The sequence below is a fragment of the Mytilus galloprovincialis genome, chromosome 3 (genome assembly GCF_965363235.1).
Source record: "Mytilus galloprovincialis chromosome 3, xbMytGall1.hap1.1, whole genome shotgun sequence".
Lineage (NCBI taxonomy): Eukaryota > Metazoa > Mollusca > Bivalvia > Mytilida > Mytilidae > Mytilus > Mytilus galloprovincialis.
In genome coordinates, this window is record NC_134840.1 from 23,981,378 (window position 1) to 24,053,466 (window position 72,089).

A 72,089-nucleotide genomic window follows, 5' to 3' on the forward strand; every position below is an offset into this window, starting at 1 on the left:
TTACCACAATGATAAAAAAAAATTATCAACTAGGGATAAATTCTGTGTTTTGTGAATTTTAGTCATGCTTTGGGTATTTAGATGGATTAAGAGACAGGGGACATAACTATTAGTATTTGCGTTATGACCTATTCTTTTTAAGATTTGCCCATAGAAAAGCTACGTAATAGGTCTAAAACATAAAAAATTATAAAGAATAAGGCATGATTTACCCTGGATGCACACTGCTTCAGTGAGCTAAGTACTGTTTTCGTTTTAAGTGTGAAGGAAGTGACGTCACTGCAACATACATACACGAGTCCGCCATTGTGTCCAAAAAGACGATGATTACCATAAGTTGAAATAAATTATATATCGACATGCCTAGATCAAGAAGCCGAAGTAGAAGTCGTGCAGAAAGCGTAACCAGACAAAAACACAGAAGCAAGCACAAGAAGAAGCGTTCAAGGTCTAGTTCAAGATCTCGAGCATACAGAAATCATCGCTCCAGATCACGAGATAGAAAAAGGAGACACGAACGGTAAATGTTGGGGTTTAAAACAAGTATCTGTATGACTGACTTGCTTAACACTTATTCAATGAAATCAGCATACGAGTATTTCTACATGAAAATAGCCATAAAGACATAGGACATAAAGCTTTACTTTTATGCAAAGGCTTGACTTGGAGACCCGAGTTTGTTTATTCTCACGACTATCGTTACGTCGATAGTCTGCTGTGTGCTAAAGTTGTCCCAAGCCAGGAAAAGTGGAGTATTCCCTGTTTTCAGAGTTCACCCAGTTTCTAGTGTCAAAAAAAAACAGGGAAATACCCCACATTTCGTGACTTGTGCCCAATAGTCATGATAGTGATATACTTTTCTGGAAATCTCCTAGCCTCACCGTACACAATTACGAACGATTTTTGAACTCTGATTATTTTTTTGGTTTGTAGAATACTTCATTTGAATTATATGAACCATATAATTAAAGATGTATGAAGGCTTTTCATTTTTAATCATAACCTACATAATTTTCTTTACACTTTAGGATACTTATTTAGATTTATGTGACCTAATTAGAATCCATGACAAATCGCCCCACTCCTAATCGCCCCACTTTTTCACAAACTCGCCCCACTTTATAAAAAATCGCCCCACTCTTGTTTACTAACTCGCTTATGAAAAAGGGTAAACTCCCATTGCATTAAGCACAGGGGCTTGTTACAATTGCCGGGTTTACTATCCATACGAACCCCTAAAAAAACACAAGGGAGGAAGCTCATTTGCGACAATGCTTCAAATTATTGCTGTAAAATTTTTCTAAGACTTTCACTTACTTTGTGACCTGGATAAATCTGTTCCCACTTGAATTATCTCTTCAATGACATATATCTATTACCTTAAGTAACCTCTATAACTATTGTAATCCTTAAAACAAATGCGACATTTCTGAAATAGAACGAATCGAGGCCCTATATTTGAAAATGAAAGTACTAAAGCGACACCTACCGGAAAATATATTTTCGGCACTCTCGGGTGGTACCATAAATGTTATGTTTTTCGGAAGTCTACTGTATTTTAGATTTCAATAATGTAAAAATTGGCGGGAATTATTAGGTACACACTGTCTTTCATCTTCATATTGTGGTAAACTCCCGAGAGAGCCAAAAATATATTTTCCGGTAGGTGTCGCTTTAGTACTTTCATTTTCAAATATAGGGCCTCGATTCGTTCTATTTCAGAAATGTCGAGTTTGTTTTAAGGATTACAATAGTTATAGAGGTTACTTAAGGTAATAAATATATGTCATTGAAGAGATAATTCAAGTGGGAACAGATTTATCCAGGTCACAAAGTAAGTGAAAGTCTTAGAAAAATTTTACAGCAATAATTTGAAGCATTGTCGCAAATGAGCTTCCTCCCTTGTGTTTTTTTAGGGGTTCATATGGATAGTAAACCCGGCAATTGTAACAAGCCCCTGTGCATTAAGGTTGAACAAGGCCAAAATAAAAAGAGTGTATGTTTGCCCAAACGCGACCGACCCAAAATAAACCCGCCGACTCAAATTCTTTTTTTGACGTTTTTTTGGAAGATTTTTTTTTTTTTTCGGATTTATATTGGGTCCGCTCCGTCATCGTACAAAACTTAATGTTTGTCGTCTTTGCGTTTGAAAGTAACTGTAAATAAGATTAAAAGAAAGCGTATAAGAGACGCAGTTAATCGATATTCGATGCTCTCTGTTTTTATCTTCTGATTTAAGGAACGTAAAGAAGTAAAACGTGAAGTGGCACAGTTTTTTTTACGCTGTAGTTGTTTGTACTACCAAACCCTTAGCCTATATGCTCAATGTTAATTTCATCGTGTTATCGAATATCTGATAAGAATATTCAGGTAGATTCGTTCAAAACCATGTGCAATCGAATATTTTCAATGTTATTCTGACAGGAAATGGATCCGGAAGTTGCGAATTTACAATCTTGCAAGAAGATTTTGTTTTTACTGAATAAAAAGGAATTATTTCTTGATAAATTGTTGTCTTTAATTATAATCTTCCTTTATCATGTAAATAAGTTGCCCTTTTATTCAAATAGTTCAAATTTACAAGTCTCATTAGACAGTCCGTACGTTGCAGTTTGGGAGAATTTGATAAAACTATAATTGCTCACAGAATCAGAAATATAATCTTAACTGAATGTAACTCCTTCTGAATAATTTATTGCAATATAAATATAAATCCCTTTTGACAAAAAAATCTGACTTTTGTCAGAAATATTTTTTCACATGTGCAAAAGTAAAAACATTGTTATGGACGCCATATTGGATTTTTATACAATTTGTGAGGAAGCCTCTAGAACCATGACCTAAAAATAAAGTCTTCAGAAAATGTTAACTTTATGCAATTATATTTTATCAATAATGATTATTTTCAAAAATTTAAACTTGATTATTTAAAGAAATAAAATTATAACAAATACGTTTTTAGTTTGGAGATTCTACAGAACATGTTTTGATCTATTTATAGCCAAATTAGTTTACCTGTCTGATAATGTAATTAAAATATAATTTTTTTTTCAAAACATAAAAAAGACACAAACTAAGGATGGTAGATAATAATTCATATAAATATTTTAGGACATTTAATCTATTTTAATAGAAATAGGATTTAAAAACTGCAAACAAATTTAATCATTACATATAATCAGCTGATATTTTTTTTACACAAACATCGTGTTGATGGAACTGTTGAAAATCACTTCACAAATCCAACAGCCCTTTCACACAGTTAGCAACTGTCAGGGTTATAAACATCTCAGGATACAAATCATATATAGTAAACTAATTTATTTATAGAGGTTTTAAATTCATGGCTTTTGGCTGTCTCTACAAAGGTTTGACAGAGAAAAAAAAGATATACTGTTTTAAGATCTTTTAATATTTTCATGCAAATTCGGATAAAAAAAAAAAAAAAGAATTTGCTTACCTACCTACCCACACCCAGTCATCATGGGTCGGGTTTGGGCAAACTGAAATATTTTTAATTGTGGCCCAACATACCCCACTTATGAAAAGTGTTGAAATCCCGCTGAAATAAGGTTTGCCAACTAGTCCCACTCGGGACAAATAGATAAACCACAATGAATTTATTAGTGTCAACTCGCCCCACTTATGAAAAAAGATGCAATCCCGTTGTATATCTATGTCCCTGCCCCACTTCAATACCTATGAAAACCTTGGTGAAGTGCTATAACATCAAATTGCTGTTAATTGAAATCCTTCAATTGTATGATTATGATACAATTAACAGGTTTCTTTTCAATTGTTATACAACTAAGCTTACAAGTATAAAGTTATTCTCCAATGAATGATACCAAAATGTATTTGCAATAATATTTTAAGAATGTTAAACACTATTCAACTTAAAAAATGGTTTAATAAATTTCGTTTTTTTTTTTTGTATTCTGTGTAAATTAGTTTTCATTTAAGTGGGGCAGAGACATATATACACAGGGCTAGTTGGAAGACCTGAAATTTATATATTGAAGTAGATTTTACCTTTTTTCAATAAGTGGGGCGAGTTGACCGTGGAAAAATGAACGGGATTTAACCCTTTTCACAAGTGAGGCTATTTTTTAAAAAGTGGGGCGAGTTGGTAATATAAGCCCGTTTGGGGCGATTTGGTGTGGGGCGTTTTGCCGGTGGGGCGATTTGTCCTGCTTCCACATAATTATACGGCCAAGCACCCCAAATATGGACGAAATTTCAAATAGCACTATATTTATCTATCTGGTGGAAGAAATAAATGACAACAATCTAGATTGATGAAAAATACATTAATCTAATCACAAGCAAATATTCAGATGACAACAAGAAGTGTAAGTTGGTATTTTACTGTAAATACATCAGCTGTGTTTGCAGACGAAATAACTGTCAATATACTTCCTGTATGTGTAAAGGAAAGATTTCGAAATTGTTTTGTATTATATGAAAATTCCTCCTTCTTAGGAGCAATGCATTATGGTTAGTGACCATATAATTTTTTTTATCAATATTTCAACATCAACAAATTGTTACTTTAATAAAGATATAATGTTATTAAATGTAATATTCTATTCCTCATCACATCTGGTACAGTGCCAGTAAGATCCTGTGACAATACTGAAATCAACCTCTGTTTGTACAGAATGTGGGAGACACCCATAATGGTACCATCTGGTACACATGTCACAACCAACTCATTCTAATCAATCATTTAGCATGCAAACCTCACAAATTCCATCCTCTAAATGAACTTCAACATACTGATCCTTATTTTGAACCTTTTTGACTGACTTTGTTCTTGAATTTTCGTTCGATTTACTCTTTTTTGCAGGTTTTGATCTACTACTTGACCTAGTTCTTTTAAGAGGTTGAACAGAAGAAGACGATGGAATTGGCTCTTCAGGTTCTCTGGGGTTTGAGGTTGAGGGTTGTAAGGATTCTTCTTGGTCAGTTTGTTTATCTGCAGTAATCAATCGTGCACCTTTACATGTTGATCTTTTAGTCTTCGATTTCTCTGGAATTGCAGGGAAAATGTCAATTAAAGCTTCTGGAATAATTCCAATGTTGACTAATGTCCCAGGATTTTCAATTTCCTGTCGACTCCTTAGTGCCTGCTTACCACTCTCTAAGACTATGGACCTATTTACTGTTCTTATGCCTGCACGACGGAATGCAGTAATATAGTCTTGAGGACACATAGCATTTAGTGCAAATTTAACTACATGTGGTACCTTTTCCCTTGGAATGCTTGTGAATGAGTATCCGAGCTGGTTCATGAGTTTGCTGTATTCCCCTTTAAATTTATGGAACACTGCCACATCTAATGGCTGGAGTAGATGAGTTGAGTTTGGGAGTAGGCAGAGCAGCTGTATTCTATTTCTTTTTGTAACATCTATAATGTCAGGTGAAAGATGTGAGGCTAAGTTATCCATGATCAAAATAACTGGCCTTTGCCTTCCACAGTGTGGTATAAACAAATCCTTAAACCATGTTAGGAATAGATCCCCGTTCATATAGCCTTTCTTTGAGAGTTCTAGCATCCAGTCTCCAGGTAAACCATCAAGATTACGGGGCATGTGTTTGGCAAATATAAGCATCAATGGCAAACAATTACCTGCTGCAGAAATATCCATATTAATAGATAGATGACCTCCGCCCGCATTCATAATCTCTTGGTATGGATGCTGTGAACTTTTTACTAGAACCTTTCCTCTTATTACCTCCTTACCACTAATACCTGTCTCATCACAATTAAAAATGCATTCTGGTTTGTCTTTAAGTCCAAGGCTGTCTATTGTACTTTCTAATAGGTCATAATACTCCTCAATGTCTTCTCTTGTCACTTCCATTCTTGGATTGGATGCTTTGTCTGGTTTTCGAAGTTTTATCTCTGGATGTCTCTTTCTAAATCTCTGGCACCACTTGTCACTTGGTCCTCTGTTCTTGTCTATTTGTGTATCATGTTCTTTCCTCCTCAAAATTGCAGTGGCAAATTTTTTAAGCATTCTGTTAGTGAGAGGTCTCCCTATATCTGCCATATATTTGATGTAATTAATGAGGGATTGTTCTTCTTCCATAGTGAGGGACAGTTTCCTTCCTGGTCCTGTTGTACATCCTCTTAGGCGGCCTTTACTGTAGTCATACAGTGTTGTTTTGGGGACACCGTAGAGTCTTGCTGTGGCTGATAAACTTTTCCCTCTACTCACAGCCCTAACTTCAGCTAGTAATTTAGTTTGGTCTTGTTTTGGTCTTTTTTTCTTTGATATCTACAGAAGAAGAGAAAATAAGTTTTGAATTTCATACCTTTTCAAGACTCAAATGTTGTTTTATTTAGTTGTATGGTACTTAATTTTTCATGGTTGTATATCTAGACACTCAGATAGACTTGACATTTACCACATATATTTTCTAATTTCTCTGTTATCAAAATTGCAAAATCAGGTACAGCTTTTTGCAAAGGTACACATTCAAATCTTTCCTTTATTCATCCCCGCAAAGTGACATACATTATTTTCGGAGTTCTTGGGACTTTTCTATGAAGTTATTGAATAGAATCAGGAGATATTTTTCTTTCTATATATAGACAAAAGGAGGCAAAATACACTTACCTTTATATTCTTTTAATGTAATTTCTAGGAAGTTGTGATTTTCTTTTCGATGTTTACAAAATGACTTTGTCGTCGTCTGCAACATTTACCAAGTGCGCATGCATTTTATTTCATGATAACACGAGCATTTTAGTGGGGTTTATGGTTATAGAAATATTTATTTATTATATTATGCATACAAATTATTTCAGAGGCCAATTGTGTCCAGTCGTAATTGCGTCCGGTGGGGCTAGTACACAATTTACGGTACCTCGAATGACCGAATAACACTGTTAATATCCGAATAACACTTGTAATGACCGAATAACACTTGTAATTTCAATATTAGCACATATTGGTGACATTGATTATTATTTAATAGTATATTATCGATGTATTTTTATAGTTATAAATGATTTACAGAAAGCAGGTAAGTTCATAAAAAACTTTTAAAATTTAGTGTGTACATCGAATATGGCGACCACAGAAATCACAATGGCCGCCATGTTCGATGTGCAAACTAAATTTAAAATCATCTTTAAGAAGTTATCTGCTTTTTGTTAATCATTTTTAAGTTATAAAATTCATTGATAATACATTATTATTTAATAACCAATGTTCAAGAGTCACAAATATGTGATAATATTAAAATTTCAAGTGTTATTCGGATAATAACAGTGTTATTCGGTCATTCGTGTTACCCTTAAATTTAAGATTTAAAAGTTATAAAGATGTGCATTTTTATGGATATATATTTATAAGGTTTGCATTCATGATGAGTAAGAGTTTGATTGTTTTTCAAATTCAATTTGTTCTGCATGTTGTGTTACACATATTACATGTACATGCAATGATGTAAGTTCAATCATTTGTCAATTCGTGAATGCACTATTGCATGGTAATCGGTTTTGAATACATGTACACCAGCTACACCCTCAAAGGCCTGAAAACTTAAAACCAATATGAAAAAATTTCATACGATGAAGGAATATTTATTGTATATACATGTAGCTACATATCAAATCTGTGAACAATAATTTGATGACCAAATCCCAAATATATTCATGATATATATGTATGCCACCCCTTTAGGCTTGAAAAATGATCTTGTGAGAGTTGACTGTTGTAAAAAAGTAAGACATCTGGTGCTTTTTATTCAAATTTATTAATTACCGGATAATTGGTGGAAATTGATGTGCTGTACAAGTGACTCAGAGAGTAAATCAGACTAAGATTTAAATGTTGACAAAGTTAAGAATATGTAAAATTGAGAATGGAAATAGGGAATGTGTCAAAGAGACAACAACCCGACCATAGAATAGACAACAGCAGAAAAATACCAACAGGTCTTAAATATAGCGAGAAATTCTCGCACCCGGAGGCGTCCTTTAGCTGGCCCCTAAACAAATATATACTAGTTCAGTGATAATGAATGCCTTACTAAACTCCAAATTGTAGCAAGAAACTAAAATTAAAAATAATACAAGACTAACAAAGGCCAGAGGCTCATGACTTGGGACAAGCGCAAAAATGCGGCGGGATTAAACATGTTCATGATGTTTATGAGATCTCAACCCTTCCCTTATACCTCTAGCCAATGTAGAAAAGTAAACGCATAACAATATGCACATGAAAGTTCAGTTCAAGAGAAGTCTGATGTCACAGTCTGCGACGTTAAGCGGGAGCCCGAAGCCCGTGTCTAGATTAAATAAGCTCAGACTAGTTAACGTACACTGCTGATAGTCTGACCGGTCTAGTGCATATCTGTGTGCACTTTTTTAATCGTAACCGTAAGTTTACGCAGAATGTCACTCAACGCCATCAATATTAATAAACTGATACTCTCTTCCTTGCACAAATTCCTTTAACCAATTTTGACGGTCTCCCTAATAACCGATTGTTCAAGATAAAAAAGCGAGCGAAAACGGTCAGTACCACATGTTTTGAAAATGTCAAATTTTGATAATTGTTGATTGATTTATGTTGCATAGACTGAATAGAATATAATCATAACAGAAAATTAAAAAAACATTGACCATTTTTGCATTGGAAGATATTAATTCGTAACTGCCCGCTTGACATCTTGTGTATTTCAGACGATTGGTTATTAGGACCACTTCAGTGACTGGTTACCGTTAATTTTATGAAGAAGTGGAACTAGTTTTGTTTTCATTTCGAAAGTGTACACATAATTTTGGTCACAAACATCGTTTAATATACATGGCTTCACTGTTTGACAGTGCGAGACCATGAAAAGCACCTAAAAGGCCGTCTCGCAAGTCCGACCAAGTTACGGAGGCTAAAAAAAGTGCAAGGATAAATGGGTCCGAGAATTTAAAACTCATAGAGCGGACAGTCGTCCCTGACCCTGACTCCAGTATGAGAATATTCTAGGATCATCTAGTTATGTTTTGTAGCTACTGTAAGCAGGGAAAAAGAGGCAAATTTGTATCTGTATTTGTATTTGAACAGGAGTTGTTCAGCAAATTGAAAAATAATATGAAAAATTATGAAGAATAAAACTTTAACTGATTAATTTTCTTTTTTTATATATATATCATGTATGCATGTATAATAAAATGATGATAAATTGAATTGCTGTATTTTATACAGAATTTTAACTCATTCTTAATTTTGTCAACATTTAAATTCAAATTCTAAAATTATTTTGTAAGTGACAGACATACATTTGTACTTTGGATATTTAGAAAAAAAGTACTGCTACATGTATTAAATTATACATTGTACATGTATGTCCATTTGACAAGCATGAAGTCTTGTATTAGAACTCACCAGATGCCACGATTTTGAGTAGAATAGATTCCAAGATTTGATTGAACCTGAAACTGTTGTGCATCATTTCTGTCAAGTAGCATGAGTAGTTTGATGATATAGTTAGTGGTTGCAACAGCTAATACATTGACAAAATCATTTCAACATAAAAATATTAGGGTTACGAGTTAGTCTGGAAACCCTGAACACAGTGTTTTTGGACCGTTATCAGCCTTCAAAAATTATTTTATATACAGACTAGAAATAAAAATATTGTACACCTTTTTGTTGCATTACCTTCATCATGTCCGTCATTATAAATACCAACAAACACAAAAACTTACCAGTTCCTTCCATATGCATACAGAGTGTCAGACATCTACTGACATCTAAAAACTACTGCTACAAATATCAATGTTCCTGTTGCTATAGTAACACAACATGGAACTTTCTAAAAATGTACATAAAATTTTAGCTCTTCCCTAAGGCCAAAAAAAAAATATGTCTGTTTCCTGCTTCCGACCGACCTTGGATCAAAACCCCTGACCCTGGTTTTTTTTTTTAAATTCCGGGAAAAAAATCGGTTACACTCCAGAAAATATGTTTCCCATCAGTCAGGGGACTTACTGAAATAAGTGATTTTCAAATCACTTATTTAAGTAGCAAATTCAGAGTTTTGTCACAAATTGGGATTTTGGATTTTTTTAAAAATTTTAAACACATAGGTTTAAATAATATCTTTTAATTAGTAAAATTGAAAAAAATGAACTTTTAGCTTCTTTTAAGTAGCAAGGTTTATGCCTTTGGTGCTATCATTTAGCTGAAAATTCTATTTTAGTTGAAAAAATGCTATAATAATGGCTTTACATAATGAACTGATACTTTTTTAACAGATTTTTCCCAGCAGTGGGAGTATTTTTCCTGTAAAGTTCAAGGTTTCATCTTTCAGATTATGTAATAAAAATCTACTGTTCGCGATAAAAAATTTCAGTTTCGGGGGTGTTGAAATTATTGGGGGTTATTAAAATAATGATACTTAAATAAGTGATTTTTGGGAAGGAAATTGAGGTATGATACTTAAACAAGTGATTTTAATGTCATTATCCTAGATGCAGTACAAGGTCATCACTTGAAATGACCTGGTCATCCTAGACAACACAGATGTTGGTTCTAATAAGTTTAGAAACATAATTAGTCCCTGGATCATTTGTATTCTATATTTAAAGCTACAATAAGATTAAATCACTTCTTCTAGTGATTAATTTGTACTACTTAAATAGGTGATTATTAAAGAAAGACAACTCTTACTTCCAACTTTTATGGAAATAATGTTACTTAAACCAGTGATTTAGAAAATCACTCATTTAAGTAAGTCCCCTGACTGCCCATCCGGATTCGTATTATACTATGCCCAAACAGTAAAAATGGCTGGGAGCAGCACAAATGTGCTACAATTAAGGTTTTAAAAAATGTTGGCACTAGGTGAAGTCAATTTAAGCTTCTTTGTAGAGATTAACACACTTTTGGGTACAAGAACCCAACCAAACATGATATTGAACCGACTGCAAATCTGACAGAGAACCTCGTGCCAAAAAAAAAACAAAAAAAAAATCCTGACCTACCGACATTGATTTATTTGCCTTGGCAGCAGGAAACAGACATATATTTTTTTTGCCTAACACTGTATATACTGAAGAACAATTGATACCTACAGACGGGCTACTGTTCTCTACCAAATAAAACAATAAATTTTAGTTGAAAATTGTTTATATTTCAGAACCAAACGTTCTTTGTCATCAAGTAGTTCTAGCAGTGATGATGAGCTGATATTAAGGGCGAAACGACGAGAAGAGGAAGAGAAGAAATTGGAATTAGAAAGACAAAGATTACAGTTAGTTTCACCATTTATTTTATTATAAAATCTTTATTTTAAAAAAGCATTTAACAGATTAATGTCAGTCAGGGGTACTACTTATTCAAGTAATTTTTATTTACTTGAAATACTTATACAAGTGAATTTTATTTACTTGTATAGGTAAAAAAAATGGCTTAGTTATGTCCCTTAGACATTCAGAATTTTTTACTTGTTAAGTAAAAAAGTCATCCTTTCTTCTTTTCTTGAATTCTTAAGATTTCTTTGCTCTACCAGAATTTTAAATTTTGTATCCTTTGCAGATGTCTTTATTTAAAATACTTTTGTGCTCTACTTCTTTTTACGGCGTGGCATCACTTATAACCATTATTAAAATCCAAAAATCACTATAAATTTTAACCTGAAAATTTTCACTGGCATATCTTTTGTCGCATGCGTATGTATTAAGTGTAATTTCATGGACAATGAAAATCCCATTTGTCTGTTATCTTCATAACACTTCATTTACAAGCCCCAAAGGAGCAATTTTGAAGGCCTTGGCAAATATACAAGATCTTTGCTCAATCAGTTTCTTTGTTGAATTAATGAGATGAAACATTGAACTATAATAAAAAAAAAAAAATGAGCAAACCTGGGAAAAATCATTCAAGGCATGATTTTACATCTCAAAACTTGAGGATTTTTGTGAAATTGTAAGAATACAAGTAAATTTTTGACAAAATTAAGGGGAGATTATTCAAACAATATTTATTTACTTGTATGTGTATATTTTTTTTTTCTTCTTCAAGTAAATAAAATTAACTTGTACAAGTAGCTATAGTACCCCTGACTGAATGTGTAATAAGGATTCATGTTTACACATGTAAGTTTTTCCCTTATAAAATCCTAAATAATATTAAAAATAGACTATACCTTTTAAGTATATATGCAATTCATTTATCAGGTTTATGTTACTGTGGATTCATTATTATTCGTTGGATACCAATTTTAGTTGATTACATGTGTACAGGTGAACCACCAAATCAAATATCCACGAACAGTTTTTTCCAATCCATGATAATTGATACCCACTAAAATAAATGAATCCACAGTATTATTTTATTGTTCTAGATATTAATTTCCTACTTCGAATGTCATGTTTTCTTGTCATAATTTTTACGCACCGGTTTTAATGTCAAGTTAAAAGAAATTATCTGTTCTAGTTGGACCAGGCATGATGTCTTAGTAGGTTTTAGTATGTCAACTCCTTGTTTTCAAGTTTTATTATATTTGTAATTGTCTAATTAATTTATAATGCACCTGTCTGTTATAGGAAACAAAAAGAACTTGAAGAAAAACTGATTGAGGAAGAAGTAGCTCGTAGAGTAGAAGAATTGGTCTCTAAAAGGGTAGAAGAAGAGTTAGAAAAACGTAAAGATGAAATTGAAGCTGAGGTTAAGAGGAGGGTAGAAGAGGCAAAAAGGATCATGGAGGCTCAAATGTTGGAAGAATTGGAACGACAAAGAGAAACAGAAATAGAAAACCAACGAAAGTTGGAGGTATGGGTAAACCTGATTGGATGCTTATTTCAGCTGCCATATACCCTGGTTGTGGGGGGAGGGCAGCATAACCTTTAAAACAGCTTAAAACATACACAATTTTCTCTAAACTATTTCAAAACAAAAGTTAGAGTTATCTTTGGTTCAGTTTGATTAATTTGTAAAGGATATGCTGCAAGCCTTGGTCCTTCAATCAAAAAAGAAAGAAATGCAGATTTGTTGATTATACGTTTTTTACCTGAAATATTTTCTAGTGTTTTTTGTTTAATATTTGTTACAGTATTAAAGTCTGTTATATTGACGTATCCAGTTCAAACTTTAAAGCTTTTCCATTTGAATAATATTTAGAAAACCTGTATTAAAAGCTTTCTATGCCCATTTCCTCACCAATAGTTGCATTAAACATGTTAAACAGCTGCTGACTATTGCTGCTTTATAGTGCATGACATGGTCTTTCTTCTTAATGTATATACAATTAGCGTCATAACTTGGATAAACAATCAATTACATTAAAAACAGGGACAAAATAAGACATACCATTTAGTTTTATGTAATCCTAAAATTCAAGTCAAGATGTTTTTTTAATCAACTACATTTGAACAATGTTATTGAAGTTATGTGGTTTCCAAAATAATTGACAGCCTGTAGAAATTTCATGTTTTGTTATCAAAAAGTAAATATATTTGGAAATTATTTTTTTTCTATTTAAAACATTTGTAATGCATGACATTTATTTAGCAAGGTATTTATATTTAGACATCAAAGATTTTATTTATGCCTATTATATGCCCACACCTTTGATATACATAGGAACCCAAGAGTAATTAATTCTGCACTTTCATGATATATATGAACAAATCTGCATTACAGTCCATGAACAAATGATAAGATCTGTCATAATTCTGATGCCAAGTTTATTGTTTTTATGCAGTTTTAAAAAAAAATACATATAAGTCTATTTGATGAAACAATTTGTATAAACATCTTTAAAAATAACTCCTGACATGTTTCTTTTTAAAAAATGATAGATATTTTTAACTGCAATGCAATTGTAAACTTCCACAATTTCAGTAATTATTAATATTGATTTATCAGAAATTATTGCAAGAGAAAGTAAAAAACTTGTTTTGTGCATTTTTCAGAAGCATTTTTGATTTGCACCTCTGACTTTAGATTTGTCAGTAGATATTAAATGCACGAAACAAGGTATGAGTGGAATAGAGAGATAAAAATACAAGAATTTTACATTTCTTGGCATCTGAACACTATAAATAAATCCAAAATAAAACTGCATGAAGATAGACATTTGTGTACATGTATCATTTATTTCAGGAAGTTTGTAAAATTATATTACATGAATATGGAACAAAATATTTATATGGAAATCCCATTTTGGAAGTTTGTTTTAGGTCAAAGCTGTTTGTTTTTACAGAATTCAGGAAAATATTGGATAAAACTATATGCAAGTATTGAAATGTTTTCTTCCATCTTTCACTGTGATGTGGTTTTTGCTGTACATGTACATGTATATCCCTAAGTCCCATAAATTAAAGAATACAAAACATACTTATAAACAGACCATATGACTGTTCAGTAATTTAAAAGGTCCAAATCTGTTGGCATCAAATTATGTGAATTACTGCCACCATTTTTGGAAATATTTTCTCCTGCAGATAGTGTTTATATTGGATTTATTTTACTGAATACTTCAAGTTCTTTTTCAATTTTTTTTTTATCATAAACACTCTTGAGTGGTGTCTGAAGTGACTTTTTATTTTATTCTGCAATTCCTATATATTTATTCAGCCTCTTTTTTTTGTAAGATACAAAAGCATTCTGACCCCCATACATTTAGTTCTTGGATATCTTTAAAGATATACACCCTTTTTAGAGAATCATGCATTAAACAGTAAAAACCACATGTTGCTCCTGTGCAATTAAAATATATAGTATAAATACACATGTTCTTGCCAAAGTCTAATAGATAGTTGATTAAACCAATATTTGTCTTTTTGGAAGCCCATTGAAGGTAGGGAATACAGGCTTTTACAATTGATATAGGTTGGAAAGAAAACTTTCAACTTTCAATTATGGTATTGGCTATGCCAATATTTTCTGTGATAAAAATTCTGCTAGTGAAAAAGAAAGATGACAGTATTATCAAAAAGTGCTTTTTATAATGAGATTTTTGATCTACGAGAGACTTTTTTTTTGTGTAAGAAAAAGAATTATGTACTTTTTGTGTAAAAACATTTAAAAAAATGTACATATGATTGTTGTTTGGATAAACTTGGAAGTCACACGGTAAGGGACCATGTTTGGTAAAGTGAAGAGCTAAAAGAAACGGAAGAATGTGAATAATTCCCACGGAGAACGTAAGTGTGTGGAAGGCAATATCAAACATTGTCCAACAATATCAATGTTTGATGCTGCTTCAACTAACATAATATATATTTATTTCAGTTGCATTTTACCATCAAACGATCCAAACAAGGGAAAATGTGGTGAAATCATTGTATAACATTGTGAATTGTTGTCTGATGGGTTATCAATAAAGTTTGGTTCTTTGTATTCAATGTTTGTTTAGAATTTCATCAATTATATGCTTTATATACACTATATAGTAAGACATTTGCTTTTCAAAAGAAAAAAAATCTCCTATATAAATGATAATCTGAATATTGATTACATGATAGAAAATCTAATTTTATTAAGTTGATCATCTATTTCATACATGTATATTTTTCTGTAGGGTTTTTCATCGGCTAATATTAATGTTATTTTATTATTATAGAGAGATATTTCATAAAAACTACAGCTCTGCAAGTATTTAACACAAAAATTCATATTGATTTATGTTTTTGTAGGAAGAAGAAAGGCTTAAAAGAAAAGAACTTGAAAAAATTATGGAAGAAAATAATAAAAAGATAGAAGAAGCACAAAAGAAACTTGTAAGTTATACATGTAGTATAAACTAAGAGTCTTTTCTGGTTGGCCATCAGTTTACTTTGAAATAACAACTCTAACGTCATTAGACAGTTCTCATATTTTGGTATAATGTTTTGTTTTGTTGTACAATGATGTTGCCATATTGTTTCAATGATGTTTTGTTCATTGATAATACATGTTATGATAAACTTTCCGAAGTATATGGGTTATTGTGCTTCTAAAAACAGATCACACAGTAAAGCGTGTTCTCATTAAGCCTGATAACAAATTTCAAAAGCTCTTATTTGTATATGTAGTTCCGTAGAAAAATGCAATGAAAATTTTGCAAAGCTAAGGATCAATAAATCTAAAACCTCTACCCACAAAGCACTTTAGGTTCTAAGAAAAATGACACGGAATTTCATGGGTTTTACCATGAGTAGACTTAATTTGAAAAATATTAAATTGATATAATCTCAAAAAGCTATTCAACTACACTAAATTGCACTTTCATTTAATTTTGCAAAGCTTAACAATGAAATTTTCATTTGTATTGTTAAATCTTTTTATATGAATGCTTTATACAAGGGTATAAGACATGATGCAGCTTGTTATTTTCAGATAACAGTAACTTTATTTTATACATGTTATACTATGGTTAGTGATTAGCCAAATGATTAAAATGTCTATATATGACTGATCTTATACAAATATACTATGAATATTTTCATTAATAGGCTGAAGAACAATTGAAACTTGTTGAAGAACAGAGGAAAATGTTAGAACAAAAACAACGAATGGAAGACGAAGACCAGAAGAGAAAAAGATCTGAACAAGAAGTGATTCTCAATAAGAAAAATGCTAGACCGAAATTGTCATTTAGTCTAGGAGGGAAATAATATATAATTTAATTTAGCATTGAAATCCTGTGTGCTGTTACTGCCATGTGATAAATGATTGACCCAATAGAGGATGTGAAGAAATTCTGTGTGCAGATTGTTCATGGAAAATGGTGTTCAATAATTGGGAAGATAGAGAGAGAGAGAGTGAGAAAATATGAAGGATGTGAAAGAATTTTTATCATTTAATTTATGAATTTTCATAAACAAAATCTTCATTAGACTACATCTTTTGATTTTTTTGTGTTTTTTATGTTTCATTGTGTGTGAGTGATGAAAGGAATGTCTTAAAATGTACATGATGTATCAAAAGCCAAGAATTTTCATTCCTTCATAATGGTCAGTTCAGACTGATTTTATCAATCAATCATGAATACTCTTTATGTCCGTCTGGAGTGACTTATAACATGTTTATATTATGAATTATATTGTTGTACAGTATAAACCATTCACAAAATTAGGATACCTTAAAGACAGCAATAACTTTTGTAATGACTGAAATGAATTTCATAATGACTCATTAACATAAATATAGTAGTCAGAATAACTGCTCAATGAACACCCAGTTAAAGTAAATTTATGATATTGAACACATTTTACAATGTCAAGACTATTGATTACCTTAGCTGACTTAGACTGAATAAGGATGAAGTATGTTTGTACAGGTAAGCTGCATGACGAGATAATTAACATAAAACAGGTAAGTACCAGGTAGATATACTCTTGTATACAGGATCAACAGTCGGGCCTAAAGTATTAGGTAATGTAACTTTGTCCACATGTTTGTTGTAAGATTTATTTCACACTCTTGGACTTATAATTTCCTCTTGCACTTTGTCCCATAATAAGGTTCTTTTGATTGAGATTGAAGTAGGAAAATTGTTTTAGTATTGTTAGATTTCTGCAATCAATTTCACTGCAGGATGGAATTGGTAAAATTTATACATCTTCTGTTGTTATGCATTTTAGTCGTATGTAGTTAGCAGTTTTTAAAATTCTCAAATGAGAATTAAGGAAGTCATCAGATTAGGTTCTCCAACTGCTTGTAAAAACTCAATTCAAGAAATGTCAAATTATCCAGTATATAGTGTAATAACACACATTTCAAATTTGATTAGGATTCTGCTTTACTGTTCTTAAGGTAGAATTCTTCAAAATACTTCTATAATAGGCCACATGGACATGATTTACTACTTCATATATTAATATAATAAGATTGCTTTTGTATGCTGAAAGCTAAAATTACATTCATATTAATTGCATTGAAAGTTGGATAAATAAAGAAGTAGTACCTGGACAGATAAAAGCATTTTGATCACATCTTACAACATTGAAGACAGGGATATCTGAAAGCACAAGTGTCACCTGGATCTATATTGTTTGTGGTTATTGTAGGTCCAAGGTAAGACCAAATCACAAGTTTTTTTAGAAGATTATACACATTTCAGATGCCAACAGTAAGGTAAATAACCTAGTGATAAGCATATGAATTATTTGATAGACATGGCAGTTGAATATATTTGTATTATTGACTTAATTTTGGAATTGGTGCATCAATAATTAGCAATTAGCCTAATGAGTGTTTCATAAAATAGAGGGCTATCTAGGTAAACATATTTTGTCCCAACCTGGTAATTTTCTTTATAGTTTACAGTGTTAAAAAACAAACATTTATCACAATATTTAAAGTTAATTACATAGAAATTTTATGGCAAAACCATGCCGATAGGTTGTGTAGAAAAATAAATTTTTGCTCAGTTTTGCTGATGAATTTCATTTTTTAATTGTGTTCAACAAATTTGAATATACATTTGATACTTATTATTACCATGACTAAAGTCAAGTTGGAATTTGAAATTAAACTACCAGGGATTTTTTTACAAGATTTGTTCCATGAACAAAGTTATATATATTGTTATATTTATACCTAATGTATGTTTACAAGAATGAATGTATTGGTTGGTACATAAAAGAGTGTAACAACGTGAAAACAGTTGCTTTCTGTGCCCTAAAAGCTAATTAATATAATGCCTTTGTCATTACTTTCTTCTGATGTGTCATAAACTTTTTCATAAATTTCTTATGGATATGGTACTTCACAATTCAAATATGTTGACTACGTTTTATATACTTCAATGGCTGATATTATCTATAAATCAATGTAAGTGGACTTCCTCCTAAAGGGATACTGCTAACTTCTTTCTATCTACCTAGGAAGCTCCTTTATGAATCCTATATAAAGAGGAATAAGTCGACAATTAGAGGAGCACAGTTGGTTCCCATGCAGAGCCCATTGTTTGTTTAAAGTGTCCTCTAAACGTGACATATATGTTGTGAATCAAGAAATCAAGCATCTTGATAATATCATTTTCTGGGATTTTTGTTTGAATCAGAGTAATTTTTTACAAAGTACAATTTATCCCTCCCTAACTCAGGCCATTCTTTTTTATGAAGGAAAGCAGGACCAACTCTTTCAATTTTACTTCGTGTTTGGTTTAAACTTGTGACAGTAAAGTGTGGAAAAGATGAAAGGTTCTTAGAATTTATGTACTCTAAAAGTTCTATGGATTTTTTTAATATCCATATCTGATTCACACTCCCTCTGGAACAGGTAGTACAACAATAAGTTTGAAGCACGGCTGGTTTCAGGGGAGAACTAGGACCACCTAGCAAATGACACTTGGGTAGTTATTTTATTCAAAACAATGAATGAAGATCCAGCTCTTTCGTCTTAACCTATGATTATCTAGAATTTCCTCCTTAGTGTCATCGGAGTATATATTGAGTTTACAAGTGAATCTCCAATACCCAATTCATTTATCAAGCAGTTTATATAATGTGATTTACACAAAAAAGATGTTGTTAGGATCTTAATCTGCAGGTATAAGGGACGACATCAAAAGTTCAATGAAGGATAAAAAAACTTAATTCAAATAGTTTTTTCACTGACCCCCCTACCCCCCATTAACTTAGTTTGGGAAAAATTGATTGACCCATATGGATATATGTAAAAATCAATGTCGGATAACCAAATCTTGCAGCAGTTCAACCCCCTACCCCCAAACTATTTGAATTAAGTTTTTTTATCTTACATTGATCTTTTGATGTCGTCCCTAACAACTTATTTGTCATGGAGGAAGGCCGAGTAAGTTGCAACATTCAGTTTGTTTACGACTGTCAACATTTTTTGGGTTCGTGTAATTCTATGATGTTGTCATCTGAAGACACATTGGTTTCAAGTGCATGGATCTCTATGAAATTTAAGGTTCAATACCACAAAAGGAAGGTTGGTAATTTGGTTTGGGGTGATGATCCCAACTGTTTTGGAATAAGGTGCCCAAAACAAGCATTTTTCTATTCTAGTTTCAGAACAATAACTTTTGTATGAGTATTTTCAATTGCTCTGAATTGTACCAAAGGGTCAATACCACAAGTAGAAGGTTTGGGAGTTATTACCCAAACCCTTCCAAAATTTTTTATGGGTTGGAGTCATGAAATTCAAAATTTGTAGAAGAACTGTTGTTATATCTGGGAATGAGTGGACATAAACTTCTCGTAGTCACAAGGATTAAATTTAATATTTACACCAGACGCGCGTTTCATTTACAAAAGAATCATCAGTGACGCTCGAATCCAAAAAATGTTTTAAAAGGCCAAATAAAGTACGAATTTGAAGAGCATAAAGAACTAAAATTCCTAAAATATTTGCCAAATACAGCTAAGGTAATCTATTCCTAAGGTAGAAAAGCCTTAGTATTTCAAAATTCAAAAGTTTTGTAAAGAGTTTAAAAAATTTATAAATATGACCATATCAATGATAGTTCATGTCAGCACAAAAGTGCTGACCACTGGGCTGGTTAAGCACTCAAGGGAATGAAAACTTCTCCAACAGTGGCATCAACCCAGTGGTTGTATATAAACTTGTCATAGATATCAGGATTAAATTTACGCCAGACGCGGCGCATTTCGTCTACAAAAGATTCATCAGTGACGCTCGAATCCAAAAAAAGTTAAAAAGACGAAATAAAATACGAATTTGAAGAGCATTTCAGATGACATCGTGGTCACGGTAACGTCTGTTTCCTTTTTTTCATACTTGGCCACGTCCAATCCAGTATTCTATTTGATCTACGTGAATTCTTCCATATTTTGCTACTGGGCGAATGTTCTCCTCTAGGACAAAATGTCGACCAGCAGATACATTGACCAAGTGCCTGTGGTAGCTACAGAAAACGGAAAGATGTTAAAGGGACATTCAAACTGTTAAGTCGAAAATAAAGTGACAAAGTCATGGCTAAAAAAGAAAACACAAACAAACAACGATTCACAAAACATAACAGAAAACAAAAGACTGTGCAAAAATAAACCCCACCAAAAACTTGTTGGTTTCACATGTGACACCCGTCGTGTTGCTAATGTAAACACACGTCCAGTGATAAGTCTAATTCGGTTGGTAACATTCGATTTCTACTTCGTTCTTATCCATCTCTGTCTTTAAATTTAATTCATGTTATTAATCAATAGCCGAGGAATGACCACAAAGATTTCGTAAGGTATTATAGCTACTTGTAGGACATTACCTAGAGCTAGCAAAAAAATATAGCATCGTGATAGATGAATTATGCACAAATTTCGCTTGAGCAATAACAAACTGTACCTTATCTGCTGCTTCATGACAGTCAGATGAATTCTTCCGCTGATGGAAACGAAAAATCAGAAACAACACAACACGTGATACATGTGATATGTCGAAGTGTATTTACACATTATTTCTAGATGACATATACATGTATAATAAAGTGAAAAGAAAAGTACCAATGTGTAATCAGTAAAAGACTATCATCTTCATAAAATTGTAGATTATTTTTTGCTACGACTCTGTATGAGGAATATTTGTTTTAATAAAAATTATATTTATTCGTGGTACTTTTTGCACGTTTTTCTTTTCATAATTCAACTTAATATGTAGTTACATGATTTATGTTAAAATTAAAATCATAGCATATACATTTTGGAAGTAAACTGATTGATTTCAATATTTGTAGAAAAATATTTTACAAACATAGGTACAACACCAAATTATAGTTTCTATATAGTTATGATCTTTAAGGGGCGTTAGCTGTACGATTTGATCCAAACTCTCATGTTTCATTTAATATGACACGTATATTCAAATTCCAAACAGTCAAAAAGACACAATCAACAATTCATTGACTCGAACATGTATTAATATAAAACTATTCTCGTTAAGTGTTTAATGTAGATTCGATGCATTCTATTTATAATCGAGATGATATCGGAGGAATGTCGACGGATAAATGACATATAAACACCAATAAAAATTCATGCAATCGTCGGTTTGAAATTTTTGTATAGGCAACGGTTCAGTTTGTGTTTTCTGGCATAGATTCCAAAATATGTAAACCAACGTTTCACCTGTATATTAAGAATAATTTCTTGTGGGCTTTATCAGTCATTCAAATAGTTCTTCTGGTGGTAAATGATCGTAAATGTCCAAACAAAAGAGAAAAGTAAAAGATCATATTGATACTGATTCAACTGAGGATGAATAATTGAAAGTTTCTACACTATATAATCACTTTAAATTATGAACCAATTAAATATTCATCTGTAGTTTTAAGAAGATTTTAATTTTGGAATTTTTAGTTATCAATGCTTTCCAACTTTGATTTGAATACGCCTATTAACTTTTTTTTATTCTTGTGCCACTGTGATGTGGACCAGGTCGTCCAAATAATCAGCCTGGTATATATTTGATGAGTCTATAATAAAGGCAATTGTAGTATACCCATGTTCAATAGTCATAAAACGATTTAACTGAAACAAATCCGGGTCACAAACAATACAATACTTGAGGAAAACCCGAACCTACAGAAATACTGAACTGCAACAAAAACAAACACCAACATGCATAGAAACGGACTATTTGATAGCATCAGTCATATCAAATCAGACTTCTACATCGTCTTGTTTTATAAAGGGGCACCAGCTGTCAAATTCATGTTCACCGATTTTAATCAAATTCATATTTTTGATTTATAACAATGTAAGACATTTATTCAAACTATTAAAAGTCTAAAATACACAATTAACAGGACACGGGAACAGGCGCGGATCCAGAGGGGGGTTCCGGGGGTTGGAACTCCCCCTTTTTTTTGGACGATCAATGCATTTAAATGGGGACATGTAATTGGAACCCCCCCCCCCCCCGCCCCCCTTTGTCCTGGGTTAGGAACCCCCTCTTTTTTAAATGGCTGGATCCCTCCCTGGGGAATGAAAATACGTAGCTTCGTTACGTGTGTAATTAATCTAGACGCCATCTAATTAATTATCGAGTTGACCTCGAAAATCATCCAATAACCATATAAGCGATGTAAACATAAACATATATATATAACTAGATTATGCAGACTCGTGCTGATGGATTATTCTAGGTATATTTAATTTCATATTATAGATGAAAAATAAATGTTTTTCATCGTTTTTACCAGTTTAAGAATGATATTTTGTGGATCGAATCAGCCAATCAAATGATTTATCTTTGTTTCACTTTCAATAAAATTGAGAAAGGAAATGGTGAATATGTCAAAGCGACAACCACCCGACCATAGAGCAAACAACAGCCGAAGGCAACCAATGTTGACATTCTTCTCCTTTAAATAACTTTATGCATACAATTCACGTGTTATCCATCTCAAGTTTAGGAGTTAAATTAAAGTTCACATGAATACGGATTTAATGTGGTCGAATTATTCACTTGCAAGTGAATAACTCATAATCAATTTTTTTTTTTTAGCTTATTTTGACAAAATTGAATTATACTAGCTGCTAAAAGCGAATTATTATTTCACTATTTGCATTTCATTAATGATTGAGCAACAAAAATAATGTATTATATCTTTCATATATTTCGTAGCTAGCGCCCCTTTAAGATGCCCACATCCAGGACATTTTTGTTGGCATCATTTTTGCAGAAAATTGGAAAAAAATAATCAGGAAAAAAATATTTTTTGTGAAAATGTATCAATAATTCATTTATTTTATGAAAACATTCAAGTATATAAATAAAAAATGTACCCATCCGAAATAACAGTTAAGAAAAGACAGAAAAAAAAACAGAAAAAAGGTGCTTCTCGAATAATTTTGCCCCAACAATATTACATTTAATATATACAATATAAGATGCATTCAAATACAGGAGTGGTCCATAGAAACATGATAAATTAACAACCAATTTTCGTAGTTTACTCAGATTTGATGTGTTAAATTAATTAAGTGTTAAATTAAAAGGGAATACATCAATATAAAAATCAACAAATGTGGCAAATACATCTAGTGCGTATACGGGCACTGTCATTCAGACATCCTTAAAATATGTCCGACAAGATTGAAATATACATTTTTATAATATTCGAATGTACTATACTAGTATCCAGGTAATAAAAATTACTGTTGTTTACTGTATCATTTAGGGTTATCCTTCTAGAAATGATTTTACTTACAAAGTGAAACACTATAAAATTATAATTAGGCAAATTTTGAAACAGTGATGTTTCAACATTTGTGACTGTTGCTGCACTTTAATATGTAATCCACAATAGGCAAACATGTGTATTGGCATATATGCACAAAGTGTAGATCTGTAGTCGGTATTAACCAGGATTCATATTTAACATTGATTCTATTACTTTTCTTCGTCCTTGCTCAGATATCTCAGTAAAGCGTCGTGTTCTGCTTTATGACCTGTTTCCTTCTTTATGTTATTGATGATAACTGATGATAAGGGTTCGTCAGATGAATCTACAAATATATGACATTTAAGAATTTCAGAAATATAGTTTGTTTTAACTTCTACGTCATTTGTTACCTGGTGGAGAGTTGTCTCATTAGCAATCAAACCAAATTTTCTTATATTTATATTCTTAGACACTTTTTATATTTATCCCTCCGTTAGATAACAACAAAAGTCAGATAAAAGATACGTACACCCCTTTTTATCTCACCTGGTACAGAAGACCAAAGTAAACTATATTTATCACTTGGTGTTCATCGTCCGTAATCATTTGCAACAATCTCCATTTGGGTCGATCGGAACCCAACAGTGCTGTCAACATCAGTGAATTGTTCAGTTTAAAATGACATTTTTTTTCACATGTTTGTGAATAAGGCTACTATCTTAATTATAAATAAGTCAAATGGTCAAAATCATCATTCTATTTCGCCCAGTAATAATTCCCCCTTATATTACGAATTTCTCATAATTTCATGTTTTGCAGATACTTAAGTAGGTACACATGCAGAAACCTTGAATAGTAAACAAATAATCAGTAAAATAATGAAAAATGAAAATAACACTATACATTTGTTGAGTCGTACGAATGAGCTAGAAACTCCGAAATAGCTAGTCTACTTTTTATAGTAGTTCTTCTTCGATTTTTTTCCCTTTGATCATTAGGGTGTCACCAAATATGTATAATGTTTTTAATATTTGTAAAATGCAATAACCCACAACACAAGTGTATGGTAATTTAAATAATTAAGGTCCCCTGGTTTCATTTGCAATTAAAAACACAAAGAGGAAGCGTAGCGTCATTGTTGTAGCGCTTTAGGGACATTGTTCACAACTTTGAGTGCAAAAAATATTTGAAGCTGGGTAAAAAAAAGTATTTCTTGTTCTTAAATGACAATATTGACCCATTTTTATGTTTTTTTGCAAACAAACTACGTAGATAGATAGTGCAACACAAGAAGAAATATAATCAGTAGAATAAGATAACCAATAAGTCAACAAGGAATGGTCAGTTGTACTTGAACTATGCTACTTTGAAACGCAGATCTGGCGTAGATACAAAATTTGAGTCCTGGTCACAGGTGTCTATCATGCGTTTATTTAGATATTTAAGCTCAAATCTAAAACCCCTTAAAACCTAAAAATATATTTGAAGCAAAACAAAACTACACTAAAGCATGAAGAAACTCGTACTGTTGTATTATTCTAGGTCTATTTAATTTCATATTATAGATGAAAAATAAATAATTATCATCGTTTTTAGCTGTATAAGAATGAATTGTTCTGGATCGATTCAATCAATCAAATGATTTATCTTTGTTTCACTTTCAATGTTGACATTCTTTTCCTTTAAATAACTTTACATATACGATTCACGTGTTATCCATCAGAAGCTATGGGGTTAAATTGAAGTTCACGTGCATACGGATTCAATGAGGTCGAATTATTCAATTGCAAGTGAATAATTCATAAACATTGAGTTTTTTTTAGGTTATTTTGACAAAATTGAAACATACTGGCTGCTAAAAGCTAATTATTAATTCACTATTAGCATTTCATTATTGATTGAGCCAAAAACTAAGGTATTAAATTTTTTATACATCTCGTAGCTAGTGCCCCTTTAAAACTTACCATCATAAACAATGATTCCGCATTTTTCTTGATACTCCTCCCTTTTTGAAGCCGTGTTTAGAATACCCCTTAGTTGTTCTGTCAAGTCCTCCCTCTGATGCATCATCTGCTCATAACTAAGTCCAGCAATCATTGAGATATGCATATTGTACAATGTCTTAACAGGTGTCAGATATTCAGCCGCAAAGTAATAGTCTGTATCTCTTGTCTTGTAAAAACAAAACAAAATGGTTAAAATTTAAAAAAAAACAATATGTTCATCCAATGTTTGCAAATGCAATATCTTTGCATTTACCATACGATAATAAAAACATAAAAATCCAGGTTTATACGTCAATATAATGATTTTGAAATATAACATATTTGTTAGTTATGAAGGAAACTATTAACCTACATGACCTATAGTCAATATTTCATGATTATTTTGAAATTCAGGACAATTAAATATTTTAGTTCACCGTGAGTACATTTGCATCCAAGAGGACCATTTAAACATTTAGAATCATATAGGTAAACTACTAATACAGCTGTAAGGATAATTCTTTCTGGTTAAAAGAACATTCATCTTTGCCTCAATCACTCTTTCGATAATTTTTGCTATTAATTTCAATATATATCAACAATGATCATTCCTAAATAATTTATATAGAGTCATTTCAATGATCAACCAACGCTTTTTGAAACCTAACCGTTAATAGGAACAATTGGCAAAATCATAAAAAGTAAAAAAAGAGCTTTTTAAACAATATATATTAATAATAACTTTATTCAGCACAAATTACACCCATACGAACACGGTCAAATAAGGAAATGTGGTATGTTTGTCAATGAAACAATTATCCACCAGATTTCAAAAGAGGGACGAAAGATACCAATCAAACTCATAAATCGAAAATAAACTGACAACGCCATGGCTAAAAATGAAAAAGACAAAAAGGAAAAACAATAGTACACATGAGACAACATAGAAAACTGAAGAATAAGCAACACGAACTCCACCAAAAACTAGGGGTCATCTGAGGTGCTTCAAATGACGACGATAAAAGCATTATATTTTTGTGCATCATATTAGTTGGCTGTCTTAAAATTGTATGTTTATTAAACTTACACAAATATGCCACAGATTACATGGGAATATCCTCTTTGCTCCATGCAGATGTTTCTCTACCTTTTCGACTTTCCATGGACCTTTTATTTCTGCATCAACCTCGCTCAAACTCGGTCTTAACTTGCAACTCTTTGGTATGATTTCCCACATCTGTTGTGAGACGACTACATTGCGTCTACTTTTTTCTCTATATTTACGTATTGGATCTTTCGACATGCATTGCATTACACGTTCTCTAAAATCTACAAAAAATACTTAGTTTTATATGCGACATCATTTTAAAAGTATGTGTGAAAAGACAGATATTAATGTTCACATTTCTTTTTAAAACTGAATCCTTTAATAATTTTGTTTAGAATACAAGACGTTATTTTTTTTTTCATATGTAGAACATTGTAGTAATTTCGTTGGTATACATTCATTCATGTAAAATAAGTAGACAACTAAAACGGTTTAGTAATCTTACCTGGTAGAACGTGCTTTAAATAATTCACAAAGAAACTCCACGCTAATCCATATGCGACATTTCCGACTGGAATTTGGGATTTCATTGACACATCTTTCCCTTCAGAAAATAAATAAATAATGTTATACTAGTAAATGATTAATTAATATGTAATGCTGAAAAGATCTATTAACCAAAACAATTGCACAGAGATACTAGTAATTGTTCTCAAGTCTTATATATGTGACATTTGTATCCAAAACCATGCAGAAATTATTTGAAATCATAGAAGCTGAATGCAGTGACCTATATATTAGAGGCAAAATTATTCAATTAAAACATTGAGTGTATTCACCCTATCTTAAATTGTCAGTCCCTGCATTCCGAGACTTCTGCTACAATTCCCTTACAGAACACTAAAATGAAGTTTAGATCATGTGATTTGAGTTATGTTTTTTTAATGAAATGTTGGGATTCTTAATACACCTTCTTAGGCAAGTAGATACTTTGGTTTAAATAACAAATATCACTGAACTGTTGATAAAAAAAATTTCAGAAATGCACACGAAAAGCATAAAAATCAGCTTATTCGAGCGAAGGGTGTAAAATAGTTTCCTGGACATTTTTCACTAAAAACCCATTAAAGAGAGATGAACAGTGAGGAAACTGAATTATGATGTTTGGAAACTTTCATTGACAAAAAATAATTACTTTTGATACAATGTAAACATTTATGAATATTTTTTTTTAAAATAAATGAACTTTATCTTATAGTTAATAGAAAAATAAAATAAAAAAATGGGGTCACCGTTCATTTGCGCTCACAATCTGCCTTAGAAAGAAGCATACATTTTTGTAAAGGTGCTTTTTTCTTTTGAACTATAATTGGAGAAATAAAGGTAATATCGAAATAAAAAAGAAATTTATTGCAGAAATCAAATTTTACAATAATTTAGTTTAAGAACAGCTTATTTGGAAATTATAATAAAACATATAGGTCACCGATGAGTTAAAAAAGATATTTCAATTCTAATGCCAAAAAATGGCATTTTTCCACCAAAGGGAGATAATTTGGAACTTTTTCAATGATAAATACATTTTAAAAGTCATCTGGGGCCAACATGAATTGATTTTTTGGAATGATCTGTGTACCATATGATAAAGTAACAACTACTAAAGGTAATAAATAAAATTTGTAACGTAAAACACATGTTTATTTTTTTTCTGAAATTTTTAGACCCTCGAGCCTCCTTAATGCAAGTCTTCAGTTTTTAGGCACGATCAGTTTGGTGCGAATTTCTTATTGTTTGCTGGCTTGATATTCCTTATTGATCGCTGGCTTATTGTTCGATAGCCTGAATCTGGTATTATGTATCGTAACGAAATCAGAGTTTTAAAAGGACAGACAGATGGTCAGACAACGGTATACCATAATCCGTTCCGTCTAAAACGTAGTATAAAAAAGATAAAGCGGAAATATTGAGCTATTTTTTTTTTTTTTAAGGCTGTCTGATATTTAGTTAAGAGTTATAAAGTGCTACTTTTCAACGAAACTGTTAGGCTGACCGAGGTAAAGTAATTGCAGGAAATCTACAAAAAAGAGTTTTTCAATTAATACAGTGACCGCTTCCCTCTCCATGCTTTTTTTTTTGTTGAGGCATAAATTATCCTTTTTTCATTACCCGCGTCACCTGGTTCCCTTCCGACTCTCCATTCCCTCAAACCTATCTCCCACTCATTCCCATGCTTCGATTCCAGAATCGTGTCCACCAAGTGGCATATCTAGATCTTGGGGAGGGAGGTTTAGTGGTTGGAATCCTCCTCTTTTAAACGATCAATGCACTTGGGTGAAACATATGATTGGAACCCCTCCCTCTTTTTCCTGCCCCTGCACCCCTTCTTTTAGACGATCAATGCACTTGGATGAAACATATGATTGGAACCCCTCCCTCTTTCTCCTGCCCCTGCACCCCTTTGAATTAATTTGTATCATACATTGCACTGTGATATATCTTATCTTATCTGTATGTATCATAAGAAATACTGCGACTTTTTTTAAGCAAAATGCCAAATACAAAAAATGAATGAAATAGATACAACATCGAGGGTACAACAGAATCTAAGTGAATCCTTCAGATGCCAAATAAAAAATAATGAATGAAATATAAAGGAAATCTTGATTATTAATTAAAGACATTTTCATATTTATTAATAACCACTTATACAGCTAACAGTTATGCAGACTGATCTGACGTGTAATACCTTCGATCGGACAGATTGTCTCAAAATATACAGACTGGGGTAATCAATGGTGAAGTTGTATTCAGAAAAATGCAAATATCTTAATTATAATAAAATCAAATAAAATTATAACTAATATAATTTAAGAGTGCATATCTTTCTAACAAAAAATAATTAAACGTTGGGTGGAGTTTGTTGTTGTTTTCTACACGCTACAAAAGTAGAAACAAATACATTGTTATATAATGACCCTGTTTGAACTTTTAATAATGCATGCACATGTTATTGGTTGGTAAACAGACTTTTTACAAACGTAGAAACAAATATATCTTTTAATCAAGGTGAAGTTAGCAACAAATGTAGGATTTGTTCTAACAAACGATGTAATGTGTGCAAATCAAGTCGTCGGCATACAGTTCTGGATACGTAATGATTAAATATTTGTTAATATCTTTATGGAGAGCTTAGTCGATTCTCAGATAGAGGCGGTGTTTCGAATCGTCTTCTTCAGGTAACGGAAAGTTTTGGATATCTGACCTACTTGGTTAAATGAAAATTTCTTTTGTTACTATTGATTTTTAAAATACACGACTCACAATACTGCCTATAACCTTGGTAGATTTTGGAAATAATTATATGCATGTATTTACACCCAGAAGCATGTTAATTTGTAGATTTATGGTGTTTATATTTGTTCTGTAGTTTCATTCTTGGGAGGATTGGTAGTCTGAGATATAATTTAAGATCAAACATAAACAAAAAAAACTTTTAAGAAAAAAGAAGAAAACATCATATACAATGTATGGTTGATACAATTAATTTAGTCAGAAGTATTTTCTTTATCTTTAAACAATACAAAAACGTTTTATATAGATGTGTAGCTTGTTTTAACTATCTACTGTAACACTAAGGACTGTGTTGATGTTACTGGAAACAAACTGTACAAAGTGCACAGTACATTTATTATATGTGTGTGCCTTTACTTTTGTTATTTTTTTTTATTCCAAACAAGTTTTGGTGTTTGCACAAAAAAAAAAGAAACAAACAAGTAAAACTGTGAGCTACTGCTCACTGATGATACCCCCGCCGAAATATTTCGGTAAACAGCAAGTTGTCGAGTGACGAATCTGAAAACGCATCACACGGTATAACTGACTTATATAAACCCTGAAACCAAATTTCAGAATTTCTTGTCAAGTAGTTCCTGAGAAAAATGCGAAATTTTCAACTTGGCTATTATGTGTAAAATGATACAAGTGTTCGGTAAACAGGAAGCTGTCGAGTGATGAATCTGAAAACGCATCACACGGTATAACTGACTTATATAAACCCTGAAACCAAATTTTAGAAATCCTTGTCAAGTAGTTCCTGAGATAAATGAGACGAAAATATTCATGGGACGAACGGACTGACTGACAGACTGACGGACTGACGGACTGGTGGACTGATGGACTGACGGACTGACGGAAGAACAGACAGAGGTAAAACAGTATACCCCCTTTTCTTTTATAAAAAAGCGGGGGTATAAAAAGCACAAGAACAAATCAATGTATCTAAATTAAATGAGGTTATATCTTACATTTAGATATGTCATACTTGTTTAATACTTAATAAATGTTTGCCATTGTTCCCTACATATTTGTACAGCTTTACGTGTTTATGTTAATGGAAAGTTGCAGTTAAATGCCTATCAACCCATTTTAGGTGCAAAACCTTTCCTTTCAAATGAAAATTTAGAAAACCAAATTGTAAATCATCACACTTGAAATTGTTGAAATACAGACATCAAATGCTTGAACTGTTTAAATATCATATATCTCTTTTTGTAGGTAGCAGATATTACGTACAAGCCGTATTCATTGATAAATACCTCTCACAGCATCAACAATCATATCCAAGTAGTCTTCGTCACGGTCTATACATATATGCCTAGCCCATCTGATGAATGATGGAATAGCTGCGGGTGTGATACCATTCAATACTGGAATTACATTCAATGAGTTCGTCTCTATGCCAATGCTTAAAATCTCTGCCAAAAACATGCTGATCATATCTTTTTGTGATGACTCCGTGATAAACAAAATGACCCATCTTGCATCTCGTACACGTCTTTCGATTTCAGACAAAGAATCACCATCCCTCTCGCCTGATGATGCAGGTCGGGCCTGGGAATACCGGATTTTGTTTTTGTCAAGGTGGTCTTTCACTTTAAAAACTAACTTTGTGTCTTTGATGTGATATAATAAACACACTTCGTCTCTGTAATGTTCTGTTTCTTCTGTTTTTTTCACTCCTTCCTGTTTAGAAAAAAATTAGTAAAGCTTGGATCAACAGAAATGTTTTTTTCTTTTTTCCTCATTGCACGGACTTTTTTCAAAAGAACATATATTTTAAAAGGTATTGTTTAATTCTCTATTACAGTTACCTCCAATCACTGCCCTAAAGTTCATTGACAAGAAATATAATAAGGATAACAATTATTTGACAAAACTCCGGAGAAAATTCAGAACAGAACTTCCCTTATCAAATGGCAAAACCAAGAGTTCAAACACATCAAACGAATGGAAAACAACTGTCATATTCATGACTTAGTAAAGGCATTTGTCTTATGTAACAAATAGTGGAATAACCCTAGTTTTATAACTAGCTAAACCTCTCACTTGTATGAAATTCGCAATTGACAACAATGTATGAGCAAAACAAAGAGATATACAACGTGAAAATGTCAAATATTGGGGTACAAGAGTCAGCATTGTATTTTAATCTTAATCACTATAAAAACAAACAACTATGTCAACAAACAAAAACATAATGGTATGTAGGCACTTTATCAGCAAAGCAAATAAGCAAAAATGAAACACAATGATAAAAAAAAAAACATTGCACGACAACACAATGGCGGGATGCATTAATACTGAGAGAAGACATTATTAAGTTGAAAAACTTGTTTATAATTTATTTTTCCTTTGGACAATAAAATACTTTAAACTATAAATACGCTAAAGGGTCGAACCAAAACAATGGACTCAACAGTAAAGATTAACAAGAATGTGTCCATAGTACACGGATGCCCCACTCGTACTATCATTTTACATGTTCACTGGACCGTGAAATTGGGGTCAATACTTTAAAATTGGCATTAAAATTAGAAAGTTCATATCATAGTTAACATGGGTACTAAGTTTCAAAATGATTGGACTTCAACTTCATCAAAAACTACCTTGACCAAAAACTTTAACCTGAGCTTCACACTATCTTTTTCTTTGTTCAGTGGACCATAAAATTGGGGTCAATACTTTAATTTGACATTAGAATTAGAAAGATCATATCATAGGGAACATGTGTACTAAGTTTCAAGTTGATTGGACTTCAACTTCATCAAAAACTACCTCGACCAAAACCTTTAACCTGAAGCGGGACGAACGAACGGACGAACGAACGGACGAACGGACGGACGAACGGACGAACGGACGAACGGACGGACGAACGGACGAACGGACGAACGGACGGACGAACGGACGAACGGACGAACGGACGAACGGACGAACGGACGAACGGAGGCACAGACCATCGTAGGTGGGGCATAAAAATATCCAAAGACACATAAAAATAAAAATGTAATCACATAACCAACAACGTAAGTACCCAGAATCAGTACGTCAAAGGCATCATGTACTATTCTTAAATTGATTAGGAATATTTATCAACAAGGCCTTAGAGTCTTCCGATGAACTTTTATTAGACCAAGGACGCGTTGTTTTTCAACCCTGGTTCCTCATCTTTCTGCTTAAAAACATGCTGATCATATTTCTATGTGATATATTTCTTTTTATATTCTGCACATGTATTTTTGCAAGAAAATATTTAGGCATATTAATATATTTAACAAATTGAAAATAAACTAGATGTTGCCCTCGTTATCGTGTCATCTTATTAATCAAAGTATCGACAAACCTGTAGGAAACACATATCTGACAGAAACTAAATGTGCACACACGTTACATGTACAACTAGTAAATGTAAATATGGAGTCATTTTTTTTAAGTAGCTCCTGATTTGAGAAAGTGTGATGTACATATTTGTAGGAAGGTCGGACGAACGAAAAAATTATGTATATATCTGTATAACATACCGCTGCCTTTTCGAGTTGATTTCTAATAACGTCATGAACGCCCTTTCTGAGTTGGTATGAAATAGTAGCAGATTCTCCTTTTTCTTCGTCTGAAATTGAAACAAAACTCTACATGCCGAGAAATGCCTCCATTGAAAGTTTGCAAACATCCCATAGAGAAAACTGCTCGGATAAACAATGTTTACCAAGTGGTACATGGCAGTGTATTAAGCAACACGTACATCATTTTGTTGAATGAATTAAAATCTTTTATCTACTAATGGGAGGTCCACTGGAGTTTTGACCTAGAACTCCTAAGCAAGCGTGTTCTTAACAAGTTTACTTTTTATAAAATTATTATATTTCTTATTCTTTGAATGAATTAAGACAATCCTGAGAACAGCATGTAAAGGTTACTACAATAGGGGGTTTTAACTTTGGAATATCGCATCAACATTATAGTATTCATATATGTATAGTAGCAAAGAGGGGAAACAAGCTTAATATTATCGCCCTAGAAACCAAATAGTTCTCAACGCAAACTTGCTATTGTCTGAAAAAACACTATTTACCAGTTAATTATTTCAGAATCTATTTTCTAGAACAAACATTTTCTCGTACTTTAATAAAACACAATCCTTATACATGTCCCAGAAAATGTTTGCTTCCAGTAAACAGTTTTTTAAAAGATTTTTGAAATATTAAAAGTATTCATCATTTATAAAAAAAAAAATAGATACACAGTCAGGTATGATAATCTGAAATGTGTCATTGCAGTTGTAATCAACATACAGTTACTTACCATCGTACATCAACATTTTAGTCAATACACCATACTGTTTGTACTTCTCATGGTTTAGGATTTCATTGAGGTAATGGTAAAACCTTTGAACCTCCACATCTCTCTGTGTTTTAGTGAAACTACATAAAATTTCCTCTTTGATTGTTCCAAGTGCACAAAATGCTCCTGGGTATTGAGCAACACAGAAGTATTCCTAAATAACAGTACATGAATAATGTTTTATTGTAGCATAATATGGAATATTTTCCTTTGAAGTTTTTACGTGATAATCTGCTTAATAGTTAGGTTTCTGAAAAACCATGGTTTAATATAAAGATTTATATGTTATTCCATTAAAGAGAATCATGACATACTTTGTCATTGCAACTTCATATAGATAGGCGGAGTTTGGACTATGGTTTAATCTGATATTATTTTTTATATTAAACCATGATTTAAACTCCGCCTCTCTGTTACCACTCCGTGTGATTGACAGTTTAGCGAATGGACGAGGACAAGGATTTCGTTTGTTTTACAAATAGGATTTCTACTTTCTGGGAATTCCGTCACCAAACAAACCATTAATTTTTGGAAAGGGGGTGGGTATTATTTACACCTGAGCCGGATTATTTTTGCCAGTGCTATAATGCCTGTACCAAGTCAGGAATATGACAGTTGTTATCCATTCGTTTGATGTGTTTGGACTTTTGATTTTGCCTTTTGATTTTGGATTTTCCTTTTTGAATTTTCCTCGGAGTTCAGTATTTTTGTGTTTTTACTTTTTAATAAATGCAATAAAATTTTGTTGCAATAACATTTTGTTTGGGAAAATCTTATTTTTTTAATAATTTTTTATGACATATCAGAGCCGAAATATTTTGTTCTGAAAAAATCACAGATTCCCTGCGGATTCGTCGTTTAAATGTGTTAACTCGTAAATAGCTTATAATACATAAAATTCGGAATAGAAATGGGGAATGTGTGAAAGAGACAACAACCCGACCAAAGAGCATAAAACAGCCGATGGCCACGAATGGGTCTTCAATACAGCAAATTTTAAAATCTAGCTATATACAAGACTTATACAAGTGAATGAAATTATATACAAATCACGTTTAACAAATTTACCACCACAAAAAATGACATTAATACTCTATCAACATTTTCAAAACCCAAAGTTTAAGGCTTTCGGAATTTTCTCTTTCATATAAATTGTTTCATTTATTTGTTTGTAGAATTTATCAAACCGAATATTTTAAAACATACCAAAGATTTGAAAAAAGGAGAACGTTGATTTATAATAATTGATTGATGTTTACAAAGCGTCCAGCAGTAGTTTTTTCATTCATATAACTATGTAAGCAATCGAATTATTTCCACAGATTTGGTGATCGGGTGATAATTCGAGAAGAAAGGTGATTATGCTCATAGTGATATGAACCTTGTTTTTTCCGTTGGTTCTACAGAATGTATTAAAAGGTTAAGACTAGTGCACGGTAAAATAAAACTTATCAGGATAAAATATAAAAAAGAATATGATTGCCAATGAGACAAATGTCCCAAAGATACCAAAATGACACAAAAATTAACAACTATCATAGGTCATCGTACGGCCTTCAACAATTATCAAAGCCCATACCGCATGGTCAGCTATAAAGGGCCCCGAAATGGCAATGTAAAACAATTCAAACGAGAAAACTAACGGGCTTATTTATGTAAAAAGTTCTTTTGGATATTTTGTACCACTAGGTTGCTGTCTCATTCACATTTACTACACAACTACTTTTCGTATCAAAAACCATTTTGTGACATACTAACGTAAAAGCTATGTAGAACATAACATGATACTTACGCTTTTAATGTGTCCGTTCTTATCCCTTTCTGTAACTTTACACACTTTTGGGCTGTATGGTCTGTGATTTATTATTATTTCAATTTGTCCTACCTCCTCAACGTCTCGATCATCATCACCAAGTTTACCTGTACTTCTTCCACTATGTGGTAATAACATGAAGAGACAGAGAGGCATATGTCCAGGGTTGTCATTAAACCAGTCACACTTTTGTATTCCTTGTGCAAGCTCTAGAAGAACAAATATTAAATATAATGTTTATATATATAGCACAGATCAGCAAACGTTTGTAACGCTGTATTATTGTCCCCAGTGGAACGCTTTGCGGGGAACATAGATAAACCGTGTGTCCGTCAGTCTTGTCTTGTTAGCTCTCTCATGTGCCTGATTTTCATGAAACTTAAAACATAGGTTTTTATCAATAATGTATCTTGCAAATTTGAAAATCAGTACCGATTGACTATTTTTATAAGAATTATACACCTTGCAAACATTTACTTTATACTGTTAAAATTTCATTGTTAGTGCTCTCATGTGTCGAATTCTTTTCATAGATTTATGAAACTTGTTTCATAAGTCTCATTTGTACAATTCTTTTCGGATTTTTATGAAACGTATAACATAGGTTTATGTCAGCAATGTTTCGGACAAATTCGAAAATAAGTGCTGAACAAAACAAGAGTTACGCCATCTTGAAATGTAAAGTATATGGAAAATTGCATTATTAGCGCAATTGTTTAAAGATAGGTATCTAGCCACAGCTTTTTAAAATTTCCATTCGTAAGATAAATTACAAAAACAAAAATTGCTGCTTCTATTTAACCTAGTGAAATATTTCTCCGTATGTCAATGATTGACTGTCGGGGATTTACAGATATCGTGAGTGGCATAACTAATCAAATCATGGTAAAAAAAAAACGTCTACCTAAAATTGCAAAACGTAGCAGTTAATCAAAATTGCTTTAGATAAATCTAAGATAGTCAGTAATAACTGTCCTTTCCTATATAAAGATATTTCAGTTTTTCTATCAAAACGACAAAGAGGAAGCTGTTTCCATTATTATCAATTTATCTTTCTTGGACGGTGATGTTCCTCTTGGTTTCATAGCACCATTAATTTAATACAATTTGCCATGCTCATTACTTTTTGTCTGTTAATGAACGTTATAGAATCCAATGGACGTAATCTATGCATCACCGTTAGTAAGTCCCACAAGTATGTAAAACCTAGTATACTCAATTCTTTTATACATACAATTTGGTTTGGAAGCTGGCTGTTACTGTAGACACCTGCCTATCGTTACGGTAATGTTGTTTATAGATCCATTAATTTAACTCCGAGTCTGTAGCTCATACGATTAAAGTTTAAAAAAATATTTAAATGTCGGAGTCTGTGCACTAAGATTCTATTTGATTATACTTGCTATAGAAATTCAGACGTGATGAAAATTTATTTGCAATAATGATACCTTAAGCTATATATTTATACCTGGGAGAACAAGTTCAAGATACCCTGTGAAATGTGACCATGCCATTCCAGCGGCTAAATTACCAGCAGGCAACACAGAGTCAATGGTGACATCAGCTACAAAGATTAAAAATATTCACATAAATACGGAAATTAAAATAAATAAAACGAGTACTCCGATTTAACCAATAGTCTATTACGGAAAAGTGAAATGTCGTCGGTGATAATCTTTAAGACAATTTTGCAGTAATGTTTTGCTTTTGTTTGAGTAGTTTTAGTTGGCTGTCCAGTTCAACTCCTATATGTTTAAGGTTGTACACTTTAGAAACTATTGTAATTTCGGTTTTTTTTTTATCTTAAAGGTACAAATACTTATACAAACAACATCCTTATAAAATCAGGAATAGTTATTTGTACTAATAGTCTTTGAAAAAAATGTAATAAGTGACTGGGTTGTAGGAAGAGCAGAGCGCAATCCAATTAACATGTACATCTGTGTCCAGTTCATTTCAAATGGCAGCCTACACTTATTGAACATAATCTTAATATTCGCACGTATACATTTTTGATAACGTTAAAAAAAATGTCTTCGATTGGGACATTATATTGGGTTGTTAAATCTAAAGTACTAACCACGAATCATTTCAATAACATTCATGATACATTTCTCATGTAAATTTCTTTCGAGGATCACATGACTTGCCAACTGTAGCATGGGTAACTTTGGAATATTCTCTTCAACAAGGCCGTCTTTCAAAAGAATGATAAGTCGGAGCTTATTGGTCTGCAAACTTTTCTCCAATGTTAATAGTGTTTCCAGCGAAAAAGAGAAATTATCTATGCTCTCTTTAGAAAGAATTAATAACATTTTCTTACTCGCTGAAATAGCTTGATCAATTGCCTGGTACGTTCTAAATCCGGGCATGATGTGTTCCTCTGGAGAAACATAGGTCACTTTATTGTTTTGAAAAATGGTAAAAATGTATTTAGATATTTCGTATTCATCGTCATTGTTATACATTACAAAAACATCAGCATTTTCTACGGCCTTCAACCACGGATCTTCATCGTCCTTTCCATTAGGGTCTCTACCGGTCGCCATTTTAGGAAACTGAAACATGTAATAGAAAATTATTTTCATCACATTTTCATCATCAACATATTTTTTTAATTAATTTTCAGTTCAATAAACGATACTTTCAAAAAGTAAAATCACAAAAATACTGAACTCAGAGGAAAATCAATTCGGAAAGTCCATAATCACATGGCAAAATCAAATAACAAAACGCATCAAAAATGAATGGACAAGAACTGTCATATTCCTGACTTGGTACAGGCATTTTCAAATGTAGAAAATGGTGGATTGAACCTGGTTTTATAGCTAGCTAAACCTCTCACTTGTATGACAGTCGCATCAAATTCCATTATATTGTCACTCTATTTTGCTATGCAGTTTGCATACCATTCAGTAAAAAAATGTGTAAAGACTTAAGTAAAGGTAAATTACACCTATTTTGACATTTTTTCACCAACGTTTATTAAGAAACAAACAATGTTCCCATTCAGTGTTTCTTTGTAGATGTATTCTTATTTACTATGTTGTTCAACAAACTTAATTTTAATCAAAGAAAATGGGTTTGAATCGACCCCCAAACAATTGAAGATTCTGTAAGAAGGAGTGCCTCAATTTTACTCATGAATGCTGAATAACAAATCCGTAAACATGGAATAACAGACGTTTTGTTTTATTTCTCAGAACTTTGACAATAGCCCATGCTTCTTATCCATTCTTTTGGTATGAAATGGATGCCAGTGACATATTTTAAGTTGATATTTTTAAAGTAGCCTTTTTGTAGACGTTTCCGTTACTTTTCCCCTGTTAATAAAGTGTTACCAATCGGTATGTGTTTTTTATGGTTTTTCTTAGGGTTCTTTTGTTGTTGCAAAATGGATTCAATTTGAGTATTGTGACCGTTTCAAACCCTTGCTAATGTTACATGCTTTAAATGTTTTCAGGATGATTTTTAATTAGATCGTTGTGTATATAGACAGTTGCTTGGAATGAGCTTGGAATCCTTGACCTCTAGTTAACTTTAAGATCCTTTAAGGCTAACATAAGTCTCTTTAATGAGCATTCTGAGTATTATACTTAGAGATGGGTTGCTTCAACAGAATGTTAAATCGTCATATATATGTTCCATCATACTGGTCATTAATCAGCAGTCTCACAACTATGAAACAATTGTAACTTTAAACAAATGACATTCAATTGATATTTGTGTTTTATACGTCATTAAGGTCTTTCCTCTCCGCGAGGAAAGACCTTATTGTTTTTCTCCTGTTTTTAAGGTCTTTCCTCTCCGCGAGGAAAGACCTTATTGTTTTTCTAATGTTTTTTTTTTTTCTTTTTTTTCTTTTTTTTTCTTCCAACATTTTTTTGACATGCCCGCCCCTTCTTTCTGTTAAAGTTACCAAGACCAAATATGGACCATTGATAGACCTCATCATGCAGTTTTACCAAATGACCCTGTAAAGGATTTCATCATCCTCTTTAGAAGTTATCTCCCTTTTATTGATTTTTTTCAACACGGCACCCCCTCGTTGTTTTAAAAGATATCATGACATTATTTGAGCAATAGGTAGCTCTCATCATGATTTATTACCATATGAGGTTGAATAGGATTTCATTGTCCCCTATGAGAGTTATATCCCCTTAAAACAATTTCTTTTCTTTGCATTTTTCTCAAAAAGTATAAGAGATAGAATTGATTTGAAAACGGCAACATGTACAGGAACAGATGGCAATGTTAATGAACATATACAATCATTTTGTTATTAACCCTTATAAGGAGTTATTGCCCTTGAAAAATTGTGTACAATTTTAGAAAAATTGTATTTCCAGAACCAGAAGTCGTAGAGACTTGGGACCTTCACCAATAATCTTAAATTCATGTGACCTTTAATATGCACCCAAGGTCAAAGGTCACAGAGTGCAAAATAAAATTACGCTGCAATTTCAAGATTACATATTAGGAAAACGATAAGACTTTGCTGCATTGATACAGCGTATAAAATGTTCCTCTCCACGAACTCTACATTTTATATAATAAGCCCAAAAATGTCCGACCGTCTGTTCAAAAGTTACAACGGGATGATTCTTAAAAGTATAGTATTTTGTGTATATCTTTTTAAAGGTCACAGATATCAACCTACTATAAACTGCAAAGATGATCAGTAATTCAAGACCTTCAATTTGAGGTCAATGTCAGGTCATGATGAAATTTCACCTTGACCTTCACATTATACTATGACCTTGACCTTGTGATATTTGAAAGGTCAAGTGGTCCTGAGTTGAATGGTGATAGTCCCATGTCTCTACGACTTCCGGTTCTCAAGTTTGGTATTGCATCATATATTTGATGATTAATTGTGACCTTGGTGAACTTTGAAATTGTCCCAATTCTTTTCTTTAATGTTGTCCTTTAACTGTAGATCATTTACCATTTAACAGATTTGAGATATCTATTGTCGTTTTAGAGATAATGCAGTTTAAAATTTTGAGAGTGGCGGCATGTATTTCTGAATCAACAACAGCTTACCACTTAAAATGTTTAAGAGATTGAAGAGGTTAACATTGTTATATGTTTGACCAAATACCAAAAACATTCCATGAAAAAAAAACACCAAAAAATCATTTTGGAATTTTCATGTTTTGCATTGACTTTGTAAGTTTCATAACTTCTATTTTTATCGTTGATATTGCATCATTTTTGACACTTTGTCAAATGGGGTCAACTGGTATATCAAATTGAAGGTCTCAATAAACTCTGCTTAAAAATAAAAAAATTTAAACCTCTTTTTCATCCCGGGTGGAAGGGTTGGGTCATTTAGTGCAAAAATTCAAATTTCTCAGATGGTAAGGTTGTCGCATATCAAATGAAAGATTATAAAGCGTACATTTCAAATTTCAAATTGACGTCCCCAAAAAATTGGTTGGATGGGGTCATTGAGTTCACAAAAAAAAATCTTTTACGATTGGGTTGTTGTATATCAAATAAAAGGTCATGATGTGTATTTGAAATATCTAATTCCCGACCTCCAAAAATTAGTTGGATGGGGTTATCAATTGCAAAAATCAAACTTTCTAGAACATGGCGTTGTCGCATATCAAATGAAAGCTCATCTATCCTGTGTAACATATATCATACTTCCGATCTCACAAATGTAGGCTGATGAGGTCATTAAGTGTAAAAAGTGAAAAGTTTCAGAAGGTATGCTTGTCGTATATCAAACGAAAGGTCGTACAAAGCACAATACGAAAACATCATTTTTACAGGAAAGACCTTTCAATTGTTTTACAAACAATTGAGATACTAGTTTTTTTTTTTTTTTTTTTTTTTTTTTTCATCCAGCATTTGTTTAACATGGCCTCCCCTTTGTTTCTATTGGAGTTATCAAGACCAAATATGGACCATCGGTAGACCTCATCATGAAGTATTACCAGATGAGGCTGTGTAGGATTTCATCATCCTCTTTAGAAGTTATCTCCCTTTTATTGGTTTTTTTCGACATGGCCCCCCCTCGTTGTTTTTGAAGATATCATGACCTTATTTGGACAATAGTTAGATCTCATCATGATGTGTTACCATATGACGCTGCTAAGGATTTCATCATTCCCTATGAGAGTTATGTCCCCTTGAAGCAATTTCTTTCTTTTACATTTTTCTCAAAAAGTATTCAAGATAGAATCGATTTGAAAACGGCAACATGTACAGGACCAGATGGCAATGTTAATTAACATATACAATCATTTTGTTGTTAACCCTTATAAGGAGTTATTTCCCTTGAAAAAATATAAACAATTTTTTAAAAATTGTATCTCGAGAACCGGAAGTCGTAAAGACTTGGGACCTACACCAATAATCTTAAGTTCATGTGACCTTTAATTTGCACCCAAGGTCAAAGGTCACCGAGTGCAAAAAAAAATTACGCTGCAATTTCAAGCATTCATATTAAGAAAACGATAAGAGTTTGCTGCATACTTACAGCGTATAAAATGTTCCTCTCGACGAGCTCTACATTTTATACACTAACCTCAAAAGAGTCCGACTGTCTGTTCAAAAGTTACGACGGGATGATTCTTAAAAGTATAGTATTGTGTGTATATCTTTTTAAAAGTAACAGATATCAACCTACTATAAACTGCAAAGATGATCAGTAGTTCAAGACCTTCAATTTGAGGTCAATGTCAGGTCATGATGAAATTTCACCTTGACCTTCACATTTTACTATGACCTTGACCTTGTAATATTTGAAAGGTCAAGTGGTCCTGAGTTGAATGGTGATAGTCCCATGTCTCTACGACTTCCGGTTCTCAAGTTTTGAATTACATCATATATTTGATGATTAATTGTGACCTTGGTGAACTTTGAAATTGTCCCAATTCTTTTTCTATAATGTTGTCCTTCAACTGTAGATCATTTATCATTTAACAGATTTGAGATATCTATTGTCGTTTTAGAGATAATGCAGTTTGAAGTTTTTCGAGCGGAGGCATGTATTTCTGAATCATCAAGAGCTTACCACTTAAAATGTTTTAGAAATTGAAGAGGTTGACATAGTTATATGTTTGACCAAATACCAAAAACATTCCATGGAAAAAAACACCAAAAAATCAATTTGAAATTTTCAAGTTTTGCATTGACTTTGTAAGTTTCATAACTTCTATTTATATAATTGATATTGCATCATTATTTGTACTTTGTCAAATAGGGTCATCTGATATATCAAATTGAAGGTCTTAATAAACTCTACTTAAAAATGAAAATTTTAAACCCCCTTTTCATCCCAGGGGGACGGGTTGGGTCATTTAGTGCAAACATTCAAATTTCTCAGATGGTAAGGTTGTCGCATATCAAACGAAAGAACATAAAGCGTACATTTCAAATTTCAAATTGACGTCTCCCAAAAATGGGTTGGATGGGGTCATTGAGTGCAAAAAATAAATGTTCTTTTAAGGTAGGGTTGTTGTATATCAAATAAAGGTCATGATGTGTACATTTGAAATATCAAATTCCCGACTTCCAAAAATTTGTTGGATAGGGTTATTAAGTGCAAAAATCAAACTTTCAAGAACATGGTGTTGTCGCATATCAAACGAAAGCTCATCTACTCTGTTCCATATATCATAATTCCGATCTCAAAAATGTAGACGGATGAGGTCATTAAGTGTAAAAAGCGAAAAGTTTCAGAAGGTGTGCTTGTCGTATATCAAACGAAAGGTCGTACAAAGTACAATACGAAAACATCACTTTTACAGGAAAGACCTTTCAATTGTTTTACAAACAATTGAGATACTAGTTAAGGTCTTTCCTCTCCGCGAGGAAAGACCTTATTGTTTTTCTCCTGTTTTTTTTTTTTTTTTTTTTTTTTTTTTTTTTTTTTTCATCCAGCATTTGTTTAACATGGCCTCCCCTTGTTTCTATTGGAGTTATCAAGACCAAATATGGACCATCGGTAGACCTCATCATGAAGTATTACCAGATGAGGCTGTGTAGGATTTCATCATCCCCTTTAGAAGTTATCTCCCTTTTATTGGTTTTTTTCAACATGGCCCCCCCTCGTTGTTTTTGAAGATATCATGACCTTATTTGGACAATAGTTAGATCTCATCATGATGTGTTACCATATGAGGCTGCTAAGGATTTCATCATTCCCTATGAGAGTTATGTCCCCTTGAAGCAATTTCTTTCTTTTACATTTTTCTCAAAAAGTATTCAAGATAGAATCCATTTGAAAACGGCAACATGTACAGGACCAGATGGCAATGTTAATTAACATATACAATCATTTTGTTGTTAACCCTTATAAGGAGTTATTTCCCCTTGAAAAAATATAAACAATTTTTGAAAAATTGTATCTCGAGAACTGGAAGTCGTAAAGACTTGAGACCTACACCAATAATCTTAAGTTCATGTGACCTTTAATTTGCACCCAAGGTCAAAGGTCACCGAGTGCAAAAAAAAATTACGCTGCAATTTCAAGCTTTCATATTAAGAAAACGATTAGATTTTGCTGCATACTTACAGCGTATAAAATGTTCCTCTCGACGAGCTCTACATTTTATACACTGACCCCAAAAGAGTCCGACTGTCTGTTCAAAAGTTACGACGGGATGATTCTTAAAAGTATAGTATTGTGTGTATATCTTTTTAAAGGTAACAGATATCAACCTACTATAAACTGCAAAGATGATCAGTAGTTCAAGACCTTCAATTTGAGGTCAATGTCAGGTCATGATGAAATTTCACCTTGACCTTCACATTTTACTATGACCTTGACCTTGTAATATTTGAAAGGTCAAGTGGTCCTGAGTTGAATGGTGATAGTCCCATGTCTCTACGACTTCCGGTTCTCAAGTTTTGTATTGCATCATATATTTGATGATTAATTGTGACCTTTGTGAACTTTGAAATTGTCCCAATTCTTTTTCTATAATGTTGTCCTTCAACTGTAGATCATTTATCATTTAACAGATTTGAGATATCTATTGTCGTTTTAGAGATAATGCAGTTTAAAGTTTTTCGAGCGGAGGCATGTATTTCTGAATCATCAAGAGCTTACCACTTAAAATGTTTTAAAAATTGAAGAGGTTGACATAGTTATATGTTTGACCAAGTACCAAAAACATTCCATGGAAAAAAACACCAAAAAATCAATTTGAAATTTTCAAGTTTTGCATTGACTTTGTAAGTTTCATAACTTCTATTTATATAATTGATATTGCATCATTATTTGCACTTTGTCAAATGGGGTCATCTGATATATCAAATTGAAGGTCTTAATAAACTCTACTTAAAAATGAAAATTTTAAACCCCCTTTTCATCCCAGGGGGACGGGTGGGGTCATTTAGTGCAAACATTCAAATTTCTCAGATGGTAAGGTTGTCGCATATCAAATGAAAGAACATAAAGCGTACATTTCAAATTTCAAATTGACGTCTCCCAAAAATGGGTTGGATGGGGTCATTGAGTGCAAAAAATAAATGTTCTTTTAAGGTAGGGTTGTTGTATATCAAATGAAAGGTCATGATGTGTACATTTGAAATATCAAATTCCCGACCTCCAAAAATTTGTTGGATAGGGTTATTAAGTGCAAAAATCAAACTTTCAAGAACATGGTGTTGTCGCATATCAAACGAAAGCTCATCTACTCTGTTCCATATATCATAATTCCGATCTCAAAAATGTAGACGGATGAGGTCATTAAGTGTAAAAAGCGAAAAGTTTCAGAAGGTGTGCTTGTCGTATATCAAACGAAAGGTCGTACAAAGTACAATACGAAAACATCACTTTTACAGGAAAGACCTTTCAATTGTTTTACAAACAATTGAGATACTAGTTTTTCTCCTGTTTTTAAGGTCTTTCCTCTCCGCGAGGAAAGACCTTATTGTTTTTCTCCAGTTTTTTTTTTTTTTTTTTTTTCATCCAGCATTTGTTTAACATGGCCTCCCCTTGTTTCTATTGGAGTTATCAAGACCAAATATAAACCATCGGTAGACCTCATCATGAAGTATTACCAGATGAGGCTGTGTAGGATTTCATCATCCCCTTTAGAAGTTATCTCCCTTTAAATGTGTTTTTTCGACATGACCCCCCCCTCGTTGTTTTTGAAGATATCATGACCTTATTTGGACAATAGTTAGATCTCATCATGATGTGTTACCATATGAGGCTGCTAAGGATTTCATCATTCCCTATGAGAGTTATATCCCCTTGAAGCAATTTCTTTCTTTTACATTTTTCTCAAAAAGTATTCAAGATAGAATCGATTTGAAAACGGCAACATGTACAGGACCAGATGGCAATGTTAATTAACATATACAATCATTTTGTTGTTAACCCTTATAAGGAGTTATTTCCCTTGAAAAAATATACACAATTTTTGAAAAAGTGTATCTCGAGAACCGGAAGTCGTAAAGACTTGGGACCTACACCAATAATCTTAAGTTCATGTGACCTTTAATTTGCACCCAAGGTCAAAGGTCACCGAGTGCAAAAAAAAATTACGCTGCAATTTCAAGCTTTCATATTAAGAAAACGATAAGAGTTTGCTGCATACTTACAGCGTATAAAATGTTCCTCTCGACGAGCTCTACATTTTATACACTGACCTCAAAAGAGTCCGACTGTCTGTTCAAAAGTTACGACGGGATGATTCTTAAAAGTATAGTATTGTGTGTATATCTTTTTAAAGGTAACAGATATCAACCTACTATAAACTGCAAAGATGATCAGTAGTTCAAGACCTTCAATTTGAGGTCAATGTCAGGTCATGATGAAATTTCACCTTGACCTTCACATTTTACTATGACCTTGACCTTGTAATATTTGAAAGGTCAAGTGGTCCTGAGTTGAATGGTGATAGTCCCATGTCTCTACGACTTCCGGTTCTCAAGTTTGATATTGCACCATATATTTGATGATTAATTGTGACCTTGGTGAACTTTGAAATTGTCCCAATTCTTTTTTTATAATGTTGTCCTTCAACTGTAGATCATTTATCATTTAACAGATTTGAGATATCTATTGTCGTTTTAGAGATAATGCAGTTTAAAGTTTTTCGAGCGGAGGCATGTATTTCTGAATCATCAAGAGCTTACCACTTAAAATGTTTTAGAAATTGAAGAGGTTGACATAGTTATATGTTTGACCAAATACCAAAAACATTCCATGGAAAAAAACACCAAAAAATCAATTTGAAATTTTCAAGTTTTGCATTGACTTTGTAAGTTTCATAACTTCTATTTATATAATTGATATTGCATCATTATTTGCACTTTGTCAAATGGGGTCATCTGATATATCAAATTGAAGGTCTTAATAAACTCTACTTAAAAATGAAAATTTTAAACCCCCTTTTCATCCCAGGGGGACGGGTGGGGTCATTTAGTGCAAACATTCAAATTTCTCAGATGGTAAGGTTGTCGCATATCAAATGAAAGAACATAAAGCGTACATTTCAAATTTCAAATATACGTCTCCCAAAAATGGGTTGGATGGGGTCATTGAGTGCAAAAAATAAATATTCTTTTAAGGTAGGGTTGTTGTATATCAAATGAAAGGTCATGATGTGTACATTTGAAATATCAAATGCCCGACCTCCAAAAATTTGTTGGATAGGGTTATTAAGTGCAAAAATCAAACTTTCAAGAACATGGTGTTGTTGCATATCAAACGAAAGCTCATCTACTCTGTTCCATATATCATAATTCCGATCTCAAAAATGTAGACGGATGAGGTCATTAAGTGTAAAAAGCGAAAAGTTTCAGAAGGTGTGCTTGTCGTATATCAAACGAAAGGTCGTACAAAGTACAATACGAAAACATCACTTTTACAGGAAAGACCTTTCAATTGTTTTACAAACAATTGAGATACTAGTTAAGGTCTTTCCTCTCCGCGAGGAAAGACCTTATTGTTTTTCTCCTGTTTTTTTTTTTTTTTCATCCAGCATTTGTTTGACATGGCCTCCCCTTGTTTCTATTGGAGTTATTAAGACCAAATATGGACCATCGGTAGACCTCATCATGAAGTATTACCAGATGAGGCTGTGTAGGATTTCATCATCCCCTTTAGAAGTTATCTCCCTTTTATTGGGTTTTTTCGACATGGCCCCCCCTCGTTGTTTTTGAAGATATCATGACCTTATTTGGACAATAGTTAGATCTCATCATGATGTGTTACCATATGAGGCTGCTAAGGATTTCATCATTCCCTATGAGAGTTATGTCCCCTTGAAGCAATTTCCTTCTTTTACATTTTTCTCAAAAAGTATTCAAGATAGAATCGATTTGAAAACGGCAACATGTACAGGACCAGATGGCAATGTTAATTAACATATACAATCATTTTGTTGTTAACCCTTATAAGGAGTTATTTCCCTTGAAAAAATATACACAATTTTTGAAAAAGTGTATCTCGAGAACCGGAAGTCGTAAAGACTTGGGACCTACACCAATAATCTTAAGTTCATGTGACCTTTAATTTGCACCCAAGGTCAAAGGTCACCGAGTGCAAAAAAAAATTACGCTGCAATTTCAAGCTTTCATATTAAGAAAACGATAAGAGTTTGCTGCATACTTACAGCGTATAAAATGTTCCTCTCGACGAGCTCTACATTTTATACACTGACCTCAAAAGAGTCCGACTGTCTGTTCAAAAGTTACGACGGGATGATTCTTAAAAGTATAGTATTGTGTGTATATCTTTTTAAAGGTAACAGATATCAACCTACTATAAACTGCAAAGATGATCAGTAGTTCAAGACCTTCAATTTGAGGTCAATGTCAGGTCATGATGAAATTTCACCTTGACCTTCACATTTTACTATGACCTTGACCTTGTAATATTTGAAAGGTCAAGTGGTCCTGAGTTGAATGGTGATAGTCCCATGTCTCTACGACTTCCGGTTCTCAAGTTTGATATTGCACCATATATTTGATGATTAATTGTGACCTTGGTGAACTTTGAAATTGTCCCAATTCTTTTTTTATAATGTTGTCCTTCAACTGTAGATCATTTATCATTTAACAGATTTGAGATATCTATTGTCGTTTTAGAGATAATGCAGTTTAAAGTTTTTCGAGCGGAGGCATGTATTTCTGAATCATCAAGAGCTTACCACTTAAAATGTTTTAGAAATTGAAGAGGTTGACATAGTTATATGTTTGACCAAATACCAAAAACATTCCATGGAAAAAAACACCAAAAAATCAATTTGAAATTTTCAAGTTTTGCATTGACTTTGTAAGTTTCATAACTTCTATTTATATAATTGATATTGCATCATTATTTGCACTTTGTCAAATGGGGTCATCTGATATATCAAATTGAAGGTCTTAATAAACTCTACTTAAAAATGAAAATTTTAAACCCCCTTTTCATCCCAGGGGGACGGGTGGGGTCATTTAGTGCAAACATTCAAATTTCTCAGATGGTAAGGTTGTCGCATATCAAATGAAAGAACATAAAGCGTACATTTCAAATTTCAAATATACGTCTCCCAAAAATGGGTTGGATGGGGTCATTGAGTGCAAAAAATAAATATTCTTTTAAGGTAGGGTTGTTGTATATCAAATGAAAGGTCATGATGTGTACATTTGAAATATCAAATGCCCGACCTCCAAAAATTTGTTGGATAGGGTTATTAAGTGCAAAAATCAAACTTTCAAGAACATGGTGTTGTTGCATATCAAACGAAAGCTCATCTACTCTGTTCCATATATCATAATTCCGATCTCAAAAATGTAGACGGATGAGGTCATTAAGTGTAAAAAGCGAAAAGTTTCAGAAGGTGTGCTTGTCGTATATCAAACGAAAGGTCGTACAAAGTACAATACGAAAACATCACTTTTACAGGAAAGACCTTTCAATTGTTTTACAAACAATTGAGATACTAGTTAAGGTCTTTCCTCTCCGCGAGGAAAGACCTTATTGTTTTTCTCCTGTTTTTTTTTTTTTTTCATCCAGCATTTGTTTGACATGGCCTCCCCTTGTTTCTATTGGAGTTATTAAGACCAAATATGGACCATCGGTAGACCTCATCATGAAGTATTACCAGATGAGGCTGTGTAGGATTTCATCATCCCCTTTAGAAGTTATCTCCCTTTTATTGGGTTTTTTCGACATGGCCCCCCCTCGTTGTTTTTGAAGATATCATGACCTTATTTGGACAATAGTTAGATCTCATCATGATGTGTTACCATATGAGGCTGCTAAGGATTTCATCATTCCCTATGAGAGTTATGTCCCCTTGAAGCAATTTCCTTCTTTTACATTTTTCTCAAAAAGTATTCAAGATAGAATCGATTTGAAAACGGCAACATGTACAGGACCAGACGGCAATGTTAATTAACATATACAATTATTTTGTTGTTAACCCTTATAAGGAGTTATTTCCCTTGAAAAAATATAAACAATTTTTGAAAAATTGTATCTCGAGAACCGGAAGTCGTAAAGACTTGGGACCTACACCAATAATCTTAAGTTCATGTGACCTTTAATTTGCACCCAAGGTCAAAGGTCACCGAGTGCAAAAAATAATTACGCTGCAATTTCAAGCTTTCATATTAAGAAAACGATAAGAGCTTGCTGTATACTTACAGCGTATAAAATGTTCCTCTCGACGAGCTCTACATTTTATACACTGACCTCAAAAGAATCCGACTGTCTGTTCAAAAGTTACGACGGGATGATTCTTAAAAGTATAGTATTGTGTGTATATCTTTTTAAAGGTAACAGATATCAACCTACTATAAACTGCAAAGATGATCAGTAGTTCAAGACCTTCAATTTGAGGTCAATGTCAGGTCATGATGAAATTTCACCTTGACCTTCACATTTTACTATGACCTTGACCTTGTAATATTTGAAAGGTCAAGTGGTCCTGAGTTGAATGGTGATAGTCCCATGTCTCTACGACTTCCGGTTCTCAAGTTTGATATTGCACCATATATTTGATGATTAATTGTGACCTTGGTGAACTTTGAAATTGTCCCAATTCTTTTTTTATAATGTTGTCCTTCAACTGTAGATCATTTATCATTTAACAGATTTGAGATATCTATTGTCGTTTTAGAGATAATGCAGTTTAAAGTTTTTCGAGCGGAGGCATGTATTTCTGAATCATCAAGAGCTTACCACTTAAAATGTTTTAGAAATTGAAGAGGTTGACATAGTTATATGTTTGACCAAATACCAAAAACATTCCATGGAAAAAAACACCAAAAAATCAATTTGAAATTTTCAAGTTTTGCATTGACTTTGTAAGTTTCATAACTTCTATTTATATAATTGATATTGCATCATTATTTGCACTTTGTCAAATGGGGTCATCTGATATATCAAATTGAAGGTCTTAATAAACTCTACTTAAAAATGAAAATTTTAAACCCCCTTTTCATCCCAGGGGGACGGGTGGGGTCATTTAGTGCAAACATTCAAATTTCTCAGATGGTAAGGTTGTCGCATATCAAATGAAAGAACATAAAGCGTACATTTCAAATTTCAAATATACGTCTCCCAAAAATGGGTTGGATGGGGTCATTGAGTGCAAAAAATAAATATTCTTTTAAGGTAGGGTTGTTGTATATCAAATGAAAGGTCATGATGTGTACATTTGAAATATCAAATGCCCGACCTCCAAAAATTTGTTGGATAGGGTTATTAAGTGCAAAAATCAAACTTTCAAGAACATGGTGTTGTTGCATATCAAACGAAAGCTCATCTACTCTGTTCCATATATCATAATTCCGATCTCAAAAATGTAGACGGATGAGGTCATTAAGTGTAAAAAGCGAAAAGTTTCAGAAGGTGTGCTTGTCGTATATCAAACGAAAGGTCGTACAAAGTACAATACGAAAACATCACTTTTACAGGAAAGACCTTTCAATTGTTTTACAAACAATTGAGATACTAGTTAAGGTCTTTCCTCTCCGCGAGGAAAGACCTTATTGTTTTTCTCCTGTTTTTTTTTTTTTTTCATCCAGCATTTGTTTGACATGGCCTCCCCTTGTTTCTATTGGAGTTATTAAGACCAAATATGGACCATCGGTAGACCTCATCATGAAGTATTACCAGATGAGGCTGTGTAGGATTTCATCATCCCCTTTAGAAGTTATCTCCCTTTTATTGGGTTTTTTCGACATGGCCCCCCCTCGTTGTTTTTGAAGATATCATGACCTTATTTGGACAATAGTTAGATCTCATCATGATGTGTTACCATATGAGGCTGCTAAGGATTTCATCATTCCCTATGAGAGTTATGTCCCCTTGAAGCAATTTCCTTCTTTTACATTTTTCTCAAAAAGTATTCAAGATAGAATCGATTTGAAAACGGCAACATGTACAGGACCAGACGGCAATGTTAATTAACATATACAATTATTTTGTTGTTAACCCTTATAAGGAGTTATTTCCCTTGAAAAAATATAAACAATTTTTGAAAAATTGTATCTCGAGAACCGGAAGTCGTAAAGACTTGGGACCTACACCAATAATCTTAAGTTCATGTGACCTTTAATTTGCACCCAAGGTCAAAGGTCACCGAGTGCAAAAAATAATTACGCTGCAATTTCAAGCTTTCATATTAAGAAAACGATAAGAGCTTGCTGTATACTTACAGCGTATAAAATGTTCCTCTCGACGAGCTCTACATTTTATACACTGACCTCAAAAGAATCCGACTGTCTGTTCAAAAGTTACGACGGGATGATTCTTAAAAGTATAGTATTGTGTGTATATCTTTTTAAAGGTAACAGATATCAACCTACTATAAACTGCAAAGATGATCAGTAGTTTAAGACCTTCAATTTGAGGTCAATGTCAGGTCATGATGAAATTTCACCTTGACCTTCACATTTTACTATGACCTTGACCTTGTAATATTTGAAAGGTCAAGTGGTCCTGAGTTGAATGGTGATAGTCCCATGTCTCTACGACTTCCGGTTCTCAAGTTTTGTATTGCATCATATATTTGATGATTAATTGTGACCTTGGTGAACTTTGAAATTGTCCCAATTCTTTTTCTATAATGTTGTCCTTCAACTGTAGATCATTTATCATTTAACAGATTTGAGATATCTATTGTCGTTTTAGAGATAATGCAGTTTGAAGTTTTTCGAGCGGAGGCATGTATTTCTGAATCATCAAGAGCTTACCACTTAAAATGTTTTAGAAATTGAAGAGGTTGACATAGTTATATGTTTGACCAAATACCAAAAACATTCCATGGAAAAAAACACCAAAAAATCAATTTGAAATTTTCAAGTTTTGCATTGACTTTGTAAGTTTCATAACTTCTATTTATAAAATTGATATTGCATCATTATTTGCACTTTGTCAAATGGGGTCATCTGATATATCAAATTGAAGGTCTTCATAAACTCTACTTAAAAATGAAAATTTTAAACCCCCTTTTCATCCCAGGGGGACGGGTGGGGTCATTTAGTGCAAACATTCAAATATCTCAGATGGTAAGGTTGTCGCATATCAAATGAAAGAACATAAAGCGTACATTTCAAATTTCAAATTGACTTCTCCCAAAAATGGGTTGGATGGGGTCATTGAGTGCAAAAAATAAATGTTCTTTTAAGGTAGGGTTGTTGTATATCAAATGAAAGGTCATGATGTGTACATTTGAAATATCAAATTCCCGACCTCCAAAAAATTTGTTGGATAGGGTTATTAAGTGCAAAAATCAAACTTTCAAGAACATGGTGTTGTCGCGTATCAAACGAAAGCTCATCTACTCTGTTCCATATATCATAATTCCGATCTCAAAAATGTAGACGGATGAGGTCATTAAGTGTAAAAAGCGAAAAGTTTCAGAAGGTGTGCTTGTCGTATATCAAACGAAAGGTCGTACAAAGTACAATACGAAAACATCTCTTTTACAGGAAAGACCTTTCAATTGTTTTACAAACAATTGAGATACTAGTTTTCTCCTGTTTTTTTTTTTTTTCATCCAGCATTTGTTTGACATGGCCTCCCCTCGTTTCTATTCGAGTTATTAAGACCAAATATGGACCATCGGTAGACCTCATCATGAAGTATTACCAGATGAGGCTGTGTAGGATTTCATCATCCCCTTTAGAAGTTATCTCCCTTTTATTGGTTTTTTTTCGACATGGCCCCCCCCCCTCGTTGTTTTTAAAGATATCATGACTTTATTTGGACATAAGTTAGATCTCATCATGATGTGTTACCATATGAGGCTGCTCAGGATTTCATCATTCCCTATGAGAGTTACGTCCCCTTGAAGCAATTTCTTTCTTTTACATTTTTCTCAAAAAGTATTCAAGATAGAATCGATTTGAAAACGGCAACATGTACAAGACCAGATGGCAATGATAATAAACATATACAATCATTTTGTTGTTAACCCTTATAAGGAGTTATTTCCCTTGAAAAAGTAAACACAATTTTTGAAAAATTGTATCTCGAGAACCGGAAGTCGTAAAGACTTGGGACCTACACCAATAATCCTAAATTCATGTGACCTTTAATTTGCACCCAAGGTCAAAGGTCATCAGGTGCAAAAAAAAAATACGCTGCAATTTCAAGCTTGCATATTAAGAAAACGATAAGAGTTTGCTGCATACTTACAGCGTATAAAATGTTCCTCTCGACGAGCTCTACATTTTATACACTGAACTCAAAAGATTCCGACTGTCTGTTCAAAAGTTACGACGGGATGATTCTTAAAAGTATAGTATTGTGTGTATATCTTTTTAAAGGTAACAGATATCAACCTACTATAAACTGCAAAGATGATCAGTAGTTCAAGACCTTCAATTTGAGGTCAATGTCAGGTCATGATGAAATTTCACCTTGAACTTCACATTATACTATGACCTTGACCTTGTGACATTTGAAAGGTCAAGTGGTCCTGAGTTGAATGGTGATAGTCCCATGTCTCTACGACTTCCGGTTCTCAAGTTTTGTATTGCATCATATATTTGATGATTAATTGTGACCTTGGTGAACTTTGAAATTGTCCACATTCTTTTTCTATAATGTTGTCCTTCAATTGTAGATCATTTATCATTTAACAGATTTGAGATATCTATTGTCGTTTTAGAGATAATGCAGTTTCAAGTTTTGCGAGCGGAGGCATGTATTTCTGAATCATCAAGAGCTTACCACTTAAAATGTTTTAGAAATTGAAGAGGTTGACATAGTTATATGTTTGACCAAATACCAAAAACATTCCATGGAAAAAAACACCAAAAAATCCATTTGAAATTTTCATGTTTTGCATTGACTTTGTAAGTTTCATAACTTCTATTTATATAGTTGATATTGCATCATTATTTGCACTTTGTCAAATGGGGTCATCTGATATATCAAATTGAAGGTCTTAATAAACTCTACTTAAAAATGAAAATTTTAAACCCCCTTTTCATCCCAGGAGGGGAGGGTGGGGTCATTTAGTGCAAACATTCAAATTTCTCAGATGGTAAGGTTGTCGCATATCAAATGAAAGAACATAAAGCGTACATTTCAAATTTCAAATTGACGTCCCCCACAAATTGGTTGGATGGGGTCATTGAGTGCAAAAAATAAATTTTCTTTTACAATAGGGTTGTTGTATATCAAATGAAAGGTTATGATGTATACATTTGAAATATAAAATTCCCAACCTCCAAAAATTGGTTGGATGGGGTTATTAAGTGCAAAAATCAAACTTTTGAAAACATGGCGTTGTCGCATATCAAATGAAATCTCATCTATTCTGTGTTACATATATCATACTTCCGATCTCAAAAATGTAGGCGGATGAGGTCATTAAGTGTAAAAAGCGAAAAGTTTCAGAAGGTATGCTTGTCGTATATCAAACGAAAGGTCGTACAAAGAACATTACGAAAACATCACTTTTACAGGAAAGACCTTTCAATTGTTTTACAAACAATTGAGATACTAGTAATATATATAGTTTTCGGTTGCATAAGAGGGACTTAAGACAAATCTATAAATGCTTCCCTGTTTAGTCAAGTACGATTTATTAGTCACTGCAAAATACTGGCCGGGAAAATATATATATAGAAAGATATTGCTTTACTAGTATATACCACGTTGAAATCATAATCGATTTATATAAGAATATTCAATGTCATGAATGTATAATTCTTCAAATACACTACGGTTGCAAGTTCTAAACTAAGTCTGAAAAATTGTTTGATTTAATACAATAAAAACCTGACCGTATTGTACAGAATACCTTGAATGGACACACTTTAAACCTGAACGTATTGTACAGGATACCTTGAATGGACACACTTTAAACCAACAGACTATACGTCAAAAGATTAAACACTAACAGACGCTGAATGATTGTTTAACATACTCAATTTCAATGATTGAGTCTACAAACTTACCCTCAAATAATGGCACATTTTTCATAGAAAATATCAATACAATAATAAGTAACGCAAAGAAGGAAAAGGTTCTTGATAAAACCTAAGTTTTACAGGACATATTTCCATGTTATTTGGTTTAATTACAAATGTATTAGTATTTGTAGGGAAATAAATATACTATCAAATAATGAAACAGAAACGGGAAACATTTTTAGCGAGAAGACTTAAATTTTTAATTTCAAATGACATTATGAATACTAGTAACTATAACCTAAAAAAAAATCTGATATTTTTAGCAGATATATACAGGCACAGGGGCGGATGCAGGAATTTTCGAAAGGGGGGTGCTAACCCAGGGCACCCAGGGCAAAGGGGGGGTGCAAAACATATGTCCCGATACAAATGCATTGATCGGCAAAAATAAAGGGGGGGTGCGCACCCTCGGAACCCTCCCCCCCCCCTGGATCCGCCACTGAGGCACCACTGAACACATTTGCGAAGAAGAACAAATATCAAAAAACATCATAACGGTCTTTCTTCTGCAACAAGTATATATTAAAGGGAAAAAAATGGACTTTAAATATACATGTATAATAACAAGAATAAAAACAAGAAAATAATTGTGAGGTTTTTTGGACACAATTATCCCTCTGTATTTGTTAAAAAGTTTTTGTTATTACATGATATATATACCTTTATATATACGTTGGACTATACAAAGTCATGTTGGTGATAATTGAAAAGATGTAAATATAACGAAAATAATTATTTATTTCTTTGCGAAAACATAATCTCATAACTTACCAGATCTAATTGCATGGAAACAAATTACTTACTGCGAAATAAAAATGGTTTCGTTTCTTCCTGATATATCTATTCAATCTGGGGAAATCACCAATCCACAAAGTGAAAATAAGGATTTCTATTCACCCACTTTCCACTTCGTATTAACACTGTATGTATACTTCATATTACATATGAAATAGTAAATAATATAAAAGATATAATTTTTATCAGTTTTAGTAACAATTTGACAGCAATATAAATAAATTCAAATATAGCTTGTGGAATTTACTGAACTATTTTTATCACATATCCTGTGATTTATCAAAAATCTATATATAGATAAATTTTCATATTATATTATTAAGTTAAAGCACTAAACACGATCCCAAAGCTGTTATAAATAAGCAAAAGCAGCTAAATATTGAGTTTAAACACATGTTAATTCAATGTTACATAATGGAAACAAAAGCTTATTTGCATAGGTACTTTTAAATCTAATCCGTTATTTGTTGGGTTTTTTCAATTCAATTATTTTGCTTTTTACCTGTGCAAGTGATTTTAAATAAAACCCTGATTTTGAATATGGATTTTATAAAATCCAGGAAAAACAAATTTACTTATTTATTTATAACTTTAATTCGAGAAAGGTGGAAACAAACGCAAAGTATGTGAAACAAATACCTTGTATTGGACCTACATAACCAACCAGGCATGCTGAAAATCCTTGATTTAAAAAAATAAATCCACTGTAACATATAAATAACTAAAAAATATATAAACAAGTGATAAGTTAAAAATATATATGACATTATAGATATGAGAAGATGTGGTATGGGAGCCAATGAGACAACTCTCTCATCCAAGTCACAATTTGTAAAAGTAATTCACCATTGTAGTCCTCAACACGGAGTCTTGACTCACACAGAAAAGCAAGTTATTATTGGCCCCAAAAATGACATGTGTACTGTAAAACCATTCTAATGGGAAAACCAACGGTCTAATCTTTATAAAAATCGAGAAACCGGATACACTTATAAACCACATCAACAAACGACAATTACTGAACATCAGATTCAAGTTACTGTTTACGAAAAAGTTCAATTTGGGGTCCTCCTCCTAGTCCTTGTTTTTAATAGTTTTGTGGATTCAAAACAAATTACAAGATTTTGAAGAAATTCAACAAAGCTTTTAAGTTCAGTGTTCATTTGCAGGATAAAACAATCTTCATACAGTGCAGAAAAATGTCAAATGTATTGAAGATCGGCCAGCCTCGTCTTCCCGTCTGTTTCTTAGGCTCGTCAAATAAATTTTATACTTTCAAAATGCACTTTACGAATATTGTACATGTCTATTAAATCATTCATGCAACAGTTATTATGAAGAAGGTGAAAAATTAATTAATTCTTTTATTTTTCCTAAGTGGTGTTCATTTTCTATCCAATATCATTTTGATGTCATATCTTAGGGAAAGATGAAGGACCAAAAAAAGGGAACCAATGAAACCTTGCAAGATACATAGCTTGTTGTCTCATAAATGGTTTCGATGTCACCTGTACCTGCTGATTTGGTTATATTTGACATTTTGATTCACTTATATTTTTTGAGTGCCACTCGTTATTAAAATTTCGATATTCACAAAACGTGTTTAAAATAGGACAATGTTAAATTCTAATAGCTGTCATTCCTGTCATCGAATAGGTTAAAGTGGTGAAGATGAGAGTGCCCCTAATAGTAAGACAAATTGATAAATAATTCGACACATATATATTTAGAGTATTTGCAATTTAACATTGTTGTGATGATATTAAGAGTAATTATGAATATGATATGTGTTTTCAGTCGTGTATCACTTTCACTGGTGAACGAACCGAACGGATACATGGATTTAATTCGCTAAGTACAAATGTCAATAATTGTCGACATGCGCTTATAGTGCAGTAATATTGGTACCGTTAGTGTCACAAGACCTGTTAAACATAAATTTTATAAGTATCTTAACCTCGATCAATTTTATAAACTTATCGATCATACTCTAGAAACATGTTTGTATAACTACTTTGAGACTATTAGTGATGCACTTAAGCTCCAATGGCTTCTATAAAAGAGAAATAATTCTGATTGGAATTTAGAGTTGGATGCCATATCCCGTTACACGACAAACGGCTTCTAAATGGAATTTATTACTATACTATATATAAAAATATTAATTTTCGCGAACCATTTAGGTCACGGAAATTCCAAAATATGGCATCAGTAAGGAGAGTTGTACAAACAATGTAAATACACAGAACCCCATCCAAACTTGCTTTAACTAATAGTATAGAATTTGACAATGGAACACGATATTATGAACTTCCAAGAATGATATAATCTTATGAAAGGGACTCTAAAAAATTGAAATCACAAGGAAAATGGGAAATAAAAGATAATTATATATAATTGATCGGAGAATAAGTTTTACAAAATTATTCGATTCGCTACAGCTGTGTACAGGAGGAAAAGATGTTCAAAGCAAGTGTAGTTGAAAAAGGCCTTTACAATTGTAGGTCTAACTGAATGAAATTTAGCTTAGTTATAATCCAAAAATGAGTCTTGCAAGACAAGAAAAGAAAAGAGAAATTTGGGAAAAGGAGCACATTGTGACACCCGATCCCCTCACGTAAATAAAATAAAAAACAGTGTTTTTTACTCTTCGGGGGGCGGGGCATGATAGAACTTAAAATGCTCGAGTCAAACACTACCCAAGTTTGTTTTACAAGTAAATTCTTCTCTCTTCTTATATAAAAAATATGGGATATATATGATTTTAATTATTCTAATTATTCGTTATCCACATTGGACTATATACTAGTATGAAGAAAACAACAATTTCAATTACCAGTAACAAGATTAGGCCCTAACACTAAAGATTTCAAACATGTGCTACCCCCTGGTGATGCTGAAGATAATATTACACGCACACACAAATATTATAGTGACATGCGCATATTCATCTTTTTCTATTTTATATGCACTAACAACATTCCATTTTTCTATAATTTCGATTAAAAAATTCCAAAATCTGAGTTAAAACAGGTCGAATGCCCCAAATAAACGTTGTCGGATTGGTTGAAGTACTGTGGCGTCGATGATAAGCATAGAAAGCCTCGATGTAAAGCACACGCTTCACAGGAAGTAAAGCACACGCTTCACAGGAATAAGGAGAGTTTTACAAATAATGTGAATACACAGATCCTCCATCCTATTTATGTTTTGCTGAAAATGTTGCAGTGTTCATCATTTCTGTTTTGATTCTGCTAACAACATTCCATTTTTTCTATAATTCCGATTTAAAGATGTGGAAACCCGTAATAAAAATAGATGGCCTCAATGATTTAAAAGCAACGCAAAAAAATTCCGTTAATATAAACATGTTGAACTTCGACCCTGAGTTAATTAACCGATTCACAATAAAGATCTCCTTGCGCTCAAATGTAATTCTTAGTGAAGTATACGGGTAAATTCGTTTACAGAAATTTATACACACTTTTATCATTAATATATTACCAGGCTTTTGCATATTCACGTTTTTTTATGTTCAACTTTAGTCAAATTCAATTCTATACATTTTTTTTACGTAAAGCAATAGGAGTAAGAATATTATTTCGCGCCAATTTAACCAGCATCTTGTACCACCATCAAAATTATTTACCGTTATCTTTGTGAAATTTCAGTTATATAGTTTATTAATTAGAGAAATTTTGGTAAGTATTACTTATTAATGTTAAGGTTCTACTGATGTGCTTCTCTAGACCTTTTTGACGGTCATTTTTATCCCATTTATCTCAATATTATCCCCGATGACAGAAATGTCAACCCGACCTATTCGTGTCAAAAGTGAAAATCGATCTGTTTGATGAACTAATTTCTTCATAAACTGTGCATGCATTATTTCTGTATTATTTGATAACCAATCACATTCACGTTGCATGTTTGCATGATAATGGGTTATGTATTAGTGGATTGTAAAGGCGATGCAACAATAACCAACATGTGAGGTCTGCGCGATCACGTGACATTATTATTTGTAAACAAACATGCTCCCCGTGTAACACGTGTCTGAATTATCCTTTCAAAGTGTTATGAATCTTTCAATCACTATTTTATGATATATTTTTCTGTTTTAAGGTTTGCATATCAGTAGCCAAAGTGAATTAGACATAGTTCTGAGTATTGTGTTTTTTTTTTTTTTTTAAATTAGTGGGTAAGTCTACATAACTTCATAAGTCATTATTTAACTGAAGTCTAATAAGATGACTCAACTTTCCCTCTGATTCTCCCTCTATTTTTGAAACCTGCATACCAAATGAAAGGGCATTTGCTCCCCTTGAACACTATTTGGCCCCTTCCCTGTCATTTCCTTTCAAATTAGATTCGCTGCTTCGTTGCTTCTGATGCCGACTGACGGCCATGGAATTATATAAATCGGGCACCAATCTGTTCATTTTTCATTTATCTCTTCATTTATGTAAGTTTCACCTACCTGCCAACCTTTATTTTTCCATATTTTAACAGTTTTCACAGTGACCCATCGATTTCATCATTTTGACTTTCACTTTCAAATGGACGTCAAGTTACGAGAGAGTTCATGGTCTCGAGACTCAAAATATGCAAATATTTATATTTTTTCACCTCCTTTATAGGAGATCGAGGTTTAACATTTAGTAGCCGACCACGATTTTTCACCTCCTTTACAGGAGATCGGTATGAAGCATTTAGTTCCGACCACGTTACAATCGGAAGCTCTCGGACATTTAGATAACTTGCATCGTAAATGAACAAGATGTTACATTATTGTCATTTGCATAAACCAACACTGTTTTCTCGTGGTCACGTGATTATCTTTGAAAATGAAAGGCAAAATGCTGAAATCGATGGGTCACTGTGAAAACTGTTAAAATATGGAAAAATAAAGGTTGACAGGTAGGTGAAACTTGCATAAATGAAGAGATAAATGAAAAATGAACAGATTGGTGCCCGATTTATATAACTCCATGGCCGTCAGTCGGCATCAGAAGCGGTGAAGCAGCGCATCTATTTTGGGTGGGCAAATATCCACTTTTTGATATGGGACGAGCTCTGACGTCCCACGGCCCCAGCTTGTCTGGCAAAACAGCCGTTGGACATCAGAGTATTCTCTGGCTACTTTTAAATTTGCTCAAAAGTCATAGTCCATTTACAGTAACGGCTGATTTGTGATTTTACCATCTTAACTGCAATTTTCATATTGAACAGTACACATTTGACCATTCAGTATGAGTTCCCATGTATTTTTGTCTTATATGAAGGAGGTTTTAGGTCATGTTTTCCTAAACACCTTATTGCTATTTGTCTGTCTGGATTGTTAAAACCACAAAATCAAATATCGATGAATATGCAAGTTTTCAACAATCCAGGAGAATTGACATCCACGAAAAATATAGAAATCCACAGTAAGATTTAGGTTTTTGATAAATTTTGGAAATGACATTAGGAAGTAATAAAACTTTATTCTTTGAATATGTTTCAAGCATATTACATGCATGCTCAGCACCGCTTTTTATCAGGAATTTTATAATTTATGTCTTAAAATTCGGGTTTTTTCCATTATAAAAATAGGTGGATTTTCAAGTTAATGAGAAAAATGCTTTGTTCACTAATTCAGCAATGCTTTAACTGTTGTGAATGTGAGCTCCCTTCGGCTATTATTAGAATCTAGATTTACATCATTCATTTTCAATGTAAGAGTTCTCCTTTCATTCAAATGGTAAATTTCCATGTTTGCTGGTCACTTGACTAGAAACTGCATTCAGTGATATTGTTTGTCTCAATTTGCGCCTGAATTTCAGATTTTTCCGAATTACCAATCACTAAAATAAATGTTATTTAATACGTATTAAATACATGTAGCATTGTATGTAACTATCATATTCATGTTTTTATTTAACATTATGAAAGTACTATTGAGATCCAGGATTCTGACTTGAATAAACAGTGTTTGTAACACACATGGTTTTATCCGTTTCTTTCCCTTCCCTTAAAAGTATCCTTCAGTTTGAAACTACCTGACAATCATACTGATTTCACACCTAATTTGAAATGGATTGACATTAACTAATTTGAATTAGTTTAATTCACATTTGAAACGGTTTACATTAACAAACACATATTTAAATGTGAATCGAATGCAAGTGAATTGTTTGTCTATCTATGGTCAACATGTTGGGGTATTACTATACCACTTTTACCAATTTTAAGAAACATTGTTGAATTTTATTTATGGAAGCTTTCTTTTCATTTATATAAATTTAAGATTAATATTTCTGAGGTTATGGATTGTCTCGACTTATAAAGGGGGATGATTCCAAGTTATTTAATATATTTAATTAAATTGTATTCAAGCGCATAGCTCCCTATATGCCAACACGCAACTGCGTGCATATCAATTCAGCATGCAAAAAAAAATGTCAAAATAAAAATTTATAGCATTCAGCATGCAAATAAAATGTCAAAATAAAAATTTATAGCATTCGGCATGCAAAAAAAAATGTCAAAATAAAAATTTATAGCATTCGGTATGCAAAAAAAAATAATGTCAAAATAAAATTTAAAGGAAACACAAATATGTTGTTTATAATAAAAAAATCATTTGAAAATTGTATGTTTTTCGAATATCATAAATACAGTTGTGAAAATGAATAATCAGTCCCTTGCTTTAATGAAAATGAAAAATCTTGCTTCACTAGTGCAGAAAATGAATAATTTGTCCTCTTAGATTACAAAAATAAATAACCGATCAAAACAAATCCTCCTGCCCCCTCCCCCAGAATATCAAATGGTCGACCCCTAAGTCTATATATAGGATTTTTTTCTGCGACAAGTGCCTCAAACCATGTATTAAGATTTTTGGATAAAGGACCACAATAGGTAAAAGTCCAATTTAATATTAAATGTTTTAAGTTCTTAGACTACATTCATTCTGTGTCAGAAACCTATTCTGTTTTGATTATTTGATCACAATCCAAATTCAGAGCTGTATCAGGCTTTAATGTTGTGTCCATACTTGCCCCAACTGTTCAGGGTTCGACCTCTGCTGTAGTATCAAGCTGCGCCCTGTGGAGCATCTGGTTTGTTTGAAGGGTAGATGTTCCTGACCTGTTTATTAGTGGAATTGTGAATCAGGCCATTTCTCTTCTCAATTGTATTAATGTATACTTTTCATGTTGGGACAGTTTCCCTCATTTTTGAAGGCTGAAGGGTTGCCTATAATTGCTTTGTCATTTGAACATTTGTGGGTAGTTGTCTTATTGGCAATCTTATTACATATTTTAATTTTTATACGTATCCATCCTTCAGAAAAGTTGTTCCAAATGTAATGAATCCCCTCCAGGCTTGCCTTTATCTTCATTGGAACAATTTTTGGGATACGATTGCTTTCAAGCAATCTGTAGACTTATACTGGTGGCTCGATCAGAGCATTGCCCTCACGTCAATTGTTTTATTCTAAACATTAAGGAACATCTCAGATTCTTATGATTGTCTTGCTTTAAAAGGTAAAAACAAACAAAGGGATTGAACTTTAACAACTTTCCTATAATGTTCTTTTCATAATCTTCATGTTTGATAATTCCCTTGCGTGTTTTTAACAACACGGAAAATCAGAATTACGCAGTATTTATATTTAGTGTTTTTCTAAATTTAGAAACACGTTAGAGGGAATTCCCAGTTTGATAAAATGCGAGAGTTCTCTGAATTCCGATAAATCTATTTCTGTCATATAAGAACTGAAGTGGAGTTTTTCTTATATTTTACCTTTATGAAACTGATATTTGAGATTGTACTTCCATAAAGAAATAGAGAACCATCTAGGTCGTTTAATAAACATATAATATACGTTCTTGCTCCAGGTTTTTTTTTGGAAATTATGCGCATGCGTATAGTTTTCTTGACTTCGAGGGGTTTTTCGATTGAATGGTTGCTCTGGATTCCCCACTTAATTTTAAACTCATGGGATCTTTTCTATGTATGTCTGCTATTGAAGGTTATTATTGTTGCACAATTTTAAATCATATGCATCATTTAAATTAAAATAAATATAGTCCACATCGTAGAACACCCCTTCTGGCGAAATGGAGTCTTCCATATTATTGTTTCGAGTTGTTTCCCTTCTGGAAGTAACTTCCGTGAATTCTGAATTAAAACAATACGTCGAGTATTAGCTCGTTCTGTCAATAAAGTGTATTATATTAAAAATGATCGAAATTTAAACCGATAAATGTGTACGGAAAGGAGTCATGATCACTGACCGAAAGGAAATTAAATATTTAAAGAGTTAGGAATGGGGTTCCTCCTAGAATTATTGAGGAAAATAGGTGATAAGATACGAAGTGAAATACTTTCTCTCACTCTGAGTCTCAGTGACTGCTGTGGAATTAGTAAACTTGGAATTGATAGTACAAAAATAAAACACAATAGGCCTAATTGCATTGTTCATACACTTTTATCCGGGATTGGCTATTTTGTAACTATTTTACATGTGCAGTTGAATTACTTTTGAAAATAATATTATCCAGCTACATGAAAATACAGTGAAATTTGGAGAATTTATATTATCACATATACATGCATTTGAAATATATTTAAAATATTTTTTTTCAAATTTTTTAGTTTTAGGTTCCACCTAGCTACCATATTAGAAAACTGGGATTTAAACGCTAGTCTATTAGAGGGATATTTCCAGTGGCGAATCCAGAAATTTTCATAAGTGTGGGCCCACTGACTGCCTAAGAGAGGGCCCACTCTGATCATGCTCCAGTGGTCCTCTAAATAATCAACCTTTTTTTTCCAGACAAGGGGGAGGGGGGGGGCTCTTAATTCGTCTTTGATTTCATTGGTTGTAATTTTTATTTTATCATGAATTAGATTTGAACAGGACTTGGGGAATGAAGGTAAAGACCGAATGTCAGTTTTAGTCTTATATATGTACTTTAATTTTAGTCTTACATGTATTTATGTGTACATATGTATCACTGATTCAGTGGCGATGGTGAATAGCTATATATAGACACTGACAAGTCTTGGATAACATTTTATAGTTTTGAATGTTTCTTCATCAGTTGACTAAAATTAGGTGGAGGTATGTTTTTATTTCCAACAGAGGGGCACTCATGCTCAACCTATATCAGTTTGTGCATGAAGCGATTGATAGTTGCCAGACACTGAATGATTATACCACAAATTTGTGAAAGTTTTAACCTATGCATATATACTTTAAATACGATAAAAAAAAATCATGTCTTTTTCAGGACTTCTGATCCAACCATGTAGAATAGCATGTTATTGAGATATGATTCTGGTTGATGGATGTTCATGAAGGACCTGTAGTACAAAGTATATCACTGGATTGAGCTCTCTGTCTAAGTGTATTATTAAAGTGCTTTGCTTTGAGCTCGGTTCATTGTTATGCAATTCATTCTTTGTGAAATAAAGATTTTACAGACAACTCTCATGTACAAGGATGTCTCCAAGTATTATCATTTCTATGTACAATGTAAGTAACAGGGAGATAAAAGCATTTTATTTTTTGTTTGAACCAAACATTATTTGTCCATTGACCGAATTTGTTTTGCTTTCACCAGCTTTGAAGGAGATATTATCAAAGAATTGATAGAAAACAGCACAGAAGCTTACTTTCTAGCTCATCAGGCCCAAGCATCATGTTAGGCATTGTCATTGGTTTTTAAATTTCTTCTAATCTGAGGATCAATTCAACATTTTAAAGTGTTTTACTAATGAAACTGACAAGCCACCACAAAGATATACTGAGTGCCAATGAAAACGCAACACTTTTGTTTTTGCAAAAAAGTCTGATAATTTTTATTTATTTTATATAAAAACTTTGTAAAGTTGGTTGAAAATGACTTTAAAGACAATTGTCGACAACTTTACGGTTGGGTGATTTTTGGAACAAATGCGAAGTAAGGGTTATTTTGAACGGACATAAACCGAGTTCACCGCTTTTCAATATACGCACCATTTTCACGATTTTGTCATTTAAAGCTTGGCTAATGTCATGAATTTTCCTGCCCTTATTGTAAGGAAACTGCAATAAACATCTGAGTAAATGCCAGGACTTTCTGACAACCAGCGACATGCAGTTTCCGGTATGATCCAATGAAGCCTTTCACAGCATACAATTTCGAGAAGACTGTAGCCTCTACAATAACCCAAATCATCCACAAATTCAACAAAAATGGATCAGTTAATGATCAGCCACATCCCGGGGTTCAAAAAGCAAGAAACGCTCAGCAAAACCGATACATTTGGTCTTTAACATATCCGATATCGACTCTGATGGATGTCCAAAGGTCACGAGAGTTCAATGGTGGTCACGGTAGATCCTCTGGAGCAATTCAGTAAAGCACCATTTGCGCAGAAATTCAACAGTTAAAGAGCACCACAGCCGACATCTTAACGGCCGTCTGGTGTAAACATCGAATTCTGTAGACCAAAAATCATTCATTATGTACCAAAAATCGTCAGTGGTGGTTACATAGACGTTTGGCACCCGCCTTGGCCAAAAGTCATGCGTTTCGCCAGATTTAGGTCCGATAGAGCAAATTTTGCATCAGATTTGACATGGTTTAGACGATGAAAACCACCACCAATATCAAAAAGTCAGCTTGAGTTTGCTTTGCGGGACAAGTGGAATAACATTCCTCGAGATCACATTAAACGTCCGGGATGATCAATTCCACGGCGCTGTCGAGATTGCGCTGCACAACAGGGTTGTAACATTTTTTGTTAGGACTGTGATTTGATGATTCGACATTGGATGTTTCGTTTATCTATTGCGCCCGAAAGATGACAATGAAACATTTTTGTTTGATATCGATCTATTGTTAGAATTGTTAATTTTCAAGAACAATTCATTTTGAAAGATCATGATTTCTAATATAAATTTTATTTTTGAAAAACCAAGTGTTGCGTTTTCATTGGCACTCAGTATATATAAATAGAACCATACAAATAGTTAGCAAATACATATAAAAAAAGATGTGATATGATTGCCAATGAGACAATTCTCCACAACAGACCAAAATGACATAAAAATTAACAATTACAGGTCGCCACACAACCTTCAACAATGAGCAAAGCTAATGCAGCATAGTCGGCTATAAAAGGTCTCAAAATGACAATGTGAAACAATTCAAAGGAGAAAAATAACCACTGAAAACAGGCTTATTTATGTACAAAAAATAAAGAAAAAACGAATATGTAACGCATAAACAAACGACAACCACTGAATTACAGGCTCCTTATATCATGTTCTCAGATATCATCTCCCAATTTAAAAAAATCACGAAAACTTGAACCTATTATGTGTTGCTGTCCTAGCTATAAAATGTATCCAAAATCAAAGATGTGGAACATATTCTCTCATAATCATTTGGTAACTAATACAATTAGTGTCTCTTCCATGCCTGTCTTGAACATAAAAACTAAACTAAATATAAAATAAACAATACTCCTAATGCTCCGGTTGGTTGTCATCGTGCAACACAGTTAATAACACATATAGGAAAATCATATAACTACATTTATCATAAAACACTGTCAAACATTCAAACATACTATCCACACTCATCTGTGTCCACACTTGTTAATTTGTATAATAAATTCATAACCTCGGGATTTCATGTTTTCAAGCCCGGGATATTGGGATCAGGGCCCCTACGCAGTGGCGGATCCAGAAATTTTCATACGCAGAGGCCCGTTGACTGCCTAAGAGGGTCCCGCTCCGGTCATGCTTCAGTGATTCCCTTTATAAGCAACCAATTATTTTCCAGAAAAGGGGGCGCCCCTAAATCCGCCTCTGCCCCGACCCCTCCTTTAATGAATGTTCATAATATACAGAAAAGCGCTAAAATTATTCATGTGTCATTAAAATTAATAGAGAACATACACAAAAAAAAAGGATTTTTTTGTGGAAAAAGGAGGAGCCGGGCTAGAAAAACAATTATCCTGTCCCAAATTACCTATGACTTTTGATACCTTTTCTAAAATACTCAAGTCACTAAATGTTTTACAAAAAAAAAGGGTGTGGAATGAATGCCAATGAGACAGCTCTCCACAAGAGACCAAAATGACACAGAAGTTAACATTTAAAGGTCACCTAACGGCCTTCAACAATAAGGAAAAGCCGATACTGCATAGTCTGATATAAAAGTCCCCGAAATGACAATGTAAAACAATTCAAATGAGAAAACTAACAGCCTTATTTATGTACAAAAAATGAACGAAAAACAAATATCACTGAACCACTGAATTACAGGCTCCTGACTGGAATGTTCATAATACATGTACACTAAATGTATGTTCATAATGAAATTAATAGAAAACAAAAAAATGTGAATTTTGGAAATAAAGGAGGAGGGTTAAAAAAAACATTTTCCAGTCCCCAAGTACCTATGACTTTTGATACTTTTCCTGAAATTCTCAAGTTATTAAATCTTTTACAAAATTCTCCCTACAACACTTTACATCCTTTCAAATACGCTCTCTAAATGCCCGCGATTTCGCGGGTGTGTTCTAGTATGATAATATGTACACGCAACTGATGCCAGTGTAAACTGACCGATAAATTAAAGTACGCTTTGATACTTTGAGATTTAAAAGGCAAAAACATAACACATACAAAAAAAAAATGATCCGACACCATACATGGAAAAGTTGTTGCATATTTTTTTATCTGACAAACCATCGGTGAAAATTTTATCATTCAGCATAAAATTAATCTATCAATATTTACACATATTCATTTTAAAAATGTCTTTGAGATATAAGAAATATTCTAAGGTGTAGTTTTTTTTTTGTTTTTTTTTTTTTTTGTATATTTCCATTTAATCTCAAATTGTTTAAATTGAGGATTACATACATGTATAACTGAGACAAACGGACGATTGTTCTTCACAAAATTAATACATAATGTACCTATCTGGAGGACGTTAGTTTACCCATGGTTTTTGGTGAAATAAGTTTTGCTTGAATGTTAAGTTTTAAGTTTTCTGTGTAGTTTTTCTTCTTTTTTTTTTTTACCTTTTACCTTCTGCAGATCCATCCCACCTTCTTTGATTTTTTTTTTTTTTTGTATTGGTACTTTTTACTTGCTTTTAATTCCTTCGCCATATAACTGCTGAATAATTTTGGGGTACTAACTTTTGCCTCATTTTTAAATCATTCTTGTGAACATCAAACGTTGTATTATCATAAGAAGTGCATGATGAAAAAAAATATTTTAGCAACATGATTTTCTATCAGAATGTGTTCCGCTTTGGATAGATTTTTTTTAACATTTGTCTCGATGTAATTTTGCTGTTCGGATGCTGTCTCATTGACTTTTACCCCACACATGTTATTCATAGTAGCGTACATTTCAAGTTTCATCCTTTTAGTAAAGCATTTAAAAAAAATTATGAGGTAAAATGGAGAAAGGAAATGGGGAATGTGTCAAAGCGACAACAACCCGACCATACAGCAAACAAAATTGGTCTTCAATGTAGCGAGAAACTCCCGCACCCGTAGGCGTCCTTCAGCTGGCCCAGTGATAATGGACGTCATACTAAACTCCGATTTATACGATTTTGGTCTTCATTTCAATATTTTGTAATTTTGAGGACATTTTCTCTATTCTTTTAATTTTTATTCCCGCTATTCTAATATTTTCAAAATATCAAAGCAACCCAATATTCTTAATTCTTTTTTTATTTATTTTGCCTATTTTTATATGGCTTGACAAATATTCTCTCGTTTTACCCATTGTTCTCTAATCTGTAGACCCTTATTCATCTCCTCCTGTATAGGGATACTCACCTTCTCATTTCGGGTTTCGAGAAGATCCCTTTTCCTTCTGGAATCTTTTGACGGAAAACCGTCCATAGATGCAGCACATCCCATTTTTGACGGACATTGGAAAGTTCACATTTTATGGTCCGTTCTTAATATACGCTAATCACATTTTCATTGCTATATATTTATTTTCAATATCACCATTTTATATGGTGTTTCCACATGTTATACGATTGTTATGATATGTTCTGTTACTATTTGACAACAAATGGTATAACAATGTATAAAGCATTGAAAAGTAAACAGATTTGGAAAAATAATGTATATCGTTCTGTATTGTCAAAGATCTCTTCACGCCTCTCTGAATTCGAAAACAAAACATATTATTAACCTTAACAAAGTTTTTAAATGAAATCGTAAAGATATTGTTTTAAATGTATTGAAGTAAACAATAGTA

At 32.8% G+C, this 72,089-nt stretch overlaps 2 protein-coding genes across 4 annotated transcripts; one reads left to right on the forward strand and one right to left on the reverse strand.

Annotated features, from left to right (window-relative positions):
• The first annotated feature begins 359 nt into the window (after positions 1–359).
• LOC143067469 (uncharacterized) lies at positions 360–18,606 on the forward strand. 2 transcript variants are annotated; one of them, XM_076240762.1, is made up of 5 exons: positions 360–520; positions 11,155–11,268; positions 12,563–12,788; positions 15,656–15,739; positions 16,454–18,606. In XM_076240762.1, the coding sequence occupies exons 1-5, from the start codon at positions 360–362 to the stop codon at positions 16,613–16,615; spliced, it is 747 nt and encodes a 248-aa protein (XP_076096877.1). In that variant the 3' UTR covers positions 16,616–18,606. The 2 variants fall into 2 exon arrangements, with proteins under 2 accessions (XP_076096877.1, XP_076096878.1); XM_076240763.1 differs by lacking the exon at positions 16,454–18,606 and having other exon boundaries at positions 14,188–15,712.
• Positions 18,607–23,652: 5,046 nt separating this feature from the next.
• LOC143067470 (uncharacterized) lies at positions 23,653–57,955 on the reverse strand. Of its 2 annotated transcripts, none has more exons than XM_076240765.1 (11): positions 57,817–57,955; positions 38,697–39,174; positions 38,085–38,180; positions 36,596–36,825; positions 34,765–34,957; positions 33,984–34,072; positions 31,722–32,148; positions 27,632–27,730; positions 27,166–27,407; positions 26,058–26,265; positions 23,653–24,436 (listed from the first exon to the last, which is right to left on the reverse strand). In XM_076240765.1, exons 2-11 carry the CDS (start codon positions 39,163–39,165, stop codon positions 24,321–24,323), a joined length of 2,169 nt encoding a protein of 722 aa, XP_076096880.1. In that variant the 5' UTR covers positions 39,166–39,174; positions 57,817–57,955; the 3' UTR covers positions 23,653–24,320. The 2 variants fall into 2 exon arrangements, with proteins under 2 accessions (XP_076096880.1, XP_076096879.1); XM_076240764.1 differs by lacking the exon at positions 57,817–57,955 and adding an exon at positions 57,785–57,814.
• Positions 57,956–72,089: the final 14,134 nt, after the last annotated feature.

Excerpts from the sequence above, each read along its gene's own strand:
- LOC143067469 (XM_076240762.1), top strand. The coding sequence starts at position 360 with ATGCCTAGATCAAGAAGCCGAAGTAGAAGTCGTGCAGAAAGCGTAACC. Across the intron at positions 12,789-15,655 it reads AAAACCAACGAAAGTTGGAG|GAAGAAGAAAGGCTTAAAAG; the intron begins GTATGGGTAAAC and ends ATGTTTTTGTAG. Across the intron at positions 15,740-16,453 it reads AAGAAGCACAAAAGAAACTT|GCTGAAGAACAATTGAAACT; the intron begins GTAAGTTATACA and ends TTTCATTAATAG.
- LOC143067470 (XM_076240764.1), bottom strand. Across the intron at positions 34,958-36,595 it reads AGAACGGACACATTAAAAGC|GAATACTTCTGTGTTGCTCA; the intron begins GTAAGTATCATG and ends ACTGTTATTTAG. Across the intron at positions 27,408-27,631 it reads TTTAAAGCACGTTCTACCAG|ATTTTAGAGAACGTGTAATG; the intron begins GTAAGATTACTA and ends TATTTTTTGTAG.